The sequence below is a fragment of the Eublepharis macularius genome, chromosome 18 (assembly GCF_028583425.1).
Source record: "Eublepharis macularius isolate TG4126 chromosome 18, MPM_Emac_v1.0, whole genome shotgun sequence".
In the NCBI taxonomy this organism is placed as follows: domain Eukaryota; kingdom Metazoa; phylum Chordata; class Lepidosauria; order Squamata; family Eublepharidae; genus Eublepharis; species Eublepharis macularius.
In genome coordinates, this window is record NC_072807.1 from 16,947,334 (window position 1) to 17,019,422 (window position 72,089).

General features: G+C 45.6%; 1 protein-coding gene across 2 annotated transcripts; it reads left to right on the forward strand.

Moving 5' to 3' along the window:
* The first annotated feature begins 12,831 nt into the window (after nucleotides 1–12,831).
* SV2B (synaptic vesicle glycoprotein 2B) lies at nucleotides 12,832–50,530 on the forward strand. 2 transcript variants are annotated; one of them, XM_055002621.1, is made up of 12 exons: nucleotides 12,832–13,368; nucleotides 27,094–27,274; nucleotides 28,669–28,820; nucleotides 31,257–31,390; nucleotides 33,090–33,179; nucleotides 33,923–34,033; nucleotides 36,072–36,160; nucleotides 37,982–38,146; nucleotides 41,999–42,132; nucleotides 43,290–43,490; nucleotides 46,096–46,255; nucleotides 48,072–50,530. In XM_055002621.1, exons 1-12 carry the CDS (start codon nucleotides 12,876–12,878, stop codon nucleotides 48,253–48,255), a joined length of 2,094 nt encoding a protein of 697 aa, XP_054858596.1. In that variant the 5' UTR covers nucleotides 12,832–12,875; the 3' UTR covers nucleotides 48,256–50,530. The 2 variants fall into 2 exon arrangements, with proteins under 2 accessions (XP_054858596.1, XP_054858597.1); XM_055002622.1 differs by lacking the exon at nucleotides 43,290–43,490.
* Nucleotides 50,531–72,089: the final 21,559 nt, after the last annotated feature.

The following is a 72,089-nucleotide window of genomic DNA, read 5'->3' on the forward strand; positions in this document are numbered from 1 at the left end:
GCCGGGGGTCATTTCATAGAAAAAGAGCTGGAGGTACTCATTAGTATAACTCATTAGTATAACTCATTAGCATATGCCATGCCCCTTGACATCACCAGAAGTGTGTCGTTGGCATGACTGATTTGCATATGCCACACCCCCTGACATCACCTATCCTGGATGTTTTGGACCCAATCCTGGCCATTCAGCACCGAAATTGGGCCCAAAATGGCAAAAAGGGGCTGAAAATGGCTGAAAAGGGGCCCAAAATGGTCAGGATTGGGCAGCTGCTGAGTGGGAGAGTGATCCACCACCCGTCAGAGGCCCGGTCCGGGCTGTTTTGGCCCCAATCCAGGCCAAAATGGGCCCAAAATGGCCCCACCCACCTGTCATGTGACCTCTTTGGGGAACTACCGAACTGCGTTCCTGTGTGTTCCCCCTCGAAATGGGCCCTGGTCACAGCTCTCTCAGAGCTTTCTCAGCCCCACCCACATCACAGGGTGATTGTCGTGAAGATAATAATGTAACCAAAAGACCTTGAAACGGGACCCCCCAAATGAACCAGTCTGCCCATTAGATGGTATAAATTCCAATCTGCATGTACTTGGACCTATACTTGACGTTGGATCCTATGAACTTTTTGAGTAATCCTAAGGAATACTAATAGACTTTAAAAGTATCAACTGTTTATAGGTAGTATCATTGTTGCTTTGCACTAGCACTTTATGTATAGGTCTGTATCTGGAGACTGTGTGTATTGATATATATTGAATGGCAAATGGAACTATGCAATAGGAATATTTTTGCAATTGTTACAAGTGTTTATATTCCTTAGGTTGTCACGATTATTGTTCTCTCTTGCTATGAGGATAATAATAGCACACTTTGTAAACGACTTGGGCATTAAGTTGTCCTGAAGGGCAATATATAAATCAAATGTTGTTGCTGTTGTTGCTATTATTTATGCTTTTATTGTAACCTGCCTTGAGTCCTATATACACTAGGGAAGGAGGAGTGCAGAAAAAGGCATAACGCAATGTATAGGTACAGACAAAAGCACACTGGTCTCCGTGGCCATTGTTTGTGTTGTGGGCTTGGCAGATGGTTGGCACTGTGCTGGGCATGCAGTCCTGCCTGGCCTCTCCTGCTGCAGGGCGGCTGCCTGCCAGGAACCCAAAGAGAAATGAGGACACTAATGAGTAGATTTGCACAGCAGCAGCGAAGAGCAAGTGGGCTCCCCAGGTTTGCGTGTGGTGCTCTGGCAGGTTCCACAGCTCATCCTTTATCTTGGAAGTTTTGACATCGTAAGAAGCGCCAGTTGGAGGACACTCAGTCACAATCGAGATGATAAAGAGGCATTCCCATGGAGGGAGTTGCGTTGCAATTTGGCTGCACTTTCTCCTGGGGAGCCTAACGGTGCAAGGCAGTAGGCATTGTAGGTGTGTGTGGCCGCAGCAGTAGCAGAGGTTAGAGTGGAGTGGCTGGTTGTCATCCAGGAACAGGGAGAGGGGGACTGGGAGGCCAAAACAGCCCTGGAAAACATCCTGCTCCTGACAAAGGGGGGAAGGAAGGGGGGAAGAGCAAGCGCTTAGCAGGGCCTCAAGGGTGGAGGCCACTGGCTTGCAGCAACGGTGTCTCATGTAGTCCCCAGGGCATCCACCCATCAGGATATTTCTCAGTGGCCATAATAGCCAGTCTACCCCCGTCTGGGATTGGAGTTGCTCTCCATGGGGAGAAGAGACTTCAATGTCCCCCTTCCTCCAACATGCCACCCCATTCTACGCCAGCACCAGAATTAGACTGGTCCAAGGTCTGTGTGGCCTTGGTGGAGCATAGCACCACTGGTGTATACCAGCATGTCAGACTATGGAATCCCAGTTATCCAGGGTTCGTCTGCCCCTCTGCAAGAAGCACAAGGTTTCTTGGTTTCAAAAGGTTTATTGGAAGATTATGCTCAGGATACAGGTGTCCACCATCCAAGGGTTTGAGACCCTTGGCTGAACGAAAGCTTTGTTGAGAATGACACATGAAATGAAAGTAACAACTTTTCAAACACCCATTCCCAGCCTCCCCCCTTAGTCCTGTCTGTGAAGTCATGGGAAGACGAGGATGTCAAGGTCGTCGGCCGGAACGGGCTGATAAGAACTCTTCTCTCCCATGGGTCTATGTGGCCTGTGCACCACCTGGGCCTAGAGGGAGAAAGCTAAACAACCACGGATTATATCAAGTTAATATGGCGTAACTCTGGCTAGAGAACTGACAATCAAACTGACACTCTGACACAGCATCTCTTCATACTCTATACTCAGACAAAGTCAAAATTCTAAGTACGGTTACCAGCTGGCCCATGGTAGGAGACAGGGGAGGGGACATGGGGGCCAGCATTGAGGCGATGCTGTGACATCACTTCTGGGGCAAACTTAGAACCCTAGGAATCTTAAAAGTGTTGCACTAACGCAACGACGTCACTTCCAGGTCCACCCAGAAGTGACATTACGGCATTGCTGCAGTGCCGATCTTTGGACAGTTTCCCACCTCTACTGCTCCACCACACGATTGCCCCTAGTCACTCCTGGTAAAGAAATCGCAGAATTAGCCTCCCTCGGAGAACAGTGAATTGTATCTCTGCATGAGTCAAGGTTCTGGTCTGGCCCCCTTCAAGTCAGTCTGTGCTTGTGACAGGCAATTCTGCCACATCTCTGCATTGGCTGGGGCTGGATGATTCAATTGCTGTTGCTATGGGCACATAAGAGGGTTGCTCAGAGTTCAATGCCTGGAGCTTCCAGCATCCCCCCCGCCCATTATCAGCTATTTGGGGCCTGATTCTATTGGGTCTACAGTTTGAGGAGTCTCTGTTTGCATGTTATGTCATCTGCCTGTGTCATTAGCTTGATCTGAAATGTCCACAGGGAACTGGTGGGATAAGCATATGGGGATCCATTGCAGTGTGATGGTTAAAGTGTCAGACTAGGATCTAAGAGACCCAGGTTCGAATTCCCATTCTGCCATGAAAGCTCACGGAGTGACCTTGGGCCAGTCGTCCCCTCTCAGCCTAACCTACCTCACAGGGTTGTTTTGTGGATAAACAGGACAAGGAGAGAAGCTGTTTTGGGTCCCCCTTGTAGAGGAAAGCAGGGTATAAATGAAGTAAAACATATATAAATGAATAAATATTTGTATCTCTACCTGTGTGCTTTCCCGGTGGGACAAATAGCACCTCCTCAGCGCCATTTTAGATTGAGAAATGGCACTTGGGATGGGAAGGGGTAAAGCCTCCTCCCTCTGCACCATGGTCCTGATCAGAATTGGGCCCCCATGTGCCTGTAAATTGCATTTTAAAAATCTGGGAGCGCTGATCATGGAAGTCCCTACAGTTCATCCAGTTTTGCTCCAAACTGTAATTCACGTAGAAAGTCAGAGATAGTTCCTATGGGGCCAGAGAGCTCTTGTTAGTGTGCATTCTATATATACATCTTGGGAGGCAGAAGAATGAAAGGTGCTTCTAACATGGACTGAGAAACAAAGCATGCTTCGGACAGTGAGGGGGAGAAACTGCTGTAGAGATCCAGTAGACGAATGGGAGAACATTGGTTTAGTTGCTGTTTATTGGACGTTGGTTCTCATTCTGGCACTAGTATTGTTTTTTCAGCAAATCTGAGCTTTCAGACAACCAAGAACTAGGGCTTTTTTCCAGCAGGAACGCGGTGGAACGGAGTTCCGGCACCTCTTGAAAATGGTCACATGGCCGGTGGCCCCGCCCCCTGGTCTCCAGACAGAGGGGAGTTTAGATTGCCCTCCATGCCGCTGAGCAGTGTGGAGGGCAATCTAAACTCCTCTCTGTCTGGAGATCAGGGGGCGGGGCCACTGGCCATGTGACCATTTTCGCCAAGAGCAATTTAAACTTTAAAAAACTCCCCCCTCGTTCCAACTGACCCAAAGTGACATCATTGTGCGGTCCTGAGTTCCACCACCTCTTTTCTCAGAAAAAAAGCCCTGCCAAGAACCAAGTATGTCAGGATCAGGAAGCTGGCAAATGCCACAAAATGGCAGATAACAGATCCGTCCAAGAAGGCTGATGGTATTTGTTTGCTTCATCTGTCACAAGAACATTGTGCTAACTTACTGGAACATTGTGCTAACTTATTGCTTGTACATTATGTTTTCAAGCATTCACACCCGTGAAATGTCAAACTTAAAAATATCATAATTCTTTAAAAACTGGAGAAAAAATTTTTCGGCGCTCTTTCCTAAACACAAACACGCCTGAAGCAAAGAATGAAAAAAAACCCCACAAAAATCTTTTTGATTGCAAAAGTACCTTTAAAATTAAATTGAGTGACATTTTAGTTAATGGTATGGCATCTGCATTTTGTGGGACACAAAAAAGGAAGGGGGGGAAATGGAGGCCAAGGAACTTCTTGAACTTCATGATAACAAGGGCTAGGTGTCTAACGTTGCACATAGACATGGGTACGAACCAGAAAAAAACAAACCATGTGGTTCATGGTTTGTCAAATTTCACGAACCACAAACTTTCACGAATCTGCCCCCCCCCCCGGTTCGTGAACCGGTTCATTTGGTTTGTGAAAACGTCACATCCAGGTCAGAAAATCATCACTTCTGGGTCAGCAGAAGGTCTGCAGGAAGTCCATCCCTTGTTGCCTAGGGAACTGATTGATTGGCACCAGGCTGTCTGCAGTGACGAATCAAAAAACGAACCAAACGAACCAGCCTAAAGTTTGTGGCGGTTTGTCAGAAATGGGATCTGATGAATCACTGGTTCGCGAACCACGAACTGGCCTGGTTCTTGCTTAATTTTGGTTCGTATTTTGGTTCGTGCCCATCTCTAGTTGCACATACTGTGGAAAAAACATCAAGGTTGTCTTTCTTATACAGTTTTACAGGGTTTGTGGTTTGGTGGTATGGCATCTGTTTCACATGGTGAACTGAAGGTCCCACTTTTGATTCCTTGACATCTGCATTTTAAAAGATCAGGTAGTCAGTAATGTGAAAGACCTCACCTTGAAACCCTGGAAAACCACTCCTGGCCAAAGTAGTCAGTATAAACTTTGATGCACCACTGATCTCACGCAACAGAAGACAGCTTCACATGTGGTCAGAAATGTGTCTAGGTTCTGGTTTGGCCTATTATGGTACAGAATTGTATGAAAAAGGCTTAGGCCATTTTCACACTGTTTACTGGCCATGGAACATCGCGCTGAGCTCCCGGAACGACAGCGTCTTCCTGGCTCAATTTTGTGCGAGAACATCAAAGCCATTTGGTATGAATATGAAAAAACAACAACCTGGTGATCATTACTTCTAATTTACAAGTCCTTTTTGTCTTAGTAATCCTAAAAGTTTGGGGCAGTGGGAAGGGGGCAGGAAGTAAGATTTGTTTTCAGTTTGAAAAGTATTTGTCAAGCTAGCTTACTCCTTTGCCAGTCGATCTCTTCCAAGAACGCAGGTTTCCGTAATGCCGTAGTAGCACAATTTACCTCATTATGTTCTCTCTCACACATACACATATGGGAATCCGTTAACATGAGCCCGACACAGTCCTCTTTGCGGTGATTTATTGGCCAGCAAAATGGTTTCTTTAAATAATTCATTGAGTCTGTTTACTAATATGTTCCACGATCTGAGCTCTGCACTCTCTCCCCTTCTTCAGTTTTCATACCTTGCCACATATGCGTCTTCCTTGACCTCCTGCCAACCCCTAATTTGGACCAAGTGAGCATGTGAATATAATAGTGGAAAAGATAAGCGCGGCGGCATCTTTAAAAATCAACTCAGGGCTATCCTGTTGACAAGCCAAGTGTTACCCTACTCTACCTATTTCCCCTGGGGGGGGCTAGCTGCTTTCCATAGTGCTGAAATCTGTCTCTTAGAATCAGCTCCTCTTACCACACTGACCTTCGAATGCCTGTGAAATGGATCTCATACAGGATCTATGGCACAGGTAGCTCACTTAATAAGCCCCGCTGAGAGTACTTACAGCTTGCAATATCATATCCCTCAGATAACTTCTTGGCTTTAAAAAAAACCCACCACCAGCGAGATTTGGGCTTTATTTTTCTTTTTTACTCATCGCAATTCTCTGGACAGCAGTCACAGAAAACTCTCCAAGCCAATGTTCGAAACATCTCCTTGCAAAGTATAAAAGCCGATTCCCTGTGGCTGAATTTTTACGGACTATACTGGAGGCTGCTCCCAATTCTATCCTAACTAATAAATCCACCTGTGGTAAACTTAGGAGGTTCTTTGTTGCTTTGGCCAATGGACCCAATGCGAGTATCTGATTGCATTTGCTAATGAACTCTGAGGCTCAGGGGTTCTTGTGTGTGTGTGTGCGATGATCAATGTGTGTAATTTTGAGACCATTGTTAAAAAAACCAACCCAGAAAATATAAAACTTGCTCCTCAGAGGCCTTTTAAGATTGGAAGAGGGAGAAACTGAAGATGTATTGGTTATTAACTATACTTTACCCAGAAGCCTGTGACTTTAAATGCTGCAACAATTTCCAATGTGTAGGTCTTCATGAGCCTCAAGTGTAATCTGGGTGTCTAAAATAAATCCTGACGGAAACACGTCTTGGGGAACACAAAGGCAAATTGATTGGCCACATGAGACGGGCTTCTATTTTTTTGTTCAGTGATCCGTGCAGCATGGGGGAGGGTGGAAATCCATCTGTTCGGAGCGTGCAGTTCTCTTGCTATGCTGGAGGAGAAAGAAAAATGGCCAGAATGGACATTTCCCTTCCAGTTTAGGTTTAACAGAAGTGAAACATCATGTTGGATCAATAAAAGGATCATACCCAGAGGTCGTGACCTTGTGCAGCAAGAAATTCTTGAGTGTGTAATGGAAAACTCTCCCCAAAGCAATGTTAACCAGTCATGCCATACAGCCCAGTGCATTTACAGTTCTTATTTATGCGGGGCCATAAATCTGTGTGGGGATACAGAATAACATAAGCTGAGAAATTTGCAGCTTTAAGTTTTTGTGCAGTGGTTAGAGTGTCAGACTAGGATCTGGGAGACCCGGGTTTGAATCCTCACTCTTCCATAGAAGCTACCTGGGTGACTTCAGGCAGATCACTTTCTTAATCTAACTTGCCTCTCAAAGCGGTTGTTGTGCGGATAAAAGGCAGGAAGAGAGAACAGTATTGTAACCTGCTTTGGGTCCCCCTTAGGGACAACAGTGGGGTATAAATACATAAATAAAATAAATTGAAACTGAGGGGGATCCTAATGTGACAAGTAGGGTTGCCAACTCCAGGTTGTGAAATTCCTGGAAATTTGGGGGGGGGGAGCCTGGAGAGGGTGGAGTTTGGGGAGGGGAGGCGCCTCAGCAGGGTATAATACCATAGAATCTATCTCCAAAGCAGCCATTTTCTCCAGGGACACTCATCTCTGTGGCCTGGAGATCAGTTATAACAACAACAACAACATTCGATTTATATACCACCCATCAGGACATCTTAAAGGCCACTCAGAGAGTTTACGAAGTGTGTTGTTATTATCCTCATGACAATCACCTTGTGAGGTGAGTGGGGCTAAGAGAGCTCTGGAAGAGCTGTGACTGACCCAAAGTCAACCATCTGGCAATCAAACTCGGTTGTCCAGATTAGAGTCCTGCCGCTCATTTTATTTATTTATTTCAAATTTCTATTCTGCCCTCCCCATGAGCAGGCTCAGGGCGGATAACAACATATTAAAATACAAAATACAATAAAAACAACATATTAAAATACAATAAAAATCCATACACATTTAAAACAGGATGGTGGACAGCCTTCACAGGGAGGGTTAAGATTTTATACACCCCCCTTTTTTCATAACAAATACACCAAACTGGTTTTTATGGATCTTGCCACCATGGCCTATAAAATGTAAAATGGACTTAATAGTATCAGTCTATACAAACCCTTATAGTGTGTTTACACGATTCAGCTGGCTTCCTCCCAAGGTATTCCATGAACTTCAGATTTCGGTGAGCATTTTGAGAATTCTTTGAAGATCTCTAGCCCTCTAATAGACCCTCCCTCATAGAACTACAGTTCCCTGTGGGAAATTATTCAACTATTTTATTTGTTTATTTTACAAAATTTATATCCCACTTTTCTGCCTTCACAAGGGCCACCACAGTGAACAAATTAAAACATACATAACAGAACCACGTTTTTAAAAAACCATTGACCCACCAAAAAGAACAACACATCATTTAAACAATTAAAACCAGAACTAAAATACATACGTACAAAGACATAAAAACAACAATGAAATGAACAACTAGTGGAAGTCTGTAGACTAGGTGTGCCTGAAAATATCTACAGAGTGCTCTTATCTGTGCTGAGGCTATATTTGGGTTGAAATCAATCCCAGTTATGCATTTCTGCTGCTGAGGTCGATGTTTCTCTGGTTCTAAATTTGTTTGCTCAGAGCTAGGTTGGAGGTAGCTTGCTTCCTTTCTGGTTAAATGCCAACAAGGGTTATAATTTTTGGAAGTACTTTTTGGGGAGAAGAGGATGTGTTTAGCCAGACTATAGGCACAAACTCCTTTAAAATATGGATGCAAGTGGGCATTGAAGAAAAAAAAGCAAGCTTACCATGCCAACTCTGGGTTAGGAAATTCCTGGAGATTTGGGGGTGGAGCCTAGGGAGGGCGGGGTTTGAGGAGGGAAGGGACCTCAGTAGGGTATAATGCCATAGAGTCCACTCTCTAAAGCTGCCACTTTCTCCAGGGGAACTGATTTCTGTCTTCTGGAGAGCAGGTATAACTCTGGGAGATCCTCAGAAAATATAAACCATCTTTTTTTAAAAAATAGTGTTTGATGGGGAATGGGTCTTTGGAAAAAACTCATTGCTTCACTTCTAAAAACCATAATAACTGTACTAAAATGCCATCCCCCTTGCAAAGCACTACTGTTTCCTCAAAATGAAAACAGGCAAAGGTCAAAGGCATCCCCTTAAAGGCCAGAAAAACATGACTTTGCAGCCCGCTACCTTCCACAAAGCTCTCTTTTTAAAAGGTTATTACCTGCAGCAATTTTACTGAACCCTTCCTTGGAACAGTAAGGTTGCAAGGGGCAGATTTTTGGACCAGAAAACAACCTGTGATGGGCTTGAACAGAGAGTAGGAAACATGCGAACGAGAGTCAAAATAGACTACAGCCAGTTTCTTTTTCATTCCAGCCAAATGAAATAAATTGCCCCAGGTACTGGAGGAGTTTCTGAAGATTATTAGTTTTTCCAGTGGAATCAAAGGGTATGGTCTGTGCTCATTACCTAATGTTGATTTTCCTATGCAGTGGCAGAGCTGAGCATCCTTTCCCTTGTTATAAATAGCACGTGTCCTTTCTTCTCTCCTGTTCCTCAGTTCCCCCAGGTACGGAAGAGTTTTCAGGCTGACAGTCAGTTGCGGTGCAATTCACTTTCCAAAGTCTTCACAGTCCAGATTGAAATGTATGATTTCCTGGGCCGCTGGGACCTCGGTAATGAAATGGGAGGCGAATCTGTTTATCGCTCAGAGAAAACAAAACTAATAATGTTCTTCTTTGAGAGAGAGAGATTCAATTATATTGTATCATGTGCTTTTGGTGCGTGCTGGAGGTTGGTGATGTTCAGCCCTTGCTGGAGCCTAAACTAGTTAAGGGAGCCTCTGAGAGCCAAAATACTAATGACGAATTACACGAGGACTGCAGGTGAAGGGAGTCGCAATGTTAGCTGGGAAGCTGAGTTTTAAAAGAGATTGGGAGGCTTTGTCAATTTCCCCTCTCTACAGAGCCAGGGAGATCTCTGATCAGAGAGTTTGTTAATTTCCTCTTTGCCTCCAGAAGGCTCTGTCAGTTTCATCTCCCTCCAGGAGGTGAAGAGGAAATTAACAAACCCTCTGAGGAGCATCACAGGCTCTGTAGAGAGGAGAAATTGACAAAGCCTTCCGATCTCTTTTAAAACTCAGCTTCCCGGCTGCCATTGCGACTCCCTTCACATGCAGTCCTTGTGTGATTCATCATTTGTAGCTTGGCTCTGACAGCCACCTATCCACTCCCTTGCATACAAGAGCTTGGATCCTGTACCTCTTTCTACTGGTGGTCCTCTTGGTCCATTTGTGGAGGTGGCCCTTTGCTGCAGGACACATTCCTCTTTTGCTAGGAACTTTTCATCTCCTTGAAATATGTTGACCTTGTGGGAGTGAAAATTCCTAGTGTCCAAGGAACATATACTCTGCACAGATTGGGAGGATCAGGGTAGCGCACGCTCCTGCTATGTACTGTAGGCTCTTAATATATGCAATTGCATCATCCAAAAAGGGTCATAGGGTTGCCAACTCTGGGATGGGAAATGCCTGGAGATTTGGTGGGTGGAGCCTGGGCAGGGCGGGGTTTGGGGAGGGGAGGGACCTCAGAAGGATATAATGCCATAACGTCCATCTTCCAAAGCAGCCACTTTCTGACTACAGATTTCTGTAGTCAGTGGAGAGCAGTAATAATTTCAGGAGATCTCCAGGCTATAATGACAGGTTGTCATCTTTTGTTTCTTTAGATGAATTTTTTTTGTGTTTATTTTTTGCCTTCCTTTCCCATTCAGGGAATTCCCATCGATGATGTGGCCCCTTGCGTTGCGTAAATTTCCCCTTGCGTTGGGTCTGAGTGGCTCATTTAAAAAAACAAGATGAGCATTTATTTCTTTAGAATACGATGCTCCAGGCTTTTCCACTTGATGAGAAAAAACAGAGGGGTTAAGTCAGCAAAACATTATGAGAGAATGGGGGGGGGGGGACCATGATGCAGTTGTCATGGCAGAAGAATGGAAGGATAAAGAAGACCTGCACACTTCTGGGACTGATGCAGGCATATGGGGCCAGCAGGATAAAGTTAAGGGGTCACGGGAAATGGGGACAGAGCAAGGATTTAGTGCTTGGAGGATTTAAAGGTATGAGACATGGACAAACCAGCATGGTGTAGACATTAGAGTGTCAACCTAGGATCTGGGAGATGCAAGTTCAAACGCCCGTTTTTTCCATAGAAGATTACTGTGTGACCTTGGGTGAATCTACCATCTCATGGGTTGTGCTGGGAAGATAAAATGGAGGCAGGGAGAACAGTGTTGTAAGCTCTTTTGGGTCCTCGTTGGGGAGAAAACTGGACAATGTAAAGGTTTGTGCAAATAATTTAATTACTTGGCATAATAAAATCTCTTTCCCTCTCCTTTTAACCTTGTGGGCTAGAAGCTTGGTGAAAGCAGTGCTCTTACAAAAAAACAAATACTGGTCCATTATAGGACACAAGACTCCAGGGCTTAACGCAAACAAATGTAGCGGTTTACTGAAAATACAATAACATTCTATCATATGTGGTGGTCTTGCAAAGAGGTATATAAATTTTGGATAATGGTTCGTAGACTCTTTTAAACAATCTTGCAGGTTTCAGTACCATTGAAACCTGAAATATTCTTGTTAAATTGTGTACCAAAAGATTTGGATAAAGATCAGAAATATTTTATTATACATGCAGTGACAGCAGCAAGAATTCTACTAGCATTTTACTGGAAAAGACCAGTAATACCCCAACAGGAGGAGCTAATAGTGAAAATAATGGAAAATGCGGAACTAGACAAATTGACTTTACTAATGAAAGGACAAATGGAAGATGACTTTGCTGTGCCATAGACCCCATTCTACAACTGGAGAAGAAATAAATATAAGGACCCAAATGTTGTAATTATATGATGGCAATATTGTAACTTTTAATTAATAATCACAGTTAAATGATGAGCCCTGGAAAATGTAGATAAGTAGAGTGATGTTTCAAGCAGAATGTATAATACTTTTGACATTTGTTCCCCGCTTTCCCCTATCCCCAATGGAAACTAATAAAAAATATTTTTTTAAAAATGAAAATACAATGATTTATGAAAACAAGGAAAGTGAAAGTACCAAAGGAAGAAGCCTGGGGCAATCTAACAGTCTTATTCTCTCTTGGATTTTTAAAAATGAAATGAGGGGGAACGCACAGGAATGCAGTTCCGGCACCTCCCCAAAGAGGTCACATGTCAAGTAGCCCCGCCCACCTGACTCTTGGCCATTTTGGGCCCATTTTGGCCAGGATTGTGGCCAAAACGGCCTGGATCGCACCTTTGATGGTTGGTGGATCACTCTCCTGCTCATTAGCGGTCCGATCCTGACCATTTTGGGCCCCTTTTCAGCCATTTTCAGCCCCTTTTTGCCATTTTGGGCCCAATTTCGCCCCTGAATGGCCAGGATTGGGTCCAAAACAGCCAGGATAGGTGATGTCAGGGGGTGTGGCATATGCAAATCAGTTATGCCAATGACACGCTCCTGGTGATGTCAAGGGGTGTGGCATATGCTAATGAGTTATGCTAATGAGTTCTTCCAGCTCTTTTTCTACGAAATGACCCCTGGATATCACTTGAATGACTTCTTATGCAACCCATTTCTTCACAAGACCTCTATTTTGTTTGTATTTCAAGTCATTTTTTTTTCTCTTTCTTTCCCAGGGCATGGCAACAGAATGAGTCAGAAAAGCACACAATCTGTCAAGCACCACTAGTTGCCGGTTCTGCGAAGTTGGTGGTCCTTCATGACTCTTGCTAGACCTCTTTTGCTAGTTGAAAGGGAGCTGTGGAAGATCACTGCTGAAATCATAAAAATCAGACCCTTTTTTTGAGGAAAGAAATCACTCCTTAATTAAAAAAAAACCCCACAAAGTTTCCCCAGAATTCTGGCATTATTTTGTACATCAAGTCCCCCACCAGAGCACAAGTTATATGCATATAGTTAATGACATTAAAACACACCAATATATAGGTCTAAAATACTTTACAGCGGAAAATCACACAGTTGTACCCTGCAAAACGAGAAACCAACATTCACAATGGATGACGGGTACCGAAAGAAGGTGAACCAAGTTTCAGATGATTACCGATATCAAGGCACCAATTACGAAGGCTACGCTGCTCAAGATGGTTATTACCACGGTGGAGAGGAGCCCAGTCAAGAGGAAGATGCCCAGAGTGATGCCACCGAAGGACACGATGAAGATGACGAAGTCTACGAAGGTGAGTACCAGGGCATCCCTCACCCGGACGACATCAAGGCCAAGCAGAAGAAGAAAGCCCCAGGAATGGCCGACGAATTCAGAGATCATGCCGACCTCATCGCCGAAAGGATGGAGGACGAGGAGCAGCTTGCTCACCAGTACGAGACCATCATCGAAGAGTGCAGCCACGGACGCTTCCAGTGGACTCTCTTCATAGTCCTGGGCTTGGCGCTGATGGCGGACGGGGTGGAGGTGTTCGTGGTCGGTTTCGTCCTGCCCAGCGCTGAGAAGGACATGTGCTTGTCGTCTTCCAACAAAGGAATGCTTGGTGAGTGCCACTTCTTCTCAATAGTGTGCCACGAAGACAGATGAGGTGTTGGAGTTACTGAGTCATTTGAAGTAGAGGGGGATCACTCTCACTGACCACGCTCAACCTGCCGCTCTTGAGCATTCTTTAAAAGACTGCTCCGTAGGGTTGGATAAATAAAAGAAAGCAGATGGCTGAATATTATAAATAGATTTTTTCCCCTCACACACTTCATGATAAATACTTTGCATTTTTCATAGCTGGCGCGTGGTCCAAATTGCATATTTTCCCACTGCTAAACATGAAATATTTATTACTGTATGAAAATAGGCTCGCTATCGTTTTTTTTTTAAATACTGTAGTTGAATGCAAGAATTCTTAGATATATTGAGATGATCATTCTAAGGAATGCTCGTCCAGTGGCATATTTATTTATAATAAGGTTTATAATCCTACCCAAGCAGGGCTACCGAGGTGGCTCAACGTAGTTAGGATTTAAGGGAGCTGATGTAAGGCATAGTACTAGTGCCCCCCTCCCTGGCACAACTTTGTGTGCATTCAGAATAAATACATTATTTCAAAATCATGTCCTTATTTAACAGCGTAGTTGGGGTGCCAGTCTTCTGCTCTAGTGGGACACCTCCTACCCAGAAGCCTCAGTTGCTTGCCACTGCTCAGTATGGTGGAGAGGGGAAAGGGTGTGGGAGGGGAGCGTTGTGCCAACCCTGTGATGTTATTTCTGGGGCAAAACTGGAACTGATGCCAATGCATCAACAGTGTTCTTAGGTATCCCCCAAACTCTAGAGTTTCAGGAGAATTCTAGAGCATCGCACTGATGTGACGACACCACTTCTGAGTTCATGCCAGAAATGATATCGTGGTGTTGGTGCGACATCTACCCCGCCCTCCTAAAACTCCTGCTGGATATCAGCGCTGGGCTGGCAACCCTAGCTGTAGCCAGTGTTCTGCTCCTCCCTCCCTCCCCTCAATTTTCTTTCCAATAATTTTATTCAAGTAATGTTAGAGATGCCCGGAACTGAATAGCCCAGGAGAGCCTAATCTCGTCAGATCTCAGAAGCTAAGCAGGGTCAGCCTTGGTTAGCAATTGGATGGTAAGGTAAAGGTAGTCCCCTGTGCAAGCACCAAGTCATTACTGACCCATGGGGGGATGATGCATAACAATGTTTTCTTGGTAGATTTTTTCCACATGTAAACCACTGTATTCTGTTGTGGAGCAAAGTTTGGTCGCTGTGTTGGTCCCATAGCAAAATCTGAAACCAAAATACTTGCAATAATTCATTATTTAAAAGGTAAAGGTGCAAGCATCAAGTCATTACTGACCCATGGGGGGACGGTCACATCACGATGTTTTCTTGGCAGACTTTTTGTTACAGGGTGGTTTGCCATTGCTTTCCCCAGTCAGCGACATTTTACCCCCAGGAAACTGGGTGCTCATTTTACCAACTTTGGAAGGACGGAAGACTGAGTCCAGCTACCTGAACCTTGCTTCTGCCGGGATCAAACTCAGATTGTGAGCAGAGCTTGGGCTGCAGTACTGCAGCTTACCACTCTGTACCATGGGGCTCCTGCAATTGGATGGGAGACCTCCAATGAAGGCCAGAGTTGCAGAGACAGGCAATGGCAAACCACCTCTGCTAGTCTCTTGCCATGAAAACCCCACCCAGGGGGTGGGGGGCGTGGCACCATAATTCAGCTATGGCTTGAGGGCAGGGTTTCATTTCAATGTCGGAGGTAGTGCAAATTACAAACAACAAAAACAACTTACACTGTGCTGTTTATACTCATGTCATGAAATACTTCCACGATACATTTAATGCCATACACAAAATGGAACAGCCAACTTCCCCTGGGTGGGCCATCTGTTTATAGTCCCAGATGTTGTCTGAATCAATTTGGCATGACTAGTTGCTGCCACCACCACCTCTCTGGGGCAGACAGGACTGCTCCTACAGCACCCCCCAGTGGTGGGGGAGAGCCACTGCAGGGCAAGGAGGATGCAGACACATTACGAGGTTGCTGCGACAGCTCCCATCAGAGAAGAGGTATATTAATAAATGTAGTACAAGAGCAGAAGACAGCCAAAAACTGCCACAGCTGCCCCACCACTGCAGGCTCTGGCAGCCCTAAAGGTGCCATCCTGTCCATCCCTATCAATCTCCTGCTGATGTGCCCATTTTAGAAAATACTATTTCCACAACCTAATTGGAATTCTAGCGTGAAAGTGTCAAGTGGTTGAACTTGAGAACTTCCTTGCGGGATCAGGCCAGAGGAGCATGCAATCTAGCTGTTTCTCTCCAACAGAGACCAGTAAGATTTCCCTAGAGAAGCTTCCAAGCATGAATGCGAGAGGCTTTCCGTACTGTTTCTAATACACAGGTATGCTGCCTCTGTATATGGAAGTTCCTCTCAGCTCCTGTGACTAACAGCTATTAGTATCCCATAAATTTGCTGAGCTCTCTCACATGCCATCTAAGCAAGTACCTACCTCCAGTTCTGGTGGCAGTGTATGCCATAAGTTCATTATGCACTAGGGTGTGTGTTTGCATGTTTGTGAGTCCCAAACCTGTTGTACATCGGCTTTATTGGGATGATCCTGGATTCTTTTGGTGCAATATGGGATAAACCCCCCCTCTCCATATTGCAGTTTGTAATTTTATAACCCTCTACTGTGTCACTACTTAATTGCTATATTTTTCCTAAACTAAAAAGTCCCAAATGCTTATGCCTCCTATAGAATACTGTTTTTGAGATGGCAGGAGACCCAAACTCTCTGAAATATGCCAGGTCTACCCTGGGGAAGTGTACAGTTGACATTGTGGTACTTAGAAAACTGACTGTTGGAAAAAGCAGTACTGATTAAAGATCTCCTTTTTTTGGTGAGAGTGACTACCTGAAAAGAGAAGGGGAAAGAAATAGCTAGTCTTTGAATCAATGGAAGGCTTGACACCGGATTGTTTAGATCACTAAACATGCATGAGGTGGTGGTGGTTCACAGCCAGCGTCTCTCACCAATTGCACAATCTTGAGCAGAGTTATTTCCTTCTAAGTCTGCTAACTTCAGTGGCCTTAGAAGGGCATAACTCTGTTTAGAATTGCTCCATAAGTCACCCAAACAACTGTTTGAGGCAGCATTGTGAAGGGGGCACCCATTCACTCCAGGAGCTCAGGTTGCTGCAAGCCATTAATGGCACAGGGGGTGACTAGCTTCCCCTAGCAGGCCTGCATCACTTCCAGAGGTTCTTCTAGAGATATATTGCTACAACGAAGTGGTCTAGAGACTTAGAGCTAAGCTACAAAAGACACATTACACGAGGAGGAGCACGTGAAGGGAGTCACAATGTTAGCTGGGAAGCTGAGTTTTAAAAGAGATCGGAAGGCTTTGTCAATTTCCCCTGTCTACAGAACCAGCAAAGATGCTCCTCAGGGGGTTTGTTTATTTCCTCTTTGTCTCCTTGAAGGGGAGGTGAAACTAACAGAGCCTTCAGGGAGGCAAAGAGGAAATTAACAACCTCTCAGATCAGAGATCTCCCTGGCTCTTTAGAGAGGGGAAATTGACAACGCCTTCCAATTTCTTTTAAAACTCAGCTTCCTGGGTCTCTCACCCGTACCCCACTGGCATTATTATAATATTTTCCCTCTGAAAACGATCCAAGAGGATACTCTAGATTCCAATAGATCTTTCTTCCAGGTAAACAGTTTCAGAATTCGGTCTGTCTGCGGCCCACAAACCACTGAGAAAGCAAAACTAGATTTAAAAGATCTGGCTCCTATTGATTTCTATTTGAGCCAAGCAGTTTAAGGAGACTGGCATAAATGTATATGCAATTGGATTTTTTCCCTCCGAATTTTAAGAGGCAGCTGGTGTGAAACAAAATAATGAGGCAGAAGGAAGCCAAATTTAATAAGAATAATTAGTCACTTTGATCTGCCTTCGATACTGTGCAGCGTGAGTAAAAAAAAGGAACTGTAGAGATAACGTTCCCTCCAGAAATTTGCTCTGTTCTTCCTCTTCTTCCCACACACCCTGAATTTCTAAATGTTCTAGTAGCTTAATTCTTTGGCCTATGAAGCAAGCGCTTTAGGCGATGTCTGGACTAGAAGATGTCTGGGTAGCATTTAAGACTGCAGAGCTGGCAATGACACTGGCTGTTTTCACACTGCTTACCGGCCACAGAACATCGCGCCGAGCTCCCGGGACGATAGTGTCTTCCTGTCATGATTTTGCACAAGAAGTTCTCTCGCGAAATCGCACCAGGAAGACGCTGTTGTCCCGGGAGCTTAGCGTGATGTTCTGTGACCGGTAAGCAATGTGAAAACGGCTACTGTCCAGTTGCCCCAGTTCCATTTGTCCTGCAGTCAGGAAAAGGTAAATATGTCAGTGATCTAGAAGCCCTGGGGGCAGCATTGGCGGAGAATCATCCACTGCTACTCACTCCAGTCTAAGGAACTGTCCAGGTTGTTCTTTGCATCTGGCAAGGGAGGTGTCTAGAACAGCAGGGCTCCAGGGCAGCCTTGTATAATGGTCAGAGAGTCAATTTCCCCATGGAAGCTTGTGGAGCCAGTCACTTCCTCTCAGCCTACTCCACCTCACAGGGTTGTTGTGAGGATAAAGGAGGGAGATAGAAAAATAATTCTGTTGCTGCTTTGGATCATCATTTGGGAGAAAAACTGATATAAATATCTAAAACAAACAGCTCTTTGCACAATATTCAGCAATTCACTGTCATGAAGTGGTACTACCTTAGATGACTCAGCAGGCCATTTTTGGTGGCAGTTAGCTAAACGGAGCCTCCATGTTCAATGGCAGTATACCTCTGGGGCCAGATGGTGGGGACAAGCAATAAGGCAAGACTGTTTTTCACCTAATTTGGTAGCGGATTCAAAACTGGAACTTAGTTCCCACACTGGAGGGAGATCTCAGCTGAACAGCCAGGAGTGGAACTCTTCACTCCTCTGGTTTCACAGCAAAATCACTCTTTTATAGCCCTTCTTCACCCTTTCCCCCGACTGCTCCTTGATGGGGTAGGGCCCTTGGCAGGTGCCTAGCAATGCCAACCCCTGGTGCCCATCTTAATGCTAACATAGCACCAGTTAAAACCCAAATGGAAAGACGAGGTCAGAGATACTGCGTGTGTGTCCTGTATCTTTTAAAAGAAGCTTTGGATGAACAGCTGGCAAGATGGATTTTCTCTGCAGAAAGCAATTCGCTCTATTGGGTCATTTGTTTTTAATCTGGGAGCAGCAGGAGGAGGGCAGACAGATGAACGAGCTGGAGCCCAGAGAGGCAGCATAAAAATGTCCAAAATAAAATAAAACGAACCCTGATTTCATCAGCAGTGCTCACAGTCGAGGGACAGGTGGGGCCCATGCTCCAACCACACCTGGTATCACAGGATCTGTCCCTGTCTCCTGGCCCTGTTCCTGGGATAGCCCTATGCTTCTCTTTCCCTGTTCAGTATTCAGGATATGGCCCTCTCCTCTGCATTGCTGGGAGTTACACCTCTGAAGAATTGCAGTGGGGGGGGGAATGATGCATCTCAACTCTCCGGCTTGTGCATGCCTGTAGATTCTTCGTTGTGCTGCAGTGGGCTAGGCTCATTTTGAGTGGTTGGCAGTCTATTGATCTTCAGTAAATAAATCTTGAACTGAATGAGTGAGCGCTCGATTCCGTCAAGAGCAGTGGAGAGCAGGCTGTGGCAGAGTCAATGAGGGGAGAACTCAGTGGGTGGGAAAGGGCCTTCCATATCCTATAACTGGGGTAGGTCCCACCTTGGTCAGGAAACTTGTTGGGGGACAGGGGTGTTAAATGTGTATTGATAGGCATGCTGCTTCTGGCCCTTCCTGGATGGTTGGAGAACAGGGACCCTGCTCCACTGAGAGCCAAGCTTCAAGTGACGAATTACACTCGCATGGCAAGTGAACAGACTCACGTGCATTCCTCCCTGTTCACTTGCCATTCACTTGCGCTCCACTTGATCGAGTGGAGTGCAAGTGAATAGCCAGTGAACAGGGAGAAATACACGTGAGTCTGTTCACTTGCCATGCGAGTGTAATTCATCACTTGTAGCTTGGCTCTCAGTGGCACCTTTGTTCCTTTGACTAGGAAATCTCAAAATACTAAAGGGTCCAGTAGCACCTTTAAGACTAACCAACTTTGTTGTAGCATAAGCTTTCGAGAACCACCGCTGTCTTCATCAGATGCAAGAATGCTGTGGCTCTCGAAAGCTTATGCTACAATAAAGTTGGTTAGTCTTAAAAGTGCTACTGGACTCTTTACTATTTTGCAACTACAGACTAACACGGCTAACTCCTCTGGATCTAGGAAATCTCCGTCATCTTCAAAGTCCCTGCATTATTTTTCTAATCTCAGGAACCACTAGGGATGCCAGCCTCCAAGCCTGGTGGTCTCCTGGTATTACAACTGATCCCCAGCCTACAAAGATCAGTTCCCACAGAGAAAATGGCTGCATTTGAGGGTAGGCTGTATGGCATTATACCCTGCTGACATCCCTCTCCCAACCCTGCATTCCCCAGGTATCCACTCCAAAATCTCCAGGAATTTCCCAAGCTAGAGTTGGCAGCCCTAGGGACAATTGATGTACTGCATGGATTCATAGAGAAAAACAGGGATTATTAATAATGCCAGGCATTCATAGAGCTCTTCCAGCATTCAACGTGCTTCTAATTCACTACAACAACCATTCAAGGCGGTGGAGAGTGTCCTCAATTATAGCTGACCTATGGCGACCCCTGGTGGGGTTTTCATGGCAAGAGACTAGCAGAGGTCATTTGCCATTGCCTGGCTGTGCAACCCTGGTCTTTGTTGGAGATAATAACCAAGGTTGACCCTGCTTAGCTTCTGAGATCTGACAAGATCAGGCTCACCGGGGCTATCCAAGTCAGGGCTCTAAATGAAATCCTGCCCTGAAGTTATAGCTGACTTATGGCAACCCCTGGTGGGCGGTTTCATGGCAAGAGACTAACAGAGGTGGTTCGCCATTGCCCACCTTTGCAACTCTGGTCCATTTGAGGTCTCCCATCCAATTACTAACCAAGACCGACTCTGCTTAGCATCTGAGATCTGATGAGATCAGGCTCACCTGGGCTATCCAGGTCAGGGCACCATTCAAAGTAGGCCAGTATCTACTGCAGAGGGAAGAGCTGAGGTAGGGTTCCCATCATGGCCTTGGCAAATGCTGGGTACTTGGAGGGGGGGGGTTCTGTGCCTGGGGAGAATGAAGTTTGGGGATCACGTGATGTCACATCTGGATGATCCTGGGTGATGCTCTAGGCTGCCTCCCCCCCAGGCTCTATGGTTTATCCCTAGAGTGTTATTATGTGGTCATTGTTTTTCTCCCATTCCACTGTTCCTCAGGGGTGGGTAATTGGGGCTGGAGTGGGAGGCCTAAGCTCAGGTTGAGCTCCATTTACAGATATCGTTGCCAACTCCAGCTTGGGAAATTCCAGGAGATTTAGGGCTGGTGTTGGTGGAGGGTTGATTTGGGGGAGGGAGAAACGGGGGCCCAGTAGGATGTAATGTCACTCTAGGACTCTCATTTCTCCTAGACTCTAAACAGAGAATTATAAGAATTGGCAAATCTGGATTTGCCTGGTGGTATCCCTATGTTTAGGCCAGGGTTCTCCCACTTGCCAACCTCTAGAGTCCAATAATCCATAAAGTGATAAAAAAAAGACTCTACTATATATTCAGCTTCCCTACCAACTATAAACTGGATTTTGAGATGCCGCCGTAGAATAAGCTCTGCAACGAATGTGTGTGTGCGTATCCTTGAATGCATGATCAATCCATTGAATAACAGTCCCCTTGGGGGAAAAAACAAAATTGAATGATGAATAAATGAAAGGGAAGCACCGTTGGCTCACAGCCAAGAGTCTGAAAAAACTGTGATTCACAGGGAAGGATTTGCTTACGTTCCGATTAGGAGAAATTACAGCGTTTACGGACTCCTCCAAGGTCTGATTAACATGATCTTTAAGCCCTTTGTTGTAAAAACCTTGCGGTGGTGTTTACACTGTGCCACTTTTTAATTTAGCAAAGCGCTCTGGGCAGGGGTAGGGAGAGGGGCAAATCTCTTCTCTGTTTGCCATTGGCAAGAATTACTGAGCTGATGGCCACACTTTTCTTTTCAATAACCCGCTTAGTTCCATGAGGACCTTGCAGGGCACTCCCCCCCCCCCAATTATGTCTACATCAGGGACATTAGTTCCTCCTTGACATTTTGAAAATAGGGAAAGACTTGAAGTGACATAGGGTAGCTCTATGGTTTTTACCACAGAGTTTCCTGCAATTCCTAGAGCTTCTCTATGTCACTTCCGGGATTCCTCTGGAAGTGATGTCACAATGTAGTTGACATTGCTCGCTTCCCCCCCATTTCCCTGCCCCAACCTTCTTGCCAGTTGCCAGGCTCAGCTCGGACTCAGCTCGGGCCTGAGCCAAGCAGCGTCAGCAACGCTGGCAGAGTCACTCAGGCTCGGGTCAGTTCTGGGGCCCTTCCAGGGCAATGGATCACCAGGATCTTTCCCAGTAGGTTAACGGGCCAATCTTAAACCTGAATACTACTTGTCCTTGAGCCAAATGTGGCCCCTGAATTTTACAGTCTGCCTCGTTCACTGTTTGCTAACCCCAAAAGGTAAAGAAAGGTATGGATAAGTATCAACCCCAGTCAAAAGACTTGGCAGCAGACTAGGCTGCCAACCCCCAGGTGAGGCCTGGTGAACAGACTACAGAGATCAGTTCCTTGGAGAAAATGGCTGCTTTGGAGGGTGGACTGTATGGCATTATACCCTGTTGAGGTGCCTCCACATCCCAAACCCTGCTCTCCTCCAGGTCCACCCCCAGGAATTTCCCAACATGGACTTGGCAACCATATAGCAGATCCTGAGGAGTACACCTGTGCCCTTCCTTCACCAATTTGGTGTATTGGTTAAGAGCAGTGGGATTCTAATCTGGGGAACCGGGTCTGATTCCCCCCTCCTCCGCTTGAAGCCAGCTGGGTGACCTTGGGTCAGTCACAGCTCTCTCAGAGCTCTCTCAGCCCCACCCCCCTCACAGGGTGATTGTTGTGGGGATAATAATAACACACTTCGTATACACCGTCCTGAAGGGCAGTATATAAATCGAATGTTATTATTATTATATTATATATCTTGTCAATCAGTCAGAGCTGCTTCCTGATCAGGTCTTAGATTTAGAGGCGGGTTTGGAGATTCAAATCATTCTTCAGATCCTCAAACCAAGGCAAAGGGTTGCAGAGCGATCAAGTCTGTCTGAGATCTCTGGGACATATCGTCCCACTTTCTGATCCTGCGAAGAGGACCTTCTGTGTCCCAGGATACCCCTCTCTTAAAAATAAAATAAAATGCCACACCTAGAAAAGCTGGGTTCGAATAGATTGGCCTAATATCACTCTTTTATTCATTCTGCAGTTTATATGACTTTGCATATAAACTGCGGCTGCCAGCTAAGGCAAGGGGCAAAGAGAATCCCCGTTTTCGGTTTCAGAAATTATTTTCTAGACCCTGAAAGTGCATTTTCACAGCCATAAGCACTAGATATATTTTTTTTTAAATCTGGGTTTTTGGGAAAACTGAATTCTACACCCAGGACCTCCTTTTTCTGCATTGCACCAGAAATTCCAGCCCACACACACGTCCTGTTGGCAGCCAGAACTCCCTTGAGAAATACCTTGTCTTTTATTGAAAAAAATCAGAATCACAGACTCAGTAACCTTTCCAGGATAAATTGCTTTTTCACCTAAATCCGCCTCCCTGTTGTTTGGAATCTGTGCACACAAAACCTTCCCAGGGAGATTTTTCCTTCCTCTTGTTCTACCTCCTGGCTCTCTGTAGCCAGGCAGAGAATCTAGGCTTTCTCCCCAGCCCCAGTTGTGCCAGGACGGGTAAGCGGGTCTCAGGAGTCGAAGCTCCTGGATCACGGTTGGTGGCACATATGGTGTCTCAGTGTGCTCCTAAGCAGACAATCTCACCGTCATTCTGGAGTGTTTTGTGTGTGTGTGTGCGTGCATGGGAAAATCTCATTAGGAAGACGGAGCTAAATGAATCAGCTCTGAATTCCCTCTAGTGGAAATGCAAGATTCGAGTCCAGTAGCACCTTAAAGTCCAGCAAGATTTCCTCAGTTTAAGCTTTCAAGAGTCACAGCTCCCTTTGCCAGATATGAATGGAGATCCCCGAGCCTTTACAACCCAATCAAAAGGTGGGAGGGTTATTACAGAGGATGCAAAGATACAGCGCAAAATGCACTGGAAATCTTGTAGGTCTTTAAGGTGTTACTGCACTCGAGTTTTGGTCTTCTTCTTCATCATCATCATCACCACCAAGGCTTTTTTTCAGCTGGAACGCGGTGGAATGGAGTTCCAGAACCTCTTGAAAATGGTCATATGGCTGGTGGCCCTGCCCCCTGATCTTTAGACAGAGGGGAGTTTAGATTGCCCTCCGCACCCTTGAGCAGCGTGGAGGGCAATCTCAACTCCCCTCTGTCTGGAGATCAGGGGGCGGGGCCACCAGCCATGTGACCATTTTCTCTGAGGGCAACCCACTGAGTTCCACCACCTCTTTTCCCAGAAAAAAAGCCCTGATCATAACCTTTTATTGGCATATAAAAGAAGAAAAAACAAGACAAGACAAGTACAAGATTAATGCCCAAGGGTAATAATAATAAAAAAATCAAAGCCGGCCAAGAACAGCAGTAATGTAGGAAATACAGTAGGAAATACAGTATGAAAAAGATATACAGTAAAATCTAAATTTTAAAAGCTCCTGCCCTAGCCTTGTATACATATGAAAGAAATTCAGCAACAGAGGGAGTAATTTCAGGGGACAACAAAAGAAACATTTCATTATCAATCGTGGATTTTGTAGCAATCAGGAAAGGACTGATCAAGTGATGGCGCGTAGAAGAATAATGAGGACAATGAAGAAGGATATCCTGGACCGAATCAGGATTTGGGTCTCCTACTGCAGACTGACATGATTACCAACCTCAAATCTTGTGGAAATGCAGCCTTCTTAAAATCTGAGCTGTATTGCACTCCTATGCACAGCATCATGCATGGTTTTGCATGTGGAAGTCAATGCAACCAAGGTTGAGTTTCAATCTGACTTTTCAGAGCAAGCAGATCTGAGATTTTGTTTGTTCACACCCCACTTCTTATTTAAACTGGTCCGCTGCCTGTGGAAAGCGATTACTCCCACCTAGTTTGCCTGCCAAAAGTCCATAGCTGCATGGGAGAAGCGTGGATGTTTCAGTTAAGCACACATCGCTTCTTTGCCCAGCGAGCAGCCCTATGCAGACAGACATGTACGAAGTTGTAGTTGTGAGTTCCTCTGGCCCACTGCTGTCATGTTTAAATCAAGCATAACACATCACTGGAGCAGTTTGGATCAGACTGAGTGGTTGCAGCCCGGGCCGGATCTATGGTTGCCAGCGCCCAGGGCAACCGTAGTCAGGCTCTACGCGTGCGCATAGCGCGTGCACGCTCCTGGCGCTGCATGATGATGTTTCTCCCGTGACATCATCACGCTGGGGCACCCCCCCTGCCCCCGCGGCAAGCTGGCTGTCCCGGCGTGCCGCGGAGCTGGCGGCAGCACGAGTGGCTCGAAGGCTGCCTGCGCCATTCACCTGCCCCACAGGACAAGGGGCGGCCGGCTTGCCACGCGCCCCTTGTCCTGGGGAAAGGTGAACAGTGCGGGTGGCCTCCCAGCCACCCATGCTGCCTTTTGACTTTCCCCAGGACAAGGGGCAGCCGGCTTGCCGTGCGCCCCTTTTCCTGGGGAAAGGTGAACGGCGCGGGCGGCCTCCCAGCCACCCATGCTGCCTTTTGACTTTCCCCAGGACAAGGGGCGGCCGGCTTGCCGTGCGCCCCTTTTCCTGGGGAAAGGTGAACGGCGCGGGCGGCCTCCCAGCCACCCATGCTGCCTTTTGACTTTCCCGCAAGCCAGCCGCCCCTTGTTCTGCGGGAAAGGCAAAAGGCAGCGGGGGTGGCTGGGAGGCCGCCCGCGCCGTTCACCTTTCCCCAGGTGCACTCCCAGGGCTGGCAGCGAGCTCCTGGAGCTGGCACCTGTGCCCAGTGCCCCCTCTTTGGCGGCACCGGGGGCAGACTACCCCCCTGCCCCCCTGTTGATCCGGCCCTGGCTGCAGCCCTAGTCAAGAGAGGATGTTGTTGTCCTTGTTCCGTACCATGATTTATGCAGTGAGTCAGTGTACATGTGGGAATTGTGTCCCCTCAAAAGATTCCATGGTTGTCGCCCTGCTATGAAAGGGAGTGGAATTCAAGGAAGAGGATGCATCTCCGAAACTTGTTGGGCTTGCACACATGCGTGTGTGGTCACTGTCCTTCTGAGGTTTCAAAGCTCTGGAGTGGTACAATTGTGTTCTCCCCCTGAGAGCACCTCTTCACACTCTTATGTCTTGGACTGGGCTGGTTCAAGGTCTCTGGTCACTCCAAGCAAGGTAGTTATGTCTCCACTTTGACCCATGCCCTGACAGGTGGGTCCAATCCAAGCCCCTGGGGCAACAAGCCGGTGTGTGGCTTGGGCCTGGCTGCTGCTGGTGTGTGTGCTGGAAGCGATACAGTCACCTCCCCTGTTGCTGATGTCTGGGAGTGAACTGATCCCCTGCCACGCTTTGGCATCCTCCACATTGTGCCACTGATGGTATGGCTTGGTCGGAGAACTAGCCCTGCTCTGGGAATCAGTCTGGGGTCAGGCCAGCATTGCTTGTAGAATTTACCATCTCCATAATGTTTCAAAAGAAGGGAATTACTAGCTTTTAGTTCCTACAAGGAAGACAGAGAGAAATTAAAAATCACACTTGTGTATCAAGTTTATTTATTTAATTTGTTTACCTCCTTTCTCCCCAACGGGGTTCCAAAGCAGCTTACATTGTTCTCCTCTCCATTTTATCTTCACAACAACCCAGTCGGGTAGGTTAGGCTGAGAGTGGCCCAAGCTCACCCAACAGAGTGGGCATACAAACTGGGCCTCCCAGATTCTCATCTGTCACTCTAACCACTATACCACACTGGCCACTCGTTTGTCGTCTTTGATATCACCTCTTCCAACTGGCAGTGCCTCCTTCCAATCTTTAAGACTAACCAACTTAAAGGTGCTACTGGACTCTTTTTGATTTTGCTACCACAGACTAACATGGCTAACTCCTCTGGATCCTTCCAATCTGTGGCCTTTGAGATCCATTTTTAACCAGAGAGGCTGTGGATGGAAGCTGTGACCACTCAAAGCTGATCTTGCCATCAGCACCTCAGGACATAAGGAAAAAGCAATTAAGGCTGCCTGAATACATAGTTTTGGGCTGAGGGGCATGCATCTTCACGTATGCTTTTCCAGCATTGGTGGTTTTCCTATCTGCTACTGGAATGAACAGCAGTCCCCTGAAAGGCTAAGAAAATGTAGAATCTTTGAGTCTGAGGGCCAAGCTACACATGACAAATGACACTTGAACGGCAAGTGTATTTCTCCCTGTTCACTTGCCCTCCACTCAATCCACTTGCCGTTCAAGTGTCATTCGTCATGTGTAGCTTGGCCCTGAGCTTATGCTAAAATACGTCTTGCTAGTTCCTAAGGTGATCCGGGGCTACTGTTTAGTTTCACTACAACAGACCTAAGATGGTGGCCCCTCTGAAACTTGCTTCTAAACTCCCCCTCTTCTGTCTCCATCTCTCCTGCAGGACTGATTGTCTACTTGGGCATGATGCTGGGGGCTGTCTTATGGGGTGGCCTGGCAGACAAACTGGGCCGGAAGCACTGCCTCATCCTCTCTCTCTCCATCAATGCTGCCTTTGCGTTCCTCTCCTCATTTGTACAGGGATACGGATTCTTCCTCTTCTGCCGCCTTATCTCTGGTTTCGGGTGGGTATGGCGCTCTCCTGGGGGAACGGCCTGGGCTCTGTTAATTAAGGGGACTTGAGGCAAGTTTTGACATCTGGGTAGGGTCACCTTGGCAAATACAGGGAGATGTTGAGGGCTCTGCCTGGGGAAGGAGGCATTGGGGGAGTATGTGATGTCACTTCTTGGGGATGCTCTAGGAATTTCCCCACAATCTCTATGGTCAAGACCATAAAGAAATGGGGAAATTCCTAGAGCACCACTATGGAGGCCATTTTTTCTCCTGATCCTCAATTTCTTGAGGGTGGGGGGATGAGGGTTGGGGGTTTACCCACCGCAGACAGACAAATGGCAAGTCTGCATCTAGGCAGGAACGGAGCTGCATTTTCTGAATGGTGGGAATGCTTCTGGAATTCCAGTGCAGCTTTCAGCTGTAGTAGCATCAGGATTCAGGAAATGCCGTTTTCAGGTCGATCTCATGGTGCATATATAGCCAGGGGTGGGGGACAGTGCTGCGTGGAGCCTCCCCACCTCAAGGAGCGTAGCATGATGGATATGTCCTTGACGCTGGCTTCAAGGCACACTTCAGCCCCTGTTATGCTGCAAACTCGGAGCCCCACCTAACCGAAATTCAGTCCTGTTTCTCAGTTCAGCTTCAAAACCAAAGCGAGAAACAAAGTTGAATTTGAAATGACAAGTGCGCAGAGCAAATGTCACCAAATTGAATGGAACGTCAATGTTACAATTAATCGTTTGGATTTTGTGTTAAGTTTCTGAATGTTGCTTCCCAAACCTGAGTTTTGCTAAATTCGAAGTATGAATGGTTACTGCACTGGAATGCAATATTGTGACCGCATGTGTCATTTTGAGCGATGGAATTTATTTAATTTAAATACATTTATTTAAATACATTAAATACATTACATACATTTAAATACATTAATTTAAATACATTTATTTAAATACATTTCCACTCCTAGGTTGTTCAAAAGTGACTCCAGACTGCACCAAGGGAATCCCAGTTCTATGCTCTGAAAAAAACCCAAAAAACTTCTGCAGCCAGATTTTAAAAATGCAAATTCAATAGATGTAGAAGAGACTCCTGAAAGCTGCAGATAACAGACCTTTCCCCGATTGGATATGCTTATTAACCCCCTCTGGCTTCTGAGTTTTCCTCAGGCGTCGTCCAGATGTGCCCAAGCTTACCCTTACAGGCATGAGGACTGGTCACTTGTTTCCTTTTGGGAGTGAAACATTGGGTTCTCTGGATGCTGAATTCCACCTCTGGTATCCTGTTCTATGGAATTCTTGGAATTCGTTGTTCAAAATGGAAACCTGGCTAATGTGTACAGATTTAATGTTGGCAGGAGGAGTTTGTGGAGTGTTCGATTCATCTTGTTTCTTTTTTGCTTCCTTAGAATCGGGGGCACGCTCCCTATTGTGTTTGCCTATTTTTCTGAATTCCTATCCCGTGAGAAAAGAGGGGAGCACCTCAGCTGGCTCTGCATGTTTTGGATGATCGGTGGTCTTTATGCCTCTGTCATGGCCTGGAGCATCATTCCACATTATGGTAACTGGCTGCTTGCAGACCCCTTCTCTGGAGCCATTTTGATTTTAAAATACACACACACACCCTTCCAGGTAGTACCGGGAAGCAGAGCAAGACTAGTCTGAATTGGGATAGCGCCAGGGCTCATTTTGAGGGGGAACATGAGCGGGAACGCAGTTCTAGCAGTTCCCCAAAGAGGTCACATGTCAGGTGGGCCTGCCCACCTGACTCTTGGCCATTTTGGGCCTCTTTCAGCCTGGATTGGGGTGAAAACGGTCCGGATTGGGCCTCTGACGGGTGGTGGATCACTCTCCCACTTAGCAGCGGCCCAATTCTGACCATTTTGGGCCCCTTTTCAGCCGTTTTCAGCCCCTTTTTGCCATTTTGGGCCCAATTTTGGCCCTGAATGGCCAGGATTGGGTCCAAAACAGCCAGGATAGGTGATGTCAGGGGGTGTGGCATATGCAAATCAGCCACGCTAATGACACACTTCCGGTGATGGCAAGGGTGTGGCATATGCTAATGAGATATGCTAATATGTTATGCTATATGTTATTCCTCCAGCTCTTTTTCTATGACATGACCCCTGGGTAGCATGGATCGGGGTGGGGCATGTGGGAGGATTGTGGGTGGAGAATATATGAGTTGGGGTGGAGCCTGGCAAGTTGTAGGCGGAGTCTGGTGGGATCTGATGTTCTTGATGTTCTGTAAGTATTAACCTCCCCATACTGGTTTTACAGATTGGACTGGTAAAATACTAGTTGGCAGTCCTCCATGCCCCACGAGCCCTTGTATCCTCCAAAGTCATCTGAATTTGCACAGGCAAAAATCCATTGTTAGCCTGACTGGTCTGCTCTGGGAAGAATTATAATTCACCCAAATGTCTTCAATGTTTGGTCATTTTTGCACTGAGAACAAGCAGACTTCTGCATTATGTATAAATGTGCATCTTTTGGATAATTCTTGCTATACTATTCAGGGTTCTTCCCACCAGCAGTTGCACCCTGGCTTCTGTTGTGCCACAGACTTTCAAGTCGATCTTCACAATCAAAAGGGCTCAAAACTTGTTCTGTTTAAAAACGAAAGCTAATTTCTGTTCCTGAGGTCGCTTTCCACCTTTGTACAGAGTTGTGGCTTCTAAAGAGCCATTTCTGTGGTTAGGGAGTGGAAGAGCAAAATTTGAATCCAGTACAACCTTAAGGATCAACCAGATATCCAGGGTCTAAGCTTTCCAGAGTTAAGCTCCTCTTGTCAAATAGAGAGACAGAGAGAGACTGTGAGTCAGTGACCGAGCGCCTCTTTTGCATTCATTGAGGTACCAGATCCAGTCTTTCTGGAATCTCTAGGTAAAGGACCTAACTTGACCAAGCTACAAGTGACGAATGAACGGAAAGTGTATTTCTCCCTGTTCACTTGCCCTCCACTCAATCCACTTGCCGTTCAAGTGTCATTTGTCATGTGTAGCTTGGCCCTGAGTCTCTCTACACAAGACATCTTACACAGGGACGCTCAAATGAAAGATCTTCTCCTATTGTGGATACACACGCACTGCTAGGGAGACAGAGTACACATGAATATAAGTTAGCTGTGTTAGTCTGTAGTCGCAAAATAGTAAAGAGTCCAGTAGCACCTTTAAGACTAACCAACTGTATTATAGCATAAGCTTTCGAGAACCACAGCTTTCTTCATCAGAGACAGATGAAGAGGCATCTGACGAAGAGAGCGGTGGTTCTCAAAAGCTTATGCTAAAATAAAGTTGCTTGTGTAGAGAGACTGTAAGACCTTTTGTCATCTTCATGACTTCATTGCCACAAAGGCAACAATATGGAGCTGGATGGACCTGTGCTCTGACCCAGTATAAGGCAGCTTTATTTAGGGAGGGGCTGTGGCTGGGTGGTTGAGCATCTGTCTTCTACATAGACCATTCCTAGTTTAATCTCCAGCATTCCCGGTTAAAAAGAGGTTATGTAAAACTCTTCCGTAGACCCTGAAGAGCTGCTGCTGGCCTTGATAACTCAATAAGGCAGCTCCAGTCGTTTATTTTTTTAATTTCATTTTATTCTTCATCGCTGTGATCTGAAAATGAGTTTTGGCCATGCTGGAGTTTTATGTTGTCACTGCAGGAGACTTTCACCTTTATTTGGGCACAGAAAAGGGGCATGTAAAAGGCACCTTCGCAAATCGGCTTTGCTCAAGGTGGTGTATGGCTTCCAAGAATAGAAAGGTAGTGCATGGTAGACAAAGCACTGAGAAAGTCGGAAGGGACTGAGGGCCAAGCTACACATGACGAATGACACTTGAACAGCAAGTGTATTTCTCCCTGTTCACTTGCCCTCCACTCAATCCACTTGCCGTTCAAGTGTCATTCGTCACTTGTAGCTTGGCCCTGAGATTCTCTGCCCCCCCCCCAGGAGAATAATGGGGACCGCCCTGCTCACGCACTCTTTCTGTTTGCAGGTTGGGGTTTCAGCATGGGGACCAACTACCACTTCCACAGCTGGAGGGTCTTTGTGGTTGTTTGCTCTCTGCCTTGCATAGCCTCTCTCGTGGCATTGAAATTTATGCCCGAAAGTCCACGGTTTTTGCTAGAGGTAAGAAGGATTGCCAGAAAACTGAAAAGGACACTCTTCAGTTTGAATGGGTACTAGAGTATAAATCAAGGGGGATAAAAACAGAAGTTCCTGGGTTTGTTTATTTTTTTTATCTCTGTTTTCCACAATCCACCGGATGTTCGGGCTGGAATTTTTGGTCCTTCACTGTCTTGGATTTTATCCAAGAATCTAGGAGTCAGTGAGGTATCACTTTAGTATGTGACATGTTTCTAGTGCGGCTATTTGCAATTGGCCAGTTGTTATCCTATCTATTGCAATATCGCCTAGGTCTTTAGTTAGTCTTTTTAGAATCGCACCTCGCACTCCTATCATTACTGGAATAACCATTGTGCGTTTCGCTCAGAGAAGCTGAACTCCAACTCTTAGATATTGGTATTTTGTTATCTTTTAAGACTCTTTCCCTTTCTACTATCACTTGGGATTGCCGCATCGATCAGTTTGACCTTCTTACTTTCAACCACAGTAATATATGGAATATTAAGTTCTAGTTTCTTATCCATTTGGATTTTGAAATCCCGCAAGAGCTTAACTTTCTCATTTTCAACAACTTTCTCAGAATTATGTTCCACCAGTATTTCACAGTCATAAATTCCAATGAAGCATTGCGGCAACTTTGTTGTGCTTCTTATAGTCAGTTTGCATTATCTTATTGCACCTGCCAACAAGATGGTCGACCATTTTATCTGCCTCGTTACATAATCTACACTTGCTGTCATTTGTGTTTTTTCCATTTTTGCTTTCATATAGTTTTTCTTAATGTCTGTTCTTGTACTGCTAATATAAGTCCTTCTGCCTCTTTTTTCAATACCCTTTTCATTAGCCATTTCCAGTTGTTATTCTTACCAACTTTTATCATCAATATTCTTCGTATATTGGCCATGCAGTGGCTTTCATTCCTATGCCTCCATACCATTTTTCAACATTTCTTTCCTATATTCATCTTTTGTTATTCTTTCTCTTTAGATGTCGGCCAGTGTCTTCTCTTTCTTGCTCTTAATGTAATCATTCAGCAACCTTTTTTCTTCTTTTATTGCTTGTTTTATTTGTAACCAGGGCTTCTTTCCAGCGGGAACGCGGGGGAACGGAGTTCCAGCACCTCTAGAAAATGGTCACTTGGCTGGTGGCCCCGCCCCCTGATCTCCAGACAGATCTGTGTTGGCCAATCTAAACTCCCCTCTGTCTGGAGATCAGGGGGTGGGGCCACCGGCCATGTGACCATTTTTGCTGAGGGCGATTTAAACTTTAAAAAACTCCACCCTTGTTCCAGCTGACCCAAAGTGACGTCATTGGGCAGTCCTGAGTTCCACCACCTCTTTTCCCAGAAAAAAAGCCCTGTTTGTAACAATCCTTGGCCACCATTACTTTTCGGCAAATAAAGTTGATCAATGTCTCTTCGAGGATGTAAAACATGATTGGCTGTTGCCAGCTAATTTGGTTTGTGTCCAATCCACAATTCAGTCTTTATTATAAACGGTCCTTGACCAGCATAAAATGTAACCCAGCGCAGTATCAAATCACTGGGATGGCCCAGGTATTTATTTCCCCTGTTTAGTTTTGACTGGAATGCTTTTGAACCCATTTTATGTATTCAACACAAGACATTTTAGTCATTATACCTAACGCTTTGGAACCACAATGGCTACATTCTTTCTGGCATCGTTTGCTTTGGTCTTTCTAGATAGGCAAGCACGACGAGGCCTGGATGATCCTCAAGCAAATCCATGACACCAACATGAGGGCCAGAGGGGAGCCAGAGAGGGTGTTCACGGTAAGCACATTTTGCTGCCTAAATAGATGCCTAGGAAGACAGGCAGTGTGGTGTAGAGTGCTGGACTAGGATTCAGAGGAGCAAGGTTCCTTTTGGGTTACAGATCAGGAGGCGGGTACTCACTCAGGTTCCTGCTCTTAGGTTTACGGAGCAGAGAAGGGTATGTTCAAAAGGAGCCCAGGAACTACAAGGAGATTCTCCCAATATGTGTGGTTGCCATGTTGTCTGAACGTGGGGGAACATCTGTATTTTGCATGCATGCACACACAGATTCAGTATGTGGAAACCAACCACAGAAGGGCTACGTTTGGAGCTTTACAGGCTCAAGCAAAACACGCGCATTCCCCGTGTTCAGACAACATGGTGATCATGGCCATTTCCACATGGCTTACCTTATTCTGCAAAATAGCGAAATCTCGTGAGAAGACGCTGTTATTGTGTCTTCTTGTGTGATAACAGCGTCTTCTCGTGAGATTTCGCGCGAGATTTCACTATTTTGCAGAATAAGGTAAGCCGTGTGGAAACGGCCCCCGTATATAGAGTAGCACATGCTGATACGTTTGGTTGAAGGTTCCTGGTATGCACAGATATAATGTCTGAAAGGGGCACAACAATGGTTTCACGTTGCACAAGAGAGAAGAAAGATCAAAACAGAGACAAACAAATTGAACTAGAAATAGTATTATATTTGATAGTGTCAAGAGCTCAGCTGAAAACTTAGGCCTGTTTATGGTTTCTTTCAGGTAGCCAATATAAAAACTCCAAAGCAGATAGATGAGTTTATTGAAATCCAGAGCTCAACTGGGACGTGGTACCAGCGGTCATTCGTCAGAGCCACAACAACCTTCAAGCAGGTATGGAATAAGGGATCATAAATGCCCCCCTCCTCATCTCGATCTGAGATTATATATCCACCATGACCATTTTATGCACGGTACTACACCCTTCCCAAACTACATCTTAGTAGAGTACTTGGACCACCCTATTGATTTATCAAGAAACAAAACATTTGGGTTTGAGGATGTGAACTTTTTAAAGATTTTTAGTTGATTATTCATCTCACCACCTATTGATGAAATTTAAATACATTTGCTTACCACCTAAGTCTCAATACTAGATTTATCTGCCTCTTTTACCAAGAAATCAGCAACAAGTTTATCTTCCCTATAATTAGAAGGTACCCTGGTCGTTCGGCATTAGTGTATACCAAAATGTTATTAATGGACGAAAACTCAAAGGTTACAGTGTGCAGTGCAAGTTTTTCGTGGCAGCGTATAAAATTCGCCAGTTAAGGAAGGTATAAAAATAACTGATGAAAAGCTGACATGGTATTTCTAGTCTCATGTATTATAATAATTTTTACTTTGAGCTCCTGAATTTTATGACTGTTGTTATGTTTTATGCTGGTCTAGGATCATTTTTAATAAAGATTGATTGATTGATTGATTGATTGATTGATTGATTGATTGATTGATTGATTGATTGATTGATTGATTGATTGAAGGAAGCACAAGATAACTTGGGAACTGGCGTAAGATGAGGTGTTGTTAAAATGATACCCGTGACTTTCCCCAGTGGGGCAAATAGCACCCTCTGAGGCAATTTTGTGATATGGGGCCCATGTTGTGAATCATGTCATGCACAACAGAAAGGGCACCGTGTAGTACAACAAGGCAGAGGAACAAAAACCCACAGCGGTAAAGTAAAGGACACAGTACCAATTCTTAGAGCATACAATATACAAAGGCTTAATATATGAGTGACACACAACAATACCCAACACAGTTCACAAAACTCCAAAAGTTCAAAGTAAATGGAAACTCTTCCGTAAGTCTCTGAATGGATTCCAAAAAACAGGGGAGCAAGGAAACAGCTCCCTGAATGTGAATCCTGAGGAGATGCTTTCCATGCTGTAGAAAGGACCCAGCTATCAACAACTCAACAGGTCGCGCTGGACTCCTGTTTCGGTGTTGCTCATGAGTATCTGGGTAACCCATACTGGAAGAGAAAAGAGAACTGCGTTCTGACTGTTTTGTCTTGGAAATTAAATTATGATTATGTTTGCTGGTTGTCAACACTCTTGAAAAAGCAACACCGAAACAGGAGTCCAGTGTGATGTTCAGGGAGCTGTTTCCTTGCTTACCTTTTTTTCCGGAATCCATTCCTTGGCTGATTCCGCACACGTTGGATAATGCACTTTCAATGCACTTTAGCGATCGTTTTGAAGTGGATTTTTTTGTTTCACACATGAAAAATTCAGTTCCAAATGATCTCTAAAGAGGATTGGAAGTGCATTATCCAACGTGTGCGGAATCACCCAGAGACTTATGCAAGAGTTTCCATTTACTTGGAACTTTTGGAGTTTTGTGAACTGTGTTGGGTATTGTGTGTCACTCATATATCATTATTAAGCCTTTGTATATTATATGCTCTAAGCATTGCTACTGTGTCCTTTAATTTACCGCTGTGAATCATGTCATGGCATGTGGTGGGGGAGGCGAAAGCCATACAATATGGCCATGAAATGAATTGGAATCTGCACTCATGGGCAGTGCAGATTCCCCATGAGTGATAAAAATAAAGTAGGGAACTTAGACGCAGCCTGTGAACTCTGTAACGTGTGAATCAGCCTGAACTAAGTTTAATGATATAGATTATTATAAAATGGTTTTATGTTCTTAATCTCTTTCAAATGAATATGATAAAGAGGGATGTACGTTTAATATTTTTAAAGACCAAAAGTCTACTTTTGCTGTGCCTCTGAATGAAAACACCCATCAGAGATTATTTCCCATTTCCACAAATGAACCCTTTGTTCCTTAAACGAGGGATGCTCTTGAGAGCCATAAACTGTGTCCAAAGTCAATCTTAGGATCTTGTGGGCTTTTCCAGGTTTTGGACAACGTGCTCTATTGTTTGACGGGCCAGTACAGAATGAACACCCTGTTCCTGGCCATTGTGTGGTTTACCATGGCCTTAAGGTATGTGCGTAAGATGTCCCAAGAATCTGTAGTTATCTGAACTTTCCACCTTGATATGTCTACAACAGATTGGAACAACTTCTGAGCCAGTTCACACCAACATCCCGGGGACCACCAGTTGGATCTAAGTACGGGGCTTCACTTGAAATGGATGGCAGAAGTGCATGCCCAGGAGGGGGAGGGTGTCCCTTGTCAGGGGTGACAAAAGATGTTGAAGCAATCTTGCAGCCACCAGGCATGTAATGCAGCCCAGTAGCATCTTAATAATAAAATAATAATAATAACATTTAATTTATACATCGCCCTTTAGGACAACTTAATGCCCACTCACAGCAGTGTTGTTATTATCCCCTCAAAAATCACCCTGTAAGGTGAGTGTAGCTGAGAGAGCTCTGAGAGAGTTGTGACTGAGCCAAGGTCACCCAGCTGGCTTCAAGCTGAGGTGGGGAATCAAACCTGGCTCTCCAGATTAGAGTCCTGCCGCTCTTAACCACTATACCAAACTGGCTCTCACAACCTTGTGGGACACCATACATGCCTTGTGGTTTTCATTGCCTGCCTGGAATGGCATCGATGGGCATTGTCAAGCAATGGTAGGTGAAAGTATTTGTCAGGGGTCATTTCGTAGAAAAAGAGCTGGAGGAACTCATTAGCACAACTCATTAGCATAACTCATTAGCATATGCCACACCCCCTGCCATCACTTATCCTGGCTGTTTTGGGCCAAATCCTGGCCACTCAGGGCTGAAATTGGGCCCAAAATGGCAAAAGGGCTGAAAATAGCCAAAAAGGGGCCCAAAATGGTCAGGATCAGGCCACTGCTGAGTGGGAGAGTGATCTACCACCCGTCAGAGGCCCGATCCGGGCTGTTTCGGCCCCAATCCAGGCTGAAACGGGCCCCAAATGGCCAAGTCAGGTGGGCGGGGCCACCTGACATGTGACCTCTGGGGAACTGCCGGAACTGCGTTCCAGCGCGTTCCCCCTCGAAATTAGCCCTGGTATTTGTATAGGTGAGCAGCACTTTGCTCGATGGTGCAAAGTGTATGTAGGCCTGATCTGTTTCAGAATGGGTGAACACCCTTTATTCTGTTACAGTCTCCCTACCGTAGGGATGTCTTCCCTGAGTAAATTTGTTGGTCTTCTCAAAACTTCTGTTTTTACTTCCCTTGAAAGCAGATGCTTCCTTGTGATATGAGTGGCAACCGCCAAACTTTTATTTTGGGAATGGGCAATTCAGGGTGACGAGAGACTCTCACTAGCAGGGCTTTTTTTCAGCAGGAATGCAGGGGGACGGAGTTCCGGAACCTCTTGAAAACGGTCACATGGCTGGTGGCCCCACCCCCTGATCTCCAGACAGAGGGGAGTTGAGATTGCCCTCCGTGCCGCATGGCGCGGAGGGCAATCTCAACTCCCCTCTGCCTGGAGATCAGGGGGCGGGGCCACCAGCCATGTCACCATTTTCTTCGAGAGCAACCCGCTGAGTTCCACCACCTCTTTTCCCAGAAAAAAAGCCCTTCTCATTAGCATTATCCGAGTCTTGCTTTGCTTCTATTGGAATTCCTCAGATATTTTGTCTGAACAATGACCTCCAAACTAACATTGAAATTTTGCTTGGGGTGAAATTTGGCTGCAGCTGTACCGTATCACCGAATTAGCTCTGACGGAAGCCAATTTTACAAGACTTTGAGAAGTGTAGCAGCAGGATGCAGCTTAACCAGCTTCCATTTCTTGGTCAGAAGTTAGGAAAGACTTTCTAGACATCTCAGGAAGGACCAGAAATACCTCCCCACACCAGTGCACCTTCTTCTATTCCTCCTGCAGTTACTATGGCCTTATTGTCTGGTTCCCGGACATGATACGGTATTACCAGGAACAGGCATACAAGTCACGTGAGAAAATCTTCCATCATGAAGAAGTGAAGCACTTCACCTTCAACTTCACCCTGGAGAACCAACTGCACAAGAATGGGACGTACTTCAACGACAAGTGAGTGCTTCCGCCCAGGGCTTTTTTTCTGGGAAAAGAGGTGGTGGAACTCCGTGGGTTGCCCTCGGAGAAAACGGTCACATGGCTGGTGGCCCCGCCCCCTGATCTCCAGACAGAGGGGAGTTGACATTGCCCTCCACGGAGGTCAATCTCAACTCCGCTCTGTCTGGAGATCAGGGGGCGGGGCCACCAGCCATGTGACCATTTTCAAGAGGTTCCGGAACTCCATTCCACCATGTTCCAGCTGAAAAAAAGCCCTGCTTCTGCCCAACTGCACCTTTTCATGAAACTTTGAGTTGATACCCAAATATGCTTACGGTGGCTTATAGCTGCTGGTCACGTACTAATCTCAGAGCCAAGCTACAAGTGACGCCTTACACAGGTTGGACACCTGTCAGCTTACCTCAAGTTTTGATGGGAAATGTAGGCATCCTGGTCTTGCAGCTGTCATGGAGAGCCAAGCTGTAAAACCAGGACGCCTACATTTCCCATCAAAACTTGAGGTAAGCTGACAAGTGTCCAACCTGTGAAAGGCATCACTTGTAGCTTGGCTGTCATTTGTGGCAGTTGCTTTCCCTTCACAGCGTGCTTTTTGGAATGCTAGAACTTGCTCCAGATTGCTGGAGGACAGTAAGCAACCAGGTTATATGTTACTTTGCTTATACAAATAGTCCCAGTGTAACATTACGAATCAATGTTACCTTTTTCTCACATCATTATTTACTTATTTAAATGGTTTCTACTCTGCCTCTCTGCAATATAAAGGGAGCTTAGTCGGTTATCATTTAAAATCTCATAAACACACCACATGCATGTGGCTTCAGAGAAAAAAACATTGTCAACAGGGCAGCCAAAGGCCCATGAAATGCAGATGTTATGCCCGCCGCAGGTACTGAGAAGTCAGTAACCACACATAGATCCTTCTGATAAAAATGTTTGCCGTGTTGTCTAATTTGAACAGGGGAGATGTGTATATTCAACTTGTGTGTACAGCCTCAATATTTGTGAGCTGACCACTTGATTTTTCGGAGTTCTGCTTTGCATCTACCAAAGCTGTATGCACATGCAAAATACACATATTCTCCCGTTCAGACAACATAATGCATATTGGTAGTATCACAGGCAGTTCATACTGCTGATATGCACAGTTGCCAGGCTTCCAGTAACCATGGATGTAATGTCTGGAAAGGGCTTTATAGTCTTTGGCATTTCAATATAATATTCAAATCTATGCAAGATAATAAAAAGTAGCCTTTTCGAGTGCTACTATTGTCTTCTTTACATTGCAAAGCGACTATAAACCCAGTGTAGGAGAGAAAACCAGACTTAAATGAAAAGAATCCTATTTGCTGATAAAATCCAGTTCCATGCTCCGAGAACCCTCATGTGTTTCCCCTTCCCTCTGTGGATATACTGACATCTAGTGGCTTTGTGAAAAGGGCACATTATTCCTCCTACATTGCTGTTCTCATACTGTTTTCTAATATTCCAAAACCCAAACACAGTTTGCGAACTCACCACTGGACTTTATAAAGTTCTCATCCATTCATGAGTACCAAAGCAGCCCATGCATGTGTAACCCTTGTGAGGTTAATTGGTTTCGCCCCGTGGGGTGGAGTCAGAAGCTAGAGGCAGGCTGCTGAGGAGGAGGCTGTTTGCTGGGGAGCTTAATAAATTATAAGCTCTTATCACCTTGAATAAGGGCTATAATTCCCCAAGAAGAAGACAGAAGCCTGGGGTACAGTTGCTTCGAATGGATGAGAGAGGACTCATCATCACTTCTTGAATGTTGAACTGTTTGCCTTTTCAAGGACATTGTTGATTTGGAGTTTTTTGTATGGTTGCACTTAAGAGTTAATTTTTTTTTAAGTTGTATTATTATTAAAAAGTTTAAAAGAAAAAAAAGTTACTTCTTAAAATTTTGTGAAAATTGCTTCCAAAGCCCCATAGAACCCATGAAAAGAGAAGTTACACATGCAAAATGCACACATTCCCCTGTTCAGGCAACATGGTGACCATGTTTTTGGACAGCACTGAGGGTAGCGTGTGCTACAATAACAGGAGATGCAGCAGCAACCGAGCACGCTGACTCCAGAACTGTAGATCGGACTGAACTCTCAGGTGCCCAAACCTGGGGCCAGTCTTCGTGGCAATACATTACGAGCAGTTAAAATATATCATCTCTTTCAGCTGCCATTCAGGCAAACATCCACGGCTCATTTATTGTTCTTTGGCTCAGAGCATTGCCCTAGCAAATCTTGGCTTTTAACTGATTTCTTTTCTTATGTGTGTGTTTTAGCCTAAAGGCTAAATATTTGCAGAGTATGTGTATGGTTTGATGTAATAGAAATATATCCTGGAGGGAGGGAGGGAGGGAGGGAGGGAGGGAGGGAGGGAGGGAGGAATCAGGGCAATTTTTAAAAGCATGAAAACACCAGTCATTTATGGGGTCCATTTATTTATTTTATTCATACTTCTGTTTTTACTGCATCGAGACAATCTAAACAATAAAATACTGATAATTGCTTCAGTACCATTAATACAGAAATTACAGTGTTCTAAAAGCCGGAACAAAATACACCACATCTAGTAAAGGTAAAGGTAAAGGTAGTCCCCTGTGCAAGCACCGAGTCATTACTGACCCATGGGGGGATGTCGCATCACGACGTTTTCTTGGCAGACTTTTTACGGGGTGGTTTGCCATTGCCTTCCTCAGTCATCTACACTTTTGCCCCAGGAAACTGGGTACTCGTTTTACTGACCTCAGAAGGATGGAAGGCTGAGTCAACCTTGAGCCGACTACCTGAACCCGGCTTCCGCCAGGATTGAACTCAGGTCGTGAGCAGAGCTTGGGCTGCAGTACTGCCGCTTACCACTCTGTGCCACGGGGCCACCTACCACATCTAGTAGCAGCTAATAAATCAGTTTCTAAGACGTTCAGGTCACCCTTCCCTGCAGCATTGATATACCACGCACAAACACAAAAAGCTGCCTTCTACTGAATCAGATCCTTGGTCCAGCAAGGTCAGTATTGTCTACTCAGACTGGCAGCTGCTCTTCAGGGTCTCAGGCAGAGGCCTTTCACATCCCCTGCTGCCTGGTCCTTTTAACCTTCTCCATGACCCTTTCAGCTGGAGATGTCTTTCATATCACCTGTTAAACGATCCTTTCAACTGGAGATGCTGTGGGTTGGACCTGGGTTCTTCTTTATGCCAAGTAGAAGCTCTGCCACTGACCCATGGCCCCTCCCCATATAGAAATATAACGTTTTCAATATTCTTTTTAAAAGAAATAATGGAATTGGTTGGATAAACTTCTCTTGAGGAGAAGTTCATGACTGAGATGCCATCAAGAAGTTCTTTCCCATTGCCTTTAATAGTTATTGGTTCTACATTAAGAGTGCTCTGTCCATGTGACCTGTTGTGCAATAGACCTTTTACAAAGCAGTGCTACGGTGCAATAGTTACTGTGATGATGTGAGCAGTAAGGCAATGGGACTCTGCTCTTAGAAGCAAGAGGCTACTTTTCATTTGCAAACATTGCATCTTGGATATACCCCTGTCACCCATCCTAAGTCCAATCACATATTGCCTTACCGTGAATCAGATCATTGGATTGTCAGGTCAGTGGACTCTCCAGGGTCTTAGGCCAAGGTCTTTGCCATCACTCACTACCTGAACTTTTTAACTGGAGATGCCGGGGGTTGAACTTGGAACCTTCTGCACGCAACACAGATGTTCTGGCTCTGAGCCATGCCCCTTCCACTGAGCCATGGTCCCTCCTCTGTTATAGGGAAAAAAAATAAGTGTCCTTCAAAAGGATGATGATGGCAAAGTCCTTCTTATGTTGCAGATTCATTAAAATGAAATTCAGAGATGTGACATTTGAGGATTCCCTGTTTGAGGAGTGCTATTTTGAAGATGTGACGTCCAGTGAGACCTTCTTCAAAGAGTGTACCTTCATTTCCACTGTCTTTTATAATACAGGTAGGTCGGAAGAGTGTATGTATTTTTGCACAACGTGTGTCTGTTTTCGCTTGTGGAGTTGGTGACGCTGATATGGGAGGGAGAGAAGAAGCTGGAGACCTGATAGATTTTGTCTTAATGTGAAGCTGTTGATTCGTAATACTGAGGAACATAAGTGCCTGTGGTGTCTCTATCCCAGAGACAGTCTTCATTTCCTGGTACTCGTCCCTGGTCAATCATTTTCTTGTGGGAGACATTGTACATGTACCTGCCCTGACCTGGATGATCCAAGTAGCCTGATCTCGTTAGATCTCAGAAGCTAAGCAGGGTTGGCCCTGGTCAGTAATTGGATGGGAGACCTCCAAGGAAGGCCAGGCAAGTGATGGCCAACCCCTCTGAATGCCTCTTGCCTTGTAAGCCTTACAGGGTTGCTGTAAGTTGGTTGTGACTTGATGGCGCGCACACACTCCAGCTAAACATTTTGTAAGTGTGAAATTCTGGAGTTGTCATTCTTCAGGATTTAGTTCTCTGGAAATTATATCTATGTGGCTTAAATCATTGTCTCCTCCATTTTATCTTCATGACAACCCTGTTGTTAGGGTTAGGCAGAGAGTGTGTGACTGGTCCCAAGTCACCCAGCATGCTTCCATGGAAGAGTGAGGAGAATACCCCAGGTCTTCCAGATCCTAGACCGATGCTCTAACCACTACACACACACACCATGGCTACAATGGGGTGCAGCAGTTACAAAATATTATCATCCTACAGTGTCATCTTATGATGGGTGCCTGCTGAAGCACTCCCTGCTCCAATGAGGTGGAGGGAAGCCAGGAGTGACTTCTTGCTTTGAGAATGAAGCAAGTGGACACCAAGAAACACGTCCGTTGACACCGTGACACATATGGTACCACACAGAGGATCACTATCTACAGTACAAGCAAAAAAGTTGAATGATTCCCATGCCCCTGAGAATCTTGGGAACTCTAATTCTATATGTTTAGGATATCGTTGTCGATTCCCTCATCAAACTATAATTTCCAAGATTCTTTGGGGGAAGCCATAACAGTTAAAGTAGTCACAAAGTCAATGTGTTGTTGTAGCACAGATATACCCAAGGAGATATACTGAGGGAAAGCTTTATAACATAATCTATCAACTGTCTCTTTCCCCCCCCTCAGACCTCTACGAGCATAAATTCATCGACTGCAAATTTGCCAACACCTCCTTCCAGTATCAGAAGCAGGGCTGCCATCTGGATTTTGAGCAAGACAATGACTTTCTCATCTACCTGGTCAGCTTCCTGGGCAGCCTCTCCGTGCTGCCCGGGAACATCATCTCGGCATTGCTGATGGACAAAGTGGGGAGGATCAAGATGATCGGTGAGTGGGTAGAAGTTGCATCTAGATAACGGGAGAGCAGAGAGGAAGCTGGTGATGCGGAGAAGAAATGGAATGGGGTCTGTGTGACTGCAGAATACAGGATCAGGGCGGGGGATTGCGTGTCACAATGATGCTGCTGGATTAGACCAGAGGTCTGGCATCCTGTTTCCAGCGGCCAACCAGAAGCCTCAAGGAAGCAAAGTACAGACTCAAGAGTCTTGCTGCATTGAGCTTTGAGTCAGTGGAAGAGCATCTGCTTGGCATGCAGAAGTTCCCAGGTTCAATTATCAGCATCACCAGTGAAGGATCAGGTAGTAAGTGATGGGAAAGACCTCCACCTGAGACCCTAGAGAACTGCTGCCAGTCTGAGTAGACAATACTGATCATGATGATCTGATTCGGTATAAGGCCTGATTCGGTATAAGGCCTGGTTTGGTATAAGGCCTGATTCGGTATAAGGCAGCTTCATGTGTGTGGGCTGTGCAGCAACTGGCACTCAGAGGCCTGGTGACTGTAGGTATGAAGGTTTCATTTAGCCATCGTGGCTTGTAGCTCTAGGCCTACCCTTGACAAAGTTGCCCTTTTCAAGCCATTGAAGCCAATCACCGCCACTACTGGCCTTTTCGCACTAAGTTTCTCCTGGGTGCTGAACTGCAGCAGTTTTTTTTCCCGAGCTTCCTCATTTTTTATTAGTCGTCCCATGTTTTGCTGGTGGCTTCTCTGTGCTTTCTCAAGCCTCCTTCTATCCGTTTTGTAAAAAACACGAATCCTATTGATCTCTTCATGGATCTGAGTCCCCCAAAAGCTGTACATAACGGGCTGTGCATTTGGATACTGCTGACCCAATAAAATGCCCAATATTGCCAGTCTTGAATTGGTTCGGCAATATCCAATAGTGTGACAGGTCCTTCTAATATTTCCTGAACTCGAAATTTCACTCCTGATAAATATCAGGAATATGCAGAGTCACGTTGGGAAGCCTCTCTCTTCTGCAGCCTGGTTGAAGAGAGGAGGGAGTGTGCCCCAGCTGGTCCACGATATTAGAAATAGTTATATTTCATTTGGTAGCAGAATTACTTTGAAGCGTTTCCCCCAACTTGGAGTAATTAATCCTCAGGCAATCAAATTGTAAAAAGATAGAACTTGCAGTGTATTGAGGTAGATTTCATTCATGGCAATATCTTGGAGTAGAAAGAGTCTAAAGAGTCACTTTCCCTATAAATGCCATGGCCTGATAGTCTGGTAGCAAGGCTGCAAGTGGGTCTGTGGATGAGGCCTTCATGACAGGAACTCTGTGAAATACATCCTTCCCCTTTGGAAGGCCATGAGGCAAGAAGAAGAAATCTCCCAAGAGACCCAGAGACAGAGGAGGAGTCAGGAGGCATTCCTGCCTTAGACAAAGAGAAGCAGCTTACTATCAAGAGTTACACATACACAGAAAGAGACATGCAGCGCCCTCCAGTGTCCAAGACATGCTATTCCATCACCCAGCACATGTGCCCTTTATAGTGTTAAGGCCATTTCAAGGGCCGATGCACACTGGTCTAGCTGGGCCATGCTACCCCCTTCCCATTCCTGCTGCTTCTGAGGAGGGCAGGGCAGGCTCTTCAAAAGTTATCATTTTAATCTTGCTTTGTAACTGCAGAAAGGACTTGATTATTTTTCTAGGAAATAATTGATGGACATCCAATATTAATTTAATCGATTTTTCCCCAACACAACTTTCCAATATGATAACAATACTCTCGATATTTAAGGGAAACTATTATCATGCCCTTCCTGATATGCTAGTACAAAATTAAAACAATTTTGAAGTGTATGCCCCTAGTATATCGTAACATAACCATCACCTACGTTTTGTTTGTTTTGTTTATATTGTAAACTGCCTTGAGCGCCTCAAGGAGGAAAGGTGGCTAATAAACATTTCGAATAAAACAAATTTTAAAAAATGTTTCCTGCAATTGACGGTATCTTCCCAATAAGAGGAAAAATTAGCCAAACACTTATGGGCCGTTTCCAGACAGCTTACCTGCCTCCGAAACGTCGCGCCATCTTGCGGGGAAAATGCGAAATATCGTGTTTTCTCACGCGAGTTTTGCGTGACGTCGCGCAAAACTTGTGCGAGAAAACGCGATATTTCGCGTTTTCCCCGCAAGATGGCGCGACGTTCCGGAGGCAGGTAAGCTGTCTGGAAACGGCCATGGTCTTGACTTACAGTGCAATCCAGAAAGAGTTACTAATGAGGTTAGACTGGAATATTCTTCTTTGGATTGCAGTGTTAATGTATTAACGTCTATTGTGCCCAACTTTAGGCATTCTTTTCTAAACTGAAAGCCTTCACTGCTATAATTGTTTCTTCACAAACACCTTGTGAGATAAGTTAGGGTGAGAGTTGGTAACTGCCTCAATGTCAGGTAGAAAACTTCATAGCTGAGCAGAGATTATAACCTCTCTACATTACAGCATGCTGGCTTTCTATTCTTGAAGGGAGTGTTCAAACATCGAAGCGCACAGTCTTCCTTCTGTACTCTGTATAGGTATCATTGCTGTACTTCTGAGCTGGATCTCAGACTCACGTTCCTCCTCTTTCTCCCTCTGTTTGCAGGGGGTTCCATGCTCTTATCTGCAGTGTGCTGCTTCTTCCTGTTCTTTGGCAATAGTGAATCAGCCATGATTGGCTGGCAGTGTCTCTTCTGTGGTACCAGCATTGCTGCTTGGAATGCCTTGGATGTCATTACTGTGGAACTGTACCCCACGAATAAACGGTGACTCTTCCCATTGGCCTCTATAGGGGATGGGGAATGAAGATTTGGGGAGGGCAGATTGTATTCAGATGTGATGATACTCCACAGATAAATGGTGACTAGAGATGAGCACGAACCGAAATATGAACCAAAGTTCGTCACAAACCAGGATGGTTCATGGTTCGCAAACTGGTGGTTCGTTAGAGCCCATTTCAGATGAACCGCCACGAACTTTAGACTGGTTCATTTGTTTCGTTTTTCGATTCATCACCGCAGACATCCTGGCACCGATCAATCAGTTTCCTAGGCAACGGCAGGGAGGGGCTTTCTGCAGACCTTCTGCTTCCCTGGAAGTGACTTTTTCACAAACCAAATGAACTGGTTTGCGAACTGGGGCAAGTTCACGAAAGTTCGTGGTTTGTGGTTCGTGAAATGCAACGGACAATGAACTGCATGGTTCGGTATTTTCTCAGTTCATGCCCACCTCTAATGGTGACTCTTTCAGTGGCCTCTATAGGAGATGGGGAATGGGGATTTTGGGAGGGGGGGTCAGTTCCAGAGCTGAAATATTGGCCTTTTCAGATTAACTAAAGAAAAAGAAAAAGAAAAAGGCAACCCTCTAAAACAACCAATACGAAGTATAACCATATTAAAGGGAAAAACCTGACACCCACAAATAACGAAAAATAATTACAAAATCTATTTGAAAATACACAAACACATACCAGAATATAAATAAAGTCAATGACTATTTGCAAAATTACATGAATAGAAAAAATACACGAGACCTGAATAAAATCATAAATAAATAGCCACAATTTTAAAAGTTGGATCTCTAATGAATAACATCTATGACGGTTACTAGTAGCAAGTTTTGAATTATCTTCTTCAGATAAAGAAATGTTATTCTTATCTTCAGGAATGTGGTTTTATGTGAGGAAAAAAAGCAAGCTCCACACTTCTGAAGATAATAACATTTCTTTATCTGAAGAGGATAATTCAAAATGCACTGCTAACAGCTGTCATATATGTTATTCATTAGACCACCATCTTTTTAAATGGTGGCTATTTTTGTATGATGTTATCCAGGTCTCATGTATTTTTTCTATTCATGTATTTCTGTAAGTAGTCATTAATTTTATTTATATTCTGGTGTATGTCAATTTTCAAACAGATTTTCTAATTGGGTTGTTGGGGGTTTTCCGGGCTGTATTGCCGTGGTCTTGGCATTGTAGTTCCTGACGTTTCGCCAGCAGCTGTGGCTGGCATCTTCAGAGGTGTCGCACCAAAAGACAGAGATCTCTCAGTGTCACAGTGTGGAAAAGATGTAGGTCATTTGTATCTACTCAGGAGGGGTGGGGTTGAGCTGAGTCATTCTGTAAGAGTTTCCCAGGGTGTGGAATGCTAATGGCGGGAGGCTTCACTGTATCCTGAGGAGGTTCTTTTGCATATGGATTGGTGCTTGATGTGCTAATCTTCTCTGCAGGGCTATTGTCGGGTGTGGAGTGTTTTGTTGGCCTGGTGTTTTTCAGAACTGGAGCCCATGCTCTGTTCATTCTTAAGGTTTCTTCTTTCCTGTTGAAGTTTTGCTTATGCTTGTGAATTTCAATGGCTTCCCTGTGCAGTCTGACAAAGTAGTTGGAAGTGTTGTCCGTCAGGAACTACAATGCCAAGACCACGGCAATACAGCCCGGAAAACCCCCCAACAACCATCGTTCTCCGGCCGTGAAAGCCTTCGACAATACATAGATTTTCTAATTATTTTCAGATTAACAGCTGTGCCCAGTGTTGACCTTTGACCTCTAATTTCCCTCAAATTTTCTTTGCACCTCCACAGAGCCACAGCCTTTGGCATCTTGAATGGGATTTGCAAGTTTGGGGCCATCCTGGGGAACTCGATCTTTGCTTCCTTTGTGGGGATAACCAAAGTGGTCCCCATTCTTCTGGCCTCCTCTGCTCTGGTTGGAGGAGGTCTCCTGGCCCTACGACTTCCAGAGACACGTGACCAGGTCCTGATGTGAGCGGCTTGAGGAGGAAGCGACATGACAAAAGCAAAAGGGAAGAGTTATAAGAAGAAAGTCGAATATTTTCCACCAATATGTCCTCTGCCAATACCTCATATTTTCAGTTGGTGATGGGAGAGGGAGAGGCAGCCCACCATAACAACGTTACACCCTTAGTTATAGGACTGTTGAGCTGTGTTGATGGAGTCCATCTCACCCGCCTCCACACACAAAAACACACGCCAGAGCTTTGCTCATTGCTTCGAAGCTATCACTCCTAATGGAACGGAGCCCCGTCTTGCTGCTGAATGCGTGTGAACATCTAAGGCATTAACTGAGATCGAGCAATGCTTGTGATTCCCCACGCCTGGGTATTTATGTGCGTTTTAAGCAGCGAGGCAGGGAAGAACACCTCCTTCTGGAGTTTGGCTTGTCTCCACATTCCCGTAGCTTTCTGGGAAATTAGCCAAATGAGAAACCAAGCTCATATCAACAGTGGCCGGGACTAGAGAACGTTCATCAATCATCTGTGTTCAAGGGTAACACAACCCTTTGGAGCAATGATCAGCCATTGACTAGACATTTGCCAGAGATTAGGCTTCCATTTTGAGGACTGACACCAAGACTCCTGACTGACACAGTCTGCTTTTCTTCCCAGGAAAGGACACTATGACTCTACTATAGATTGGACTTCCATTTTTCAAAAAATATCAGGGCACTTGGAAGAAGCTATTCACTTCTGGGAAATCTTGACCCACATTTGCTTAATTTTTTTAGTTAAGAACACTATTAGGAATTAAGTTTCCATTTCATTTTCATTCACTCGTTTATAGAAATGTTCAGACTGCTCAAAATGACATCTGTTGAAGCAGCATTTTACTTAAAACACAAACTTTTTGCACATGACAGTATTTCAAATGCAATGTTTTCGGATGTTTTTTCTGATGGGAGAAAGTTTTTTCTCCCCTTGATCTAACTAGTTTCATTCTGTGGATATCAAATGATTTCAGAAACCAAATATGTACACATTCTACAATGTAAATAGAGGAGGGGGGGTGTTGATTTTGAATCAAATGTAGAATATGGACGCTGCAGGAATTAATTTACCAGCATTACAGCCATATTAATTAATGAAAATGTTTGAATTGCTGACAGATTTGGGTCTTAACTGGAGCACTATATCACACAGTTTGGGGAGTAGCCATTTCAAGTGACCTTTGGAGACCCAACAAAAGTCATCGTACTTTATAAAATGAAACCACATTGTCAGCCAAGGGAAAGGAACATTTTCGAGTCTGAAAAACCCAGGAACTCTTGGCTATCGTTGGGCTCTTGGTGACGCATCTTAGACTTGCTCACTCTCGATACAGTCCGTGCTTGGTTGCATTATCAGGAGGCAAGGATAGAACAAACCGCTTTTATTATGTGGGAACACAGAGGACATGAAATATTAGCACCATTGGCGGGTGGCACCAAGATGGCTTGGATATGTGTTGGTAACTCAAAAGATATTTGAGCTGCTCTGCTCTGAATTTTTGCCAATGGGGCCATGGAAGTGTTGAAGAAGAGATTCCAGGCACATCTGTCCACTTTGATGAACATCTGTTCCAACAGGGACACAGTCCTTTGACTCTGGACACAGTCCTTTGATGCTGGATGCAGTCCTTTGACTCTGGACAGAAAAGTGGTTCTCTGGAAGTTGGCAGAAGATTGGCTGTTGAGGATTTCCTTCTGTGAGATGATCTCATTAAAAATATAGCAGGAAAATGAGCCATCTGCAAGGAGCAGCCATACAAAAAACTGTCTCTTGCGCTGATACAAGCCATCAGGCATACAGAGACTTGGTTGAAAATCGCCTGATAGGAATATTCTGGGAATTGCATGGACTGTATTCTCTTCTCTCCACTCAATGAACTAAACCCTGAGCTGCTTCCTTCCTCTCCACTTTAATGATGTCAAAAAGCCATATTGCTTGTCCGCTCCTAGAAAAGTGGACAAGGCTGCTTCCACATCCAGACCCCCAAATTCCCATTCCCCTGACTGCACTTAACCTTTGTGTATAAATAGCAGCTGACATTCATGTTTCCCATAGGCCTCTGTGGCTATAGCATAACCTGTACAGAACAAATGTATTCAATAGTGTTATCTTCATCCAGGTACCTGAATGTTTTGATTGTCAGTTTTGGTCTGTTGTCTTGTTCTGCGATTCCTTGTGCTACCCCAATTGACTGCATTTCCCCACTTTGAAATTCATGTCAAGCAACGAACTTGCAATAAATGTCAACCAACCTGACACTTGAGATTTGTTGCCATTAGCTACAGATTTAGTAGGGCTGATCAATGCACTTCATTGAAATTCCTGGAGATGTGGACGGGGTGCCTTGGGAGGGTGAAGTTTGGGGAGGGTAGAGAGAAGAGTGGGGATGTGATGTCACTCTAGGACATCCGTTTCTCCTAGACTATGGTATACCACAAAGTCCATCCTCCAGAGCTGCCATTTCCTCCAGAAGACTTGATCTCTGTGATCTGAAGATCTTCAGGCTGATGTTCATAGTCTGCTGTTTAAATCTGCCCATAGATGAAGACATGGCCTTATTTAGTTTGCTAAATGTGCAGATGCTTCGAAGCTTCACCCAGTGTCTGACTTCCCAGTATGTGTGCAACACAGCAAAAGTCTAGGTGTGTGTGATCATCAGAAATGACGGTATGCACGTTTCATATGTGGAACTGCAAGCACTGCCTCATCAGCAAATGCTGCGAGATTTTGAGTGTGGCACCTGAGGAGGGTGGCGTTCAGGGACAACATCGCAGCACTTCCAGGTGATGTTGTGGGAATTTCCCATGATCACTGTGGTAAACCATAGAGACATTCTCATAACATCACCTGGAAGAGACATGAGGGAAATTCCTAGAGAGTCACAATGGAGGCCATTTTCCAGCCTTTTTGTCTTCTGCTCCTCAGTAATTTGGCCATGAGTATGCTCTTGCATGTCAATAGTCAAAAGAGTTTATTGTCTATAGCCATAGGCCATCATAATTCACCAAACATTGACTAATAAACAATTAAATCCCTTATCACAGTTTGTATAGGTTACTAAAATTAATTAAAACAATACAGTATGCCAAACTATCCCAGGAGTTACGAAACAGCCTCATTCAGTACCACCTTAGATCTTATCTCCTGCATGTCATGCAAGGCTAATTTGAGGCTAAAACTGGCCCCAGCGAAGCGCAGGGGCACACCTGCGGCCGAAGCAATGACATCTCTTCAGGAAGTGGCATCATCACACACACACACGCGGGATCATAGTGCCAGGGCCGCATTAACCTATGGCCAGACTCCTAGGCTTCCAAGTAGTTTGGGCCCCTTCCGGCACTTCAGTCTTTCGCCACACTACAGCTGACAGTCTGACCCTAATACAGTAGGTACTAGACCGCAGTATGTAGCCCTATATACATTTTGAGGCTCTCCTGAAGTATTCTATTCACAATTTTAAAAATATTTTTATTACGTGAGTAGAACTCTCCAGGAAAGCACATTTTGGGGGTGTAATTGTTCAATACTGTCATATTTTGAAGTGAATAACATTTTTATTATTTATTATTAATAATATATAATTTATGAATAATTGTTTTAATATAAGAGACAATTTGTTTTACTTCAATAGGGAAGCAGATAATTATCTTATTAATAGAGATTATATAAGATAATCAATTAGTTGCAAATTATGTGGGGATGTGCTTCAGCAAAAAAAAATTGATGGGCCCCTAGTCGCTGCCGGGATGTATTTCTATCCTCTGAAACTACCATTTTGTCCAGGGAGGCTGATCTCCGTAGTCTGAAGAGTGAGCAGGAGAGCTCCAGGTCCCGCCTGAAAGTCGGCAGGCCTATCTGCAAAGGCCTATCAATGCAACTCTGTGAGCCAAGCTACAAGTGATGCCTGACACAGGTTGGACACTTGTCAGCTTCCCTCAAGTTTTGATGGGAAATGTAGGCATCCTGGTCTTGCAGCTGTCATGGAGAGCCAAGCTGTAAAACCAGGACGCCTACATTTCCCATCAAAAATTGAGGGAAGCTGACAAGTGTCCAACCTGTGTCAGGCGTCACTTGTAGCTTGGCCCTGAGAGCTCAATTTTCCCCATGTCTATTGTCCATTAACACCATGCCAGCTCAGTCCTGTGTGCAGTGGCTCCGATAGCCACATGGTGGCATCCGTTGACTGCAAAAGGAAATTGCAGCCTTCGATGAATTGCCTTGTTCTGAGCCGAAGTGGGAAGCATTTGACATCCTTTCTCCTGTGAGAATGGAGGAGGGTGGTGGGAAAAGCTAGGTTAAGGTACTTTAAAGTGAGTATTGTTTTACTGGGTCAGGCCAAAGGCCCATTTAGGTTAACATTCTGCTTCCAACAGCAAGCAATGTAGAAAAAATATCACCGTGATAAGACTAAAATTCCAAATATTTTTAGTAGTAGTCTACCATTCTGTATTATTTACAATTGTTATTCTCACAAAGATACACAATCCTAAAGGATTAGTACAACACTCCGAAGATAAATACAAGGATTGCGGGAGTTTCTTGTTTATATTATTTCTTTAAAATGCTTGTATCCTGGACTGTCAGCCAAACTGGCTTTTGGGGTGGCTTGTAATTAGAGATGGGCACAAACCAAAATATGAACCAAAATTAAGCATGAACCAGTCTGATTTGTGGTTCGTGAACCATGGTTCGTCAGATCCCATTTCTGACGAACCGCTGCAAACTTTTAGGCTGGTTTGTTTGGTTCGTTTTTTGGTTCATCACTGCAGACAGCCTGGTGCCAGTCAATCAGTTTCCTAGGCAACGGGATGGACTTCCTGCAGACCTTCTGCTGAACCAGAAGTGAACTTCTGCTGGCCCGGAAGTGACCTTCTGCTGACCTGGAAGTGATGATTTTCTGACCTGGATGTGATGTTTTCACGAACCGAACAAACAGATTTGCAAACCAGGGGCAGGTTCATGAAAGTTCGTGGTTCGTGAAATTTGACGAACCACAAACTGCATGGTTTGTTTCCCCCCCCCCCGTTCATGCCCATCTCTACTTGTAATGTCCATGCTATAACAACAGAATATATAACAACTGGTACACAATTATAGTAACCATCACCATTAAAATGCTGCAACTAATTTTAATGTTGTCATTAAAAGCAACGATTAAAAAAAGTAAAGCAGCAACTGCAGCAATAAACATTGGAGGTGATGTCAACAGATGCTAAAAACAGTAAATAGTGGCGGCATTGAAACAGTTCAGTAAAACTGTAGTGTAGTAGTTAAGAGTGTCATACTAGGATCAGGGAGACCTGGGTTCGAAACCTCACTCTGCACTGGAAGCTTACTGGGTGACTTGGGCTAGTCCCCCTCTCTCAGCCTAACCTGCCTCACAGGGTTGTTGTAGAGAAGATAAAATGGAGGGCAACGGTGTTGTAAGCTGCTTTGGGTCCCCATTGGGAGGAAAGGAAGTGTATAAATGAAGTCAATAAATCACTGTGGAAATACAGGACAGGGCTTTCAAACAACTGGAAGTAAAATCATGATGTTATGAAATTGAGCACCATTGAGCTTTCGTACCTGCTAGCGTGGATGATAATTCTTCCTTACCCGCCTGGAAATAGGTCTTCAAATGCAAGAGAGCCTCTTAAATCACAGCAGAGTTTAATTTAAATTGAGAGAGGAGTCTGTGTCTGGCTTAGCAGCTTGGCTAGGAATCCCTGATCGCCATGGTACCGGCTTCCAGGCCAGCGCTTCACAGTTCTGTTTTCTTCTTGTCAAGCTCCCTGACCACGGTACATAAATAACAAACAAAAAGGGAGAAAGTTCTCAAGGTGTTGATAGCTTTAGAGCTAACACCTTTGAAACCTTCCAAGAAGCTCTGGGGCTGGATGACTCTTACGCATTTATACCATTACCATGCAAGCTCAACAGTGATGAATTGGGTCTTGGGGGGCTCGCCTAAAAGAGGGCTCTCTCCTCCACCCCAGAGCACTGGTACTTCCTTTTTCAAATTCCAGTTTCCTATTCCAACATTTAATTCAGTCTCAAAGTACTCTTACCCAGAGGGGATTAAAATAACAGCTCTTTGTTTTTGCCTCATCCTAATTGGGTGTGGTGGTTGTGCACTACGTAACTCCGTTCACCTTCAGGGGCACTTTTAACAGGTTCATTTCATCTCACTTCCCACTGTGTTCTGCTTCCTCTCACCTCAACTGCAACTTAGGCCGGTAAAATCTATAACATGTTCCTCTGTCTGCTCTTCACAGAGCTCACATTCTCCTCCAGAATACAGCAAATATAAGCTTTACTTTCAAGACTGTGGAATGGTGGCGATGGATGGATCCACTTGACTAATTATAGATAAATTTCAATACCCCACAGAAGTCCACTGGGCCTCCAAATTAAATCTTTTGACACAGGCCTTCAACAGCTTCAGGAGGCATCTGGGAAAGAGTGTCCTTGGGTGAGAGTTCCTCTCAGAAGCGCTGTGGTCTCTTCAGCCTCTGAAGGACTCCAACCAGTCCTCTCGCAATTGTCACAAAATGGTGGATTATTAATAGCCAGCGGATTGATGAAGTCTGTCTCCTATGCAAATTCCTTTCTGTTGTGAGCTTTTTGTCACCATCTTTCAGGTTTACTGTGTCCGTCTTCCCAACATTTTGTGCCCTTGCCTTGTGAACTTTGTCTAAAGCAGGAAATATTAGAAGGAGGGGGAGAATATAATACAGTCCTCGATTCAAAAGTGAGCTGAGATTCAGGAAGCCAAGCTTGCAATCAAAGGGTTAATCTTACTGGGCTACTGTACCGGGATCTTGTAAAGATTACTGAGACGGTGTATGCCTGGGGTCCCCAATCTTATTGGGCCTGTGAGCACTTTTGAAATTTAAGAACTGGGCGTGGGCACCACCACAAAGTGACTGACACATGGGGTTCCCACCACTAACTTGGCAAATACTGGGAGATTTAAGGGTTGTGTGTGCAGTGCCTGGATAGAACTTTACCATAGAGACAAGGGGGAAATTCCTAGAGTGTCACTATGAGGAGGCCATTTTTTTTCTCCTCAATTCCTCAGAAGTAGAAAATTGAGGCTGTGGGCAGGTAACCCCCCCACCTCACTCCGTGTGAGTAAACAGGAGGCCGAGTGATGCAGAAGGAAATCACAAAATGGCTCCCACAGGGTGCTGGGGCCAATCACAAAATGCTAGGCAGTTCCATACTGAGCATCTTCCTATGATGGAGGCAGCTGTTTCTGAGCAGGTCCTTCTTGACGACCTAAAGGTGATGCCTCCTGGACTTTTCTGAATTACCTCCTACTCCAATGAGGTGGAAGCCAGACAGGACTGGTTGTTTGCTTTGGGGAGAAAAGACATTTTGTCAACTAAGCAAATGGGTGCCAGGAAACCCAATGGTGGGAAGAATGGCAGCCTTGGGGATCACGTTGGGGATCACTGGTCTGTGTAAAGCATTACGAACCTTTGTATCACCCTTGCAAGTAAGCTGGCCAAATTGACTCACCCGCAAAAAGTTATCTCTAGCCAACTTGCACATACAAGAATAAGTTCAGAACTTTGTGGCACAGAAAGGGCTTGAAAGAACGGAAACCCCCTCCAACACATACATGTTTTCAGGGCTTTTGTTCTGGGAAAAGAGGTGGTGGAACTCAGTGGGTTGCCCTTGGAGAAAATGGTCACATGGCTGGTGGCCCCGCCCCCTGATCTCCAGACAGAGGGCGGCGCAGAGGACAATCTAAACATCCCTCTGTCTGGAGATGAGGGGGCGGGGCCACCAGCCATGTGACCATTTTCAAGAGGTTCCAGAACTCCGTTCTCCAGCGTTCCTGCTGAAAAAAAGCCCTGCATGTTTTCCTTGGATGCAACCTTTTACTCATCAGGCATGAGGCTTCTACCAACTCCCTGCTATTTAATTATTATTATTAAGGGCTGGGACACAGGACGCAAAGCCTGGCAAAAGCAAGAGAGAACTACAGCGGACAGGGATCTGACTTTCGTCTCTCAGCAGTGTGGTTGCTGTCTGGTAAGCAGGTGGAAGAATTAGGAAGAGAGATGGCAATGAATTAAAGAGAGGAAGGGAGACATAGCGGCGCTGGCTGTCTTGCAGATATTTGTAATTTGCTCACTTTGATAGAAAGGCATCTCTGGATGCCTTTTTTGCCTGACCGAGAGTCTGTTTCTCCTTTGACTGTGACTGATGATCTAATAGAAAAGCCATTCTAAAGACTGCTATTGCACTGATACTTCATAAGCCATGGGAAGAGGATGCCCTACTTTGTTGATTTACACCCTTTCCAAGGCCAGGGCTGCAAAAGAAGGGGAGAGAAAATCTTCTGTTGCCCTATACCCACGATAACAGCAGTGCTGTAAAAAGAGCAAAAGTCTTCTCAAAGAGAAGGTGGATTCTTTTAACCCAATGCTGCATGTGTACATAGGAGTTGCTCAGGTGTGTCAGTATCAGGTTCATTCTGTTTCCATCAGGCAAATCAGATGCCTCTAGAAATATGAAATGACAACCTGGTATCCAACACCTGACCGTGGAAGTTCCATTCAGCTATCACGACCACTCATAGCACTCTACCCATTTGTTTTTCACTCGCACACGTTTATGAGCATGCCAACTGAACCAGGCGCTTGCATGAGATCTGGCAACAGACCCGAACAAATAATTTCAAAATCCGGAGGCTCATATTTTTACTTTGTACATGTTCTTGTTGTCTATGTTTCTACAGTCACAGTGGCAAAATGGTAGACTTCCTTTAGAATTTCAAAATGGAGTCCCGCTTTCAGAGATCCGCATGTGGAAGCATTTTTATAGAATCACAGAATCATAGAGTTGAGCGGGGCCTTACAGACCATCTAGTCCAACCACCAGCCCAGTGCAGGAACAGCCTAAAGCATCCCTGACAACTATTTGTCCAACTGCTCCTTAAAGACTGCTAATGAGGGAGAACCCCTAAGCAACTGATCCCACTGCTGGATTACTCTTAGCGGGAAGAAGTTTTTCCTAATGTCCAGGAGGAGGCTTCCTGTATTTAAACCCATAATTTTGAGTCCTGTCCTCTGTTGCCAACAGGAACAGCCCCTTCCCTCCCATAAGTGACAGCCTTTTAAATATTTAGAGAGAGCAATGTCTCCCCTCAACCTCCTCTTCTCCAAACTGAACATTCCCAGGTCCCTCAATCTTTCCTCATAGGACTCGGTCTGCCCACATGGCATTACTTCCAATGAGATATGCATCTCAATGCTCTAAGCCAAAGAACAATAAAGAAGCCATGGATGTTTGCCTGAATGGCAGCTGAAAGGGATGATATATTTTAACTGCTAATGTATTGCTACTGACCCCAGGTTTGGGCACCTGAGAGTTCAGTCAGATCTACAGTTCTGGAGTCAGTGTGCTCTGTTGCTGCTGACTCTCCCAGTTTGTATTTTCAAAGGCTCGGGTTCAGAGATCAATCCATTAAAATGGACGCGGTGTGTCGGCCGCAGGAGATGAGCCAGCCAGTCAACTGCTGCCCAGATCATTGGAGCTTGGAACGAGATTTGTTGCAATTTTGAAATTAGCCCCAGCCATTCACTCTCATGATAAGCTTTCTCTGGGTAAATTTGTCTTGTAGCTAATGAAATTAGGAGCCTCTGAGGTTTGCCGCATGCATCGAAGAAGCAAGAAGGCAAGCTACGTTCTGCATATGTTGATGTACTATGGAAACAAATAACCCCAACACCCACTAGTGGAGCAGAGGGCTGATGTGGTGCAATGGTTAGAGTGCAGGATTAAGATCAGGGACAAGCAGGTTCAAATCCCTTGCTCCGCTATGGAAACCCACCAGATGACCTGGGGCCCATCACAATCTCTCATCACAAAGTTGTTTTGTAAGGATTAAGTGGAGGAGGGGAGAAACAATGTGAAAAGGCTCTTTGAGTACCTGATCAGGGAGAAAAGCGGGATCTAATTAAAAAACACATATGGCTAAATAATAAGATCCACTTTTCCCTAAAGTCTTCTTATAGGATTGCTGGCTCTGACTTGGGAAATTCCTGGAGATTTGGGACAGAGCCTGGGGGAGAGAGAGTTTGGGGAGGAAGCTTTATGGAGATATAATTCCATACAGTCTATCTACTGAAACGTGCTCTTTCCTCCAAGGGAAAAGCAACCTGGAGACCAGCAATGAAAGAGATGTTGAATGGCACCATGGCCATTTTCACACTGCTTACTGGCCACGGAATATCACACCAAGCTCCTGGAATGACAGAGTCTTCCTGGCACGATTTCGCGCAAGAATTGCAGTTCTCATGTGAATTCGTGCCAGGAAAACGCTGTCGTTCTGGCCAGTAAGCAGTGTGAAAATGGCCTATATGGGCAGGATAAAGTTCCAGACTAGACTAGGATCAGCATCTTTCCCTTGGCAATCATAGTTTATTAGTTAGCTAAAATGGCTTAACTCAATAAAAGAAGCCATGTCCTCCAGTTTACAGGATCTGAACAAGTCTGTTAATGATAGGATATTTTGGAGGTCTTTCCTTCATAGGGTTGTCATAGATCAGAGGCAACTGGACGGACATAACACACACACGAGTTACATGGAAAGACACTTTTGCTACTCTTTTGTTAGCCCATTTATTTATCTAATCATTTATTATGGAGGGGGGCATTTGAAGACTTGTGGGGAAGGGAATTCATATTTACACCTCCAGTTTGCCCTATTCACTCCCCTCCTCCACTTCCTTCTTATGGGATGGCTAATGCTGAAGTGGTGGGTGTGTTTTTCAGTTGCTCTGGTAATCCAATATGTTTCCAGAACTCTTCCCCCCCTTAAATTTCACAGTTAATATCTTGGAGTATGTGTGTAGGTTAATCCGCTAATTAGTTTTCAAAAAACAAATCTCATTTTTTCCCCCTGAAAGCCCCAAGTTGTTTGCAGAACTCGAAATCGTAGCTTGACTGGCCCCATTATGTGGATATTTTTATCCATGCAGGGACCAGCCGCTGGACACTAGATAGATGGGTGAGGATGGCTTAAGAAGAAGACCAATGTCGAGCAACTGTGCCTTCTTCCTCCTTCCTTGCCAGCCTTTCTTAGAGTCCAGGCTGTGTTTCCAAGACAAGTGTGGCATCCACAACCTGCATGCCATGCCAGGGCTATTTGGAGGCATTGTGGGAGCTGTCACAGTTGTCACCACCATAGAGGAAGTCTATGGAACAGGACGGAGAGGTGCTTTGTATTAGCCTACAGGGATGAGGTTTGGGTGAGGGGGCAGAGGGAAGAATTGCTAGAGTTAAAATTGCACACAGTTTGATTATTAAATAGAAAAGAGTCCAGTAGCACCTTTGAGACTAACTGACTTTATTGTAGGATAAGCTTTTGAGAGCCACAGTTCTCTTGCATATGCATCTGACAAAGAGAACTGTGGTTCTCGAAAGCTTATGCTACAATAAAGTTGGTTAGTCTTAAAGGTGCTACTGGACTCTTCACTATTTTGCAACTACAGACTTACACAGCTAACTCCTCTGGATCTTTGATTACTAAAACATTCTTGTATTTATACGCATTTAAGAATCTCATTGTGTGCGAAATCACCTTTTGGGAAAGTCCTGCAGGCTCGGAGAATAGGTGATGATTCTATCTAACCATTATCCTGTCTTTCCTCCAAGAAGCTCAAGGTGGCATATACAGCTTTCCCTCCTCCATTTTAGTCTCATAACTAGACATGGGCACAAACCACCCCCCCAAATAATGAACCCACGGTTCATGGTTCATTGCCGCCGACGAACCCGAACTCAGAAACTGTAACGAACATTTCCCGCTGATGAACCTGTTCGTGGTTCGTGGGGGTCAGAACGGCCCCCGTTGGACTTAGAGAGCCCATATTCACAGGGAGTGTTTAGCAGGCTCTCCTCCAGCCAGCACCCAAGTTTGATCAAGAGCAACACAGGAGGTCTGTGGTTGGTCATCAGAGCTGCCTATCAGGGTTTGCAGGGATGAGATTGGAGTGTCCGTGGCTACAGAACACCCCTCCCCCTCCCTCCCCCCGGGTGTCTTCTCCCATTTAACCAATTGTAACCAATTTGCAGCTCCATGGTTGGAAGGAAGACCTGCCGATCAAAGTAAGCTGGGCTTTGATTCGGGTTTCCAGGGCGACAGAAGGAGTGCAGACAGAGTTCAGGCATCCCCCCGGCTCCATTTCCAAGGGAATTGATTGATGGTGCCTGACTGTCTGGCTTCACGAACCACGGACGAATGCAACAAACCGGGCTTCTTACGAATGCTGGTTCATTGGCCATGGACCCTCATGAACTGCTGGTTCGTGAACAGACAATCAGGCGGTTCGTGGTTTTTTTGCGTTCGTAATGTGGTTCATGCCCATGCCTACTCATAACAATGCTCTGTTTACAAGACTTCCAGCCCAAACTAAACCTTTGTTTAGAAGAGCATAGCAATTACCTGCCATTAGGTGGTGATGTTGTCTGTCATATGAAATGGACAAGAATCCAGTAGCACCTATAAGACTAACAAAATTAGTGGTAGGGGATGAGCTTTCGTGAGCCATAGGTCACTTCTACCTGGGGAAGTGAGCTGTGGCTCACAAAAGCTCATCCCCTACCACAAATTTTGTTAGTCTTATAGGTGCTACTGGACTCTTGCTCTCTTCCAGTGCTACAGACAGACTAACACAGGTACCCATCTTGATCTATTTATATGAAATGAAGTCTTCCTACACTTTCTTTTCCTCCAGGGGCAGAGAGGTGATGGATAAAACAAGAACTTTGAAGGAGATGGTACCAACCTCATGGGTGTCTTTCTATGTTTGCTGAAGGTGTTTGGGGAAGACGAGCATATTCTACATTATATGTAGGATTCCAACGGCAAGTCCCTAATCCATCTTTGCAATTGTGCGGGTAAGATGGCCAAGTTCTAGAGCAAGAGTTGTTTGTTTTGTATTCACATATCTGCTGATTTCTGTTTTTGTTTTTATACTTGCAGAGTCCCATGGGATCAGAGTGGGTGATATCATTTTAGCACAACAGCCAAAGAAAACATACCGGACTCATCAATCCTTAAAATATAGGTATTTAAAAAAAAATATTTATTTAGTTTTTCAAATATAACAGTAACAAACAAAACATTAACAGTGAAACTTTGTTTCCAACATCTGTTCGTACCTTTTTATACATCAGTGTCAGTTATGCTGTTATAACAATAAGGTAAGTAGTTGAGATCGTTGCTTTATTCTGGTGAGCAGTACATGAAAATAGTCTTTAGGTCTAAGTAGCTGTTTTGCACATTCATCTTTAGTTAAAAATTCTAGAATTGGGTACCAAAGCTCAATAAATTTCGACCTATAGTCAGGCATTTCAGATTGTTCAATATAGTTCGTAAGCTTGGCCAAAATAAACTGGGCCGATTCCAGATGGCCCTCTGCATTCCGAAACGTCGCGCGTCGTCACGCATCGTCGCATGAAAAATGTGAAATATTGCGTTTTCTCGCGCGAGTTTTGCGCGAGGTCGTGCAAAACTCGCAAGAGAAAATGCAATATTTCACGTTTTCCGCGCGACAACGCGCGACGTTTCGGAATGCAGAGGGCTGTCTGGAATCGGCCCTGGTCCCAAACTCTCAATAACCAATTTGAAATGGTAGGACTCTTTTTGTTTCTCCATGCTGCAGCGATTGCTGATCTAGCTGCAGCTAGCAAATGGGCCATCAAGATTTATCTGATGTTCGGGATCAGAATATCTAGTTATATAGGTATTTTAAAATCAATGACTGCTTACCTGGTTGTGTCTGAAGATTAACAGACAGCTTAAACAGTAATGTCTTGTATGACTCCGAGCTGTCTCTATGCACCAGGGCCTTACCCAGAAGAGGTCCAGTCAAATCAAAGTCTAAGAGGAGACCAGATTCACCATTTTCCTAAACCCTTCAAATCCTGAAAATGGCTAACAACTTTCCCTCCACCGTGCTTACAGCAGCTGAGTGGAGAATATGAGGACTGCTTTTCTGAATCTGAATCTGAATACAAGAACCAGATATGAGTCTTCTTAGGCTGAATCCACATTACCTCCGTGCGTCCCGGTGTTGCACTAAATGTCCGTGAAACACACGGAAGTATAGCATCTTTCAAGCGCGATTCAGAAATCGCGCTTGAAAGACGCTATACTTCCGGGTGTTTCGCGGACATTTAGTGCAACACCGGGACATGCGGAGGTAATGTGGATTTGGCCTTAATCTTTCTGGGGGCAGAAGCAATTAAATAAGTCTTTTCTTTGGGGCTTTTGATAAATAAATCGTATGTTGGCCCCAGAAACCTAATTAAAGGATTCCATGTTTGGGCTGTTAGCAGAGTTTATTGTTTAGCAGTGGAAGCATGATTATAGGTGGTTGTGAGCTCGTTCTGCTGGCTGGTGTGTGTGCAGGAGAGAAAATAACAAAGCATACATTCACTTGTATTTAGAAAGGAAATAAAAGTTCTTTATTGTAGGAACTCCATACTCTGATAAGAAAGGAGGAGAGATAGATCCTCTCTACTGATCTAGCCTAAGGATGCACATGCATGCTTGCTAGGACAAGTTCTGCATGCATGGTTGCAAGATGGAGGGAGGAGAAGGAGTTGGTGCCCGGAACAAAGCCGGGAAGAGAAGAGGTGAGAAAGAGGAAGTCAGGAGGAGGAAATCCTGGGACATTCTGCAAACCTTTCTGCATGCCAAAGGGATAAATAAACAGTAAACAGGATGCCCTGACCTCTCTATCTTTCGAACTCTTTGGTTCGTCCTCCTCTGAAACCTCAAGAAAGGAACAGTGCTGCTCAGTCCTCCTCTTCCAACATCTTTCCATAGCAAGCTCCTCAACAGTTCTTTGTTCTCCTTGATCTCCATTGCTTGTTGATCACATGAAACTGCCTTCTGTAGTTCAGACCATCCATTCCACCAGATCAGTATTTGAGTATTCAATACTGGCAGCAGCTCTCTCAGGCAGGATCTTTCTCATCACCCTCCTACCAGATCCTTTTAACAGAAGGAACTGGGAATCTTCTGCAAACAACACAGTTGCTCTACCTGAGCCACGGCCCTTCCCCACAAAGGTCTTAAGATCAGTATTGTCTACTCGGACTTGCAACAGCTGTCCAAGGATTCAGGTCGAGGTCTTTTGCATCATCTACTACCTGGTCCTTTAAACTGGAGGTGTTGGCGATCAAACCTGGGACCCTCTGCATGCAATACAGGTGCTCGGTCACTGAGCCACAAGCCAAAACCCTGCGAAGGTTTTGTCCGGCAACGCCAGCCTTTTGTCCACCTCCACCACCAGCCCTGCAGCAGCAGCAGACACCCCCTTTAGGCCCTGCAGCACAGCCTCTGGCAGTACCTCAGTTGCAGGAGCCCCTCCAGGCCTCCCTCACCCTTAGGCCCGTAGCAGCCGATGCCCAGGCACAACTCTGGGGAACAGCCTGCAGCCACTCAGCAGATGCACCCGTCTCCTGCAGTTGCCCAGATGGCTCCACTTCATCCAGGCTCACAGGAGGTGGCCATCAGCACAGGTCAGGCAGGCCCAGGCCCCAAGATGCCAAGGGAGCCACTGGGGAGGGTTCAGAAGCAGCAGGGGCGAGCCAGGCAGAGGGCAGACCAAATGCCCCACCCTAGGCGGGGATGGAGTGGGTGGGGCCAGGAGACTGCAGGGTCTACCCAGCCCTCCTATCAGATAGGCTGGGAGCAGGGTCAGTCAGGGAGACTGGGTGGCGATTGGGGGCAGAGCCAGGGAGGTGGGGCCAGGGGAGGCCTTTAAATTCAGGTTCCTGTGAAGGCTGAGGAGGATTTTGGAGGGAGAGACAGCTGGAGCATGCTGCTACTCCCAGGGCAGGAGAAGGAACAAGGTGGTGCAACCCCCCTTCCCTGCCCATCTGAGGCCAGAGGACACCTGCCTGGAGAGCTGGTAGGATGGCAGGCCATCAGGAGAGGGCGTCAGTGAGGGAGGATCCTCACAGAGAGATAGCTGGAGCGTGCTGCTACTCCCAGGGCAGGAGAAGGAACAAGGTGGTGCAACCCCCCTTCCCTGCCCATCTGAGGCCAGAGGACACCTGCCTGGAGAGCTGGTAGGATGGCAGGCCGTCAGGAGAGGGCGCCAGTGAGGGAGGATCCTCACAGGTTTTTAAATCGGTATCACCTACTCGGACTGGCAGTGGCTCTCCATTGTCCCAGGTAGGGGTATTTCACATCACCTTTTAGCTGGAAATGCTCGGGGTTGAACCTGGGACATTCTGCATGATAAACAGATGCTCTAGCCACGCTCCCTGTCACAAACGATGAGGCTTGCAAATACATTTCTTCACAGAGTCTTATCACCCCATTTGATGAGCTACAACAAAGGGTAGAAATGGAAGTTAGTTCCTTTGCAAATGGACCCAACGGGCAACTCAAAAGGCTTGACCTTCCTCAGGGCCCTAATTCATTCTGTTTGATCCAGAGCAAGAGGTGTCCGTACTCCCTGGGAAACACATCTGCAAAGCAGTGGAAAGGCACTTGGGTTCCTTCCTTCTTGTCATAAAGCTTTATACTCTCACACTTTGCTTGCAATTACCAGGCTGCGGCGCTTCCCTCCGGGCTGGTGGTTGACCTTTAAATTGGTGCAGAATGTGTTAACTGCTCACCCGGACGATGCCTTCTGTTGCCGAACAGCTATTCCTTCCGTCCTGGCATGCAGCTTGACAGATATCTCCAACACAAATGTTTTCCCCATCCCAGTCCCCAAACGTTTTAGAACCATTCTTCTGCATTCTTTCCCCGTTTTATTTCCTCTCTGTGCACCCAATACGATGGATATAAAGAAAAACCAAACTTCAACACTTTAGATCAGAGGCAGGCAACCTTTGGGGGCTCAAACGCTGCCCCCCAGATGCAATGTCTATCACATGAAGATGCTATATACAGTACCTAGGGCTGCCAATGTTTTGGGAGATTTGGGTGGTAGAGCCTGGGGAGGGCAGGGTTTGGGGAGGGCACAGTGCTATAAATTCCACTCTAAAGCAGCCATTTTCTCCAGAGGAACTGATCTCTCTTGTCAGGAGATCAGTTGTAATTCCGGGGAGATCTCCAGGCCCACGTGGACGTTGGCTACCCCAACTGGGCAAACTCAGGCTGCTTCCACACGGATTACCTTATTCTGCAAAATAGCGAAATCTCGTGAGAAGATGCTGTCATCGTGCAAGAAGATGTGGTAACAGCATCTTCTCGCGAGATTTTGTGCGAGATTTCGCGATTTTGCAGAATAAGGTAAGTCGTGTGGAAACGGCCTCAGTATGTGAAGTGAAGCTCTTACGTGAAGACTCATCTGCTCAGATGTGGAAGAAGTTCTGGTGGAGTGTATGTTTAACATTTCTGAATATAACTACAGTGCTTTATTTACATTAATTCTGTGTCTCACAAGGATTTTGGTGAAGAGCAACTATCAGCGCGAAAACATGCTTTTTTAATTACAACAAATTTGGGGGAATTTTCATTCTTATCTGAAGTACCGAAGAAGATACTTTTATTGTATCGAAACAAGATACTAATTACTACCCTCCTCATGCTATGGGAACACATATATGGATATTCTGTTCATATAGTACTCTATGTTTCGTTCTGCTATGAATTATTATAACTGGTTGTAAAATACATTGATTTTTTTTCATGTATTATAGATTATTTTCATTCAGCTGTGAATTATTGTGTTTGTTGGGAAGGTTTTGTGAAATTAATTACTCCCTTCTTCATTTTGTGGAAACACGTGTGTGTGGACGTTTTCTATACAGTATTCTATGTTTCATTCTGCAGTGAATAATTGCACTTGTTGCAAAGTATATTGAAAGTAACGTTCCATGTATTACACACGGGGTCATTTCGTAGAAAAAGAGCGGGAGGAACTCATTAGCATAACTCATTAGCATATGTCACACCCCCTGCCATCACCGGAAGTGTGTCATTAGCATAACTGATTTGCATATGCCACACCCCCTGACATCACCTATCCTGGCTGTTTTGGACCCAATCCTGGCCATTCAGGGCTGAAATTGGGCCCAAAATGGCAAAAAGGGACTGAAAAGGGGCCCCAAATGGTCAAGATTGGGCCGCTGATGAGCAGGAGAGTGATCCACCACCCGTCAGAGGTGCGATCCAGGCCGTTTTGGCCCCAATCCCGGCTGAAACAGGCCCAAAATGGCCAAGAGTCAGGTGGGCAGGGCTACCTGACATGTGACCTCTTTGGGGAACTGCGTTCCTGTGTGTTCCCCCTTGAAATGAGCCCTGATTACAAATTGTTTTACTTGTGGTAATATATAAATTGAATGGCTCTATTAAGTCTTTGTCCTTTGGTTTGTCCTTTCTGTGGTAACTTTGCCAAGCAGGTACACACGTATGTATTATCAAATGAAGCCTTGCTTGAGGGAAGGGGCCATCACAGATGTGATTTGCCTAAAACATACATCTAGCAGTGGACAGTGGCATAGCATGGGGGGCAGGCAGAGGGGCGGCCGCTCTGGGTGCATAGTTTTTAGGGACGCTGCCTGCAGAGCCCTGGCTGCCTGCCGTGCTAATGGGGTGGTTGGCTTGCTGGGCACTGAGCTGGCCGTCCTACAGAGGCTGCCAGCTGAGGAGCACACCAAGCTGGCAGCGGCAGTGTGGGCGACAGCCGTGAAGGGCTGCCAAGTAAGGGAGAGGGAGGTGAGCAGCCTGAATTGTGGGAGTGCTCCGAGGAAGCAGCTGCACCATGCGTGATGACATCACTTCCTGGAAGTGACATCATCACGCAGTCCTGGCAGCAAGCATGGACTTTGTGCACGCATGTGGTGCCGGGGAGCCACCCGGGAATTGCCCTGGGCGCTGGCAACTCATGCTATGCCACTAGCAGTGGAAAATGGCTGATACCTAATGATTATCTTCTGGAGAGTCGTGCACTGTAGACCATTGGGGCTGGGGATGTGTGGATATTCTTTTTGCCCTTGAAAAAGTGGGAATTTATGAAACAGTTTGAGTGAGCTGGCTTCCCTGTTGGGCTCGTGGGGGGCTTCCACCCCCAGGGTGCGGTATCCAACCTGTAATGAAATATAGAAAGTGAACATTAATAATCTACATATTTACAAACATTGGTGCACTTACCTGGTGGTCTGCACGTGACAATGTTTGGCACTTTAAGACTTACTCCAGCGGATATGCAAAAGAAAAAGAGACAAAAGCTTTACAACCATTGAACTGTTTTGTGGAAGAATAGCCATTTGTGTGTGTGTGTGTATGAGCATGAGTATATTTGTAATAGAGCTGTTTTTGATACTGAATGATTTTTATGATTGGAATTATTGGAAGATCTTTGGATATGTATAGATGGGTGTGATTGTTATTTGTATAGAGTTTTAGGATGATTGTATGTATGAAATTGTGTGTAGTTGTCTATTTATTCACATATTGCACTAGTCACTTTAAATATATTTATATAAGTCTATACACTGTGATTAATTGTATCCTCCTCCAGTCCAGGGGGGGGGGTCCTGTTGTTTGTTGCTGTTGCGTTCTGGAGGAGCCTCTCTTATGTTTACTAAAACACATCTAGCAATGAAGTGACATATATTTGCTGGATCTACCAAACAGCCAGACTGACCTCAGTGAAAGCAGAGGCGTCAAAAGAGAAATTGGGGCAGGATAGACATGCACTTTCTCCTCTCTATAAGATCCTTCACTTGAGTCTCAGGGCCAAGCTACAAGTGAGGAATGGCACTTGCCTGGCAAGTGAACAGACTGACGTGTATTCCTCCCTGTTCACTTGCCATTCACTTGCGCTCCACTTGATCAAGTGGAGAGCAAGTGAATGGCAAGTGAACAGGGAAGAATACATGTCAGTCTGTTCACTTGCCAGGCGTCATTCCTCACTTGTAGCTTGGCCCACAGAGCTTGAAGGGTTCCTAGCCAAGCGGTGACGTTCCCATTTTCCTCCTTAGTATTGCCCTATTGCAAATAAACATTTTTGCCATGCTTTTGTTTATTTCAAGTTTGGAGGATAACTTTCTCATGAGTTGTCCCCCATGGCCATTCAATACAAAATGCAAAGGGGAAAACAATATTTAACAATTTATTTTCTTCCTCTCCACTGCCCATTGCTTTCCTCCTTCCCTGGGCTCCGGTTCTTGAGCCTGGACTCAATTTTTCACTTCAGTGCCACCTCTGTGTGTTTGAAGATTGAATTCGGTGTGATAGAACTGGGTGGCCTGCAATTACTCTAACCAGCTTAGAGTTCGGAGCTGGCCCTTGCTGCATTTTGAGGAAACGTGCTGAAAATGCTTGGCAGAACTTTGATTGGCACAAACACACGGCAAAGGAGGTCACCTCCCATTCATAGTCCAAGGCCCGAAAGAGGCTTAGGAAACCTGCTGCCATGCCTGATTGCAAACAGACATTCCTTTGCAAGCATGGGGCTGAAGCCCATTCAATCGTAGGACTGCCAGGTTGCCTGCTAAGGTTGCCAGACAAAGCTTGGCAACTGGCAGGAGGGTTGGTGGCAGGGACATGAGGAGGCAGTGTCACCCCCAGCATGAGAACATCATTTTTGGGAAAAAACAAAATGATGGCTCATAGCTCACTTCTGAGTTTTCTCTGGAAATGGCATTGGTTCTTGCTACACGTTACGTTTCTGCACAGGTATGCACTGGTTTTCACATACTCCCTGCAGACACGTCAGCTAAAGGGAACGGCTTCTTTTTAATTTTTTAAAAATTTTATTAAATTTATATTATGCTCTCCCCACAAGGAGAGCTCAGATGAGCTCAGAATGGTGCTACAGCCCCCCAACTTAATTTTATCACAAGGGGAGTTATTTCACTGATTTTCAGCTCCATGTGGAGAATCTGTGCGCTGCCTCCCATAGCAGTGCTGTTCTGAACTTGTCCGAGCTTTCTTTTTTTGAAAAGAAGCAGTTCCCTTCAGCTGACGTGTGTCTGCAGGGTGTACTTTAAAACCAGTGCATGCCCGTGCGAAATGTATCATGTAGGCAAGAGCCATTGTCATGCTGGCCCTGGTGCTGGTTTTTTATTCCCCCAGGGTGGCCACTTGGAGTGGTGGTGGGCAATGTGACCTCAGTGCAGAGGATCCTCCAACCCCATGAGAGATGTGGTAGCCCTACTGCCCACTTTGATAGGCAACCTCTTACCCTTTACTCCCTGCTTCTGCTTCTGCTCATTTGAGGAGTGAAAAGGGAGGTGGGAACAGCATCACCCAACACCACAAAGCCCTTCATGGACTGGGACCGGCATACCTGCGGGACCGCTCTCCCATTATGTCCTGTACAGGGCATTGCATTCTGCAGACAAGCAACTCCTAGTGGTCCCCAGCCTGAAGGTCATCCATCTGGTCTCGACCAAGGCCAGGGCTTTTTCTGCCCTGGCCTCAGCCTAGTGGAACACTCTCCCGCTGGAGATCCGGACCCTGCAGAACCTGATACAGTTCTGCAACGCCTGTAAAACGGAGATGTTCTGCCAGGCCTTTGGCTGAGGACCACCGGGTGTCCTCCCCTTCCACCTAAGACCATCATTTTTTCTTGGACTGCCCTCGGCCACGTGCTATGCCCATGTGCTGTGCCTATATACGGACTCCCGACTGTTTATTAAAGTAGCCTACAGATAGGGCGCCTGGATTATTTTAATGATTGTTTAAGATTGTTACTGATTTTATAATTTTATGATCAATTTATTGTATTTTATGGATGTTGTGAGCCTCCCTGAGCCCATTCATGGGGAGGGCAGGGTATAAATCAAATAAACAAATAAATAAATTTCTGGTCAAAAACTCAGAAGTGGCACATCACCACATTGTGTTCTCCTGTAGGAATTCCCCAGCTCTCTGTTGTTTTTACCATAGAGACATGGTAAATACCTAGAGTGTCACATGATGCAGTGACCTCACTCCTGTTTTTTTGACTGGAAATGCTGTTGCAGCTTTGTGGGACAACATTCACGATAGTCTCTACACCCCTAGTTTCCGCCAGTTGCCAGCCATGAGTCAGCGGAAGCAAAGGCAGACAGGCTTTGGAATTTCTGCAAGGGTCAAGCTGGACCCATGTGGCAGGGGTGAAAGCAGGGCTTTTATTCAGCTGGAATGTGGTGGAATGGAGTTCCAGAACCTCTTGAAAATGGTCACATGGCTGGTGGCCCCGCCCCCTGATCTCCAGACAGAGGGGAGTTTAGATTGCCCTCCGCACCACTGGAGCGGCATGGAGGGCAATCAAAACTCCCCTCTGACTGGAGATCAGGGGGCGGGGCCACCAGCCATGTGACCATTTTCTCCGAGGGCAAGCCACTGAGTTCCACCACCTCTTTTCCCAGAAAAAAAGCCCTGGGCGAAAGATATAAGTGACAGGTAATTTCTTACTGGTAATGTCTGCCATGTGGCAGGGTTGAAAGTTACTTATATTTTTACTGGTCATGTATGTCTTGGGGGGCTCAAACCAGAACATGGAAGGTACCACTTTGATTACTTTCTCCAGCTCAGAATCCTTGATGTTTATAGTTGGTGCCAGCCCAGAACTAAAGACTGAGCGAGTCCCAACTGAGAAAGAATCTCCGGGTTCCTGGGTCAAGTCATTGCCTGTGCAAGAAGTGTGGAAACAAGATGACACCCGTGTCCTCGCTGCTTAAGACCTTGGCTTCATATCGCTGAGCATTCTTCTCCAGCTGAGTGTTGCATTCATTTGCTCTACAACCAGGGCAAGCCCAAGGATTTGCAGCACATACACACACCATGCAGCATTGAGGCTGGAAGATGCTGCCTGTCCACCCTTTCCCCCCCTGCACCATGAGGGAGGGAAGGAGAAGGGCTCATTGGATAGCCTTCAAGGGCTGCTGCTTGCCATGGCAGACTGTGGGTGGGAAGGGCAGGGTGGCAACATGACTGGTTGCAGGGGTCATTTCGTAGAAAAAGAGCTGGAGGAACTCATTAGCATAACTCATTAGCATATGTCACTCCCCTTGACATCACCGGAAGTGTGTCATTAGCATAACTGATTTGCATATGCCACACCCCCTGACATCACCTATCCTGGCAGTTTTGGACCCAATCCTGGCCATTCAGGGCCAAAATTGGGCACCAAAGGGTCAGGATTGGGCCACTGCTGAACAGGAGAGTGATCCACCACCTGTCAGAGGCCCGAGCCAAGCCGTTTTGGCCCCAATCCAGGCCGAAACAGGCCCAAAATGGCCGAGAGTCAGGTGGGCAGGGCCACCTGACATGTGACCTCTTTGGGGAACTGCCAGAACTGCGTTCCTGTGCGTTCACCCTTGAAATGACCCCTGACTGGTTGGCTCCTTTTCACCTTCAGCCATGTAGGTAGGGTTGCCAGCTCCAGCTCAAGAAATTCCTAAAGATTTGGGTGGTGGATCCTGAAGTGGGCAGGGTTTGGGGAGGGGAGAGACCTCCACAGGGAATGATGCCATGGCGTTCACCCTCCAAAGCATTCAGAACTGATGTTTGTGGCTTGGAGATCTGCTGTAATTCCAGGGGATCTTCATGTCCTACCTGGAGGTTGCCATCCCTATCTGTAGGCCTAGGTGTACCTAGTGGATGGGCCAGCAGCCCTGTCTGCAACAGATTTAAAAAGGAAAAAGGAAGCTTATTCTTTTGGTTAAAAATCAACTAGGAACACCCCCACCCCCCAGTTCTCTCAGAATATAGCAACAGTTCAGACTGACTCTGAGCAACTAAGATCTGCCTCACCAGGGCTTTTTTTCAGCAGGAACATGGGGGAACGGCGTTCCGGAACCTCTTGAAAATGGTCACATGGCTGGTGGCCCCGCCCCCTGATCACCA

What these genes read in the sequence shown, in the direction of transcription:
- SV2B (XM_055002621.1), top strand. Translation starts at nt 12,876, where the DNA reads ATGGATGACGGGTACCGAAAGAAGGTGAACCAAGTTTCAGATGATTAC. An exon ending in GTCCACGGTTTTTGCTAGAG is followed by an intron (nt 31,391 to 33,089) that starts GTAAGAAGGATT and finishes TGGTCTTTCTAG; the next exon opens with ATAGGCAAGCACGACGAGGC. An exon ending in CCACAACAACCTTCAAGCAG is followed by an intron (nt 34,034 to 36,071) that starts GTATGGAATAAG and finishes GGGCTTTTCCAG; the next exon opens with GTTTTGGACAACGTGCTCTA.